The sequence below is a fragment of the Brachionichthys hirsutus genome, chromosome 12 (assembly GCF_040956055.1).
Source record: "Brachionichthys hirsutus isolate HB-005 chromosome 12, CSIRO-AGI_Bhir_v1, whole genome shotgun sequence".
In the NCBI taxonomy this organism is placed as follows: domain Eukaryota; kingdom Metazoa; phylum Chordata; class Actinopteri; order Lophiiformes; family Brachionichthyidae; genus Brachionichthys; species Brachionichthys hirsutus.
The window spans coordinates 4,619,859-4,690,451 of NC_090908.1; the positions used below are offsets into that span (position 1 = coordinate 4,619,859).

The window sequence follows — 70,593 nt, forward strand, 5'->3', positions numbered from 1 at the left end:
ACAAAACCAACGATGTCAGGCTTTGAGTGATTTTCAACACCCTGCATAGCGAACAGCATATGGTTGGCATCTGATTGCTTCTGCCTCGGTCGCTGACATTTCAATATTTGGATTTCCACTCACCAGTTGATGTAGTGAGCAGCCAGCAGAGGTTCGTGCCGGGACCCATCTTCTGACACTAGACACTGTTTCATCTGTTTGAAGTTGGCCTCAATATTGTTCTTTATGTCAGTGAAAGCCTGTATTCCTCTGAAAGAGCTGATGACTTGCTGCAAAAAGAGTTGATGTCAAAATGCAGACGACTAATAGTGGAATACAAACATAGGTATAGATGATATAAGATGCATAAAAGAAAAAAGAATCAATTGTCCTTACATATATGACCGACAGCTGGTGAGCGATATATTTATGACTTCCAAGGTGCCTGATATCTTCCTCTAACTGTTGACTCAGGACCAAGAGCTGGTTTAGTTTGGCAATGTGAAAACAGTATTCTGCAGGTGGAGAATCAGACTGTTAGTTCTGTTCTTTAGGATAGCAAGAAGGCATACTAATCACGTGAGCCGCAAAGACACGCATTCAACTGCTGTACAGGAAATCCATAAGAATGAAAAAGAGATGCAAGGGGCTGCTAAAAGAACATCATTTCACTTGATAAAGAATTTAGAAATCCCAGTGTAAATATCCAATATCTGCCAGCTGGGTAACCCGGGTAACCTCAGCCAGGTTACCGAGGTTAACGGGGAAACAACCATTCATCAGACTACCAGAATTTAAACTTACTGTATGGAATTTCCATATTAGATGGAATTCCACAACATGATTACATGCCGACACAGCACTAGGATGGCACAACATTTAGATTCATATTACGTCTCATCAGTGACGACACATATGACACTGATCAACAGGGGTTTAAGGTCGGCTGGGGCGAAGCCCCAACTTCAGGGGATGGACTCAACGAAGGATGAAGAGACGGTGAAACAGGAAGTTCCGGCGTTCGGAGCGTGGAACATTCACAAGGAACATGGCCGAACCTCAGCGCTGATTTCCCTATCCAACTGTACTGATTTGTAGTTTATATAAATGTTTAAACTTTACCTACATTCTTTTCATTGCCTACGCGCCGACCAAGGAGATAAAAGAACCAGAAGAGGGTTTAGGAAAACCCTAACATTACCAATTCAGCTGAATTGCAACCATATGGAACCACTTCACTGCTTGCTATGCCATCGCAATGTACTTAAGTTATTTGTTTGAGTCCTCCATTCAATATCTTACTTGAGGGAAAGTAAAGAGAACCAAAAAAATGGCTCCTGTAAATTGCTTCATTACATGCATTATTGAGTTGCTCACGCTAATGCGTTAATATGTTATAACCGCTAAAGGCATAAAGGTGATAGTAATTTTAGGTGCTTTATTAAATACTCTGTTTGCTCTATATCAAGGCATCATATGCTATGAGAAAAACTTGTTTGCACGTCAGTTGCGTATAATTGTTCTTTCTTTTGTGGTTACGGCCTCGCTCTCTCTTTTAATACTTCAGCCTCAACATTATTTCATAAAAACCTGGTGTCACTAAATCCCTACTTTGGAGATAATTGTAAGCCCGTCATCCTACCGTCCATTAGCGGCCTCTCTAGCATGTCCACCGGACTGCCTTGAATGAGGAAAACCTCAACTCGAGGAAACATCGCTGACAGACCCACCATGTCCAGGTAGTCCTGCGTACAAACACAATACCACGGATTTCTGGTACAGCATGCAGCATTTGTCTGACCATCCTGTTATGCCAGGGTGCCTTCAGGAAGCATGGCATGTAGGCTGTTTTCTGAAAGCAGTACCTCCAACTGTGGCATCGGCTTTGGTAGATGTTCAAGGCACTGCAGCATCTGGTCAAGGATCTCTGATCCTTCAGAGAGAAGCAAAGATATCAAACATCCAGGAACTCTTAAATAAACCTCTGTGACACTTGAATAATCTGACCTTGGGTCTGGAAAGTGTCGGACTCCTCAGGGCTGCAGCCTTGCCCCAGCTGCTCCTGGAACTGTAACATAGAAGACCCGACGGTCACGGATCTTCTGTACAGGGCAATGAGAAACTCGGACTGAATTACAAACAGCAGTCGTTCAGAAATGTTGTGGTGCTGAGTCCATCATGTTTAATGCAGTAAAGCCATTGAATATGTCCGAGTGAGATCAAGGGACAGGCCGTCTAGGATGCCTCAAGTTGTCCAAAACAGAGCGAAAATGAGCACGTGTGTGGAGGATCGTCAGCCACAGTTTTGTCGCAGCTTGAGGCGGGCCGGTGTTTTTCAACGCACTAACGTCGCCTGTCTTCCAGATCCTTCTCCTGCAATCAGCTCATTCCTGTCACCCGTGTTTCTACGTCCACCGGCACCTCATCAGTCCTGACACTACTTAAGCTCCGCTCCTGCCTCACCCATCTGCCGTCATTTCATTCCAGCACTCTAAGATCCTGATTCTGATTATTGTGTACCTGCCCTGCCTGTTTCTGGATGTCGTCTGTTTACCTGACTGCTTATTCTGATACCCGGTTTGTCACCTCCGCCTGAGTTTTGAATTGCCTACTCCCATTCTGATTTGTCTGCTGGTTTGGACTGGCTGCCTGGTCGTGACAAATAAAGCTCCGTTTCTGGATTCCCCTTCTCCTGTTGTGCATTTGGGTTCTTACCTGCATGGCCGCCTGACACAGTTTCATGAACTAAAAGTCAGACGAAAAACATTGTGACCACTTGGTCCAAATATGAAATCATAATGGGTTTCAAGGTACTTGGACTGAAAAGCAGCACTCGCTGGCAAATGAGTCCATAATACTCTTTACTGACACGAGTCTGCAAAACAGGTGAGGAGGGGCAGGTGGGGAATGGTTTGTAATTTCTGTTTCTGGCCGGAAATGTTCAGCTAGGAATGCACTCGGAGAGCACAGACCTCCGCCGAGAAGCTAATTCCCCTCGTAATTGGATTTACACCGTCCACATGGTGATCTGGATCATCATCAAAAGGTTCCAAATGGTTCTTGGTATCTTTATACACCAACGATGAAAGGTAAAAGTGAATCAGCGTTGATGTGTATTTTTAACAGATTTTTGAATCCTTGATGATGATGATGAATATATTTATTAGATAGAATGTTAGCGTACAAGTACAGTCACACAGTAGAATGTATTACAGTACAAATAAAGTCAAACATCCTGTCTAAGAGGAGCATTTCAAAAAAGCCCTTAATGGAGTTTTAATGTTAAAATGTAATATTTTTTCCTAACGTCATTCTGGATCCGATCCAGATGAAATGGTGAGCTCGAGACCCCCTCCCTACGTGACTGTGTCAAATTCCATAAACATCTGTCAACAATCAACCGAGATATTGAGGAACACATTTTGAAGCTCCACTGACAGCAATGTTATAAGAGATTTCAAACTGATCCAGAATTCAGGATCTCTTCTGGATCATTCCCCAAATTTAATAATCTGTTCCTGGTAATAATCCCAAAATGTCCTGAAAATGTCATCAAGATCTGCCCCAAACCTTTTGAGTTATCTTGCTGTTTATTCATTCATTCGTCCGACATCTGAACCGCTTTGTCCGTCACCGGGTGGCGAGTCGTGCTGGAGCCAATCCCAGCAGTCAACGGGCGAGAGGCAGGGTACACCCCGGACAAGTTGCCAGTTCATCGCAGGGTCACACACACACTCACACCTAATTTGCATAGTTTTGGCCGTGCACTGTGCTCATTGGTTCCCTGTGAAATGTTTTTGTTTGAAAATAAGGACACAAACTAAAATATGCAACTTAAAGATGAAAGAAAATGCACGTGCAAGTCCTAAACGTGGTTGTAGGGACAATAATGTGTGCATCAGCACTTTCTCAAGTGTATACTTTGCTATCTTTATGCGACTTGATTTGCTGTGGCGTTTATTGTGCATTAATGTTTTTGTAACTTCGTCAGCAGTGGTGGATGCGAAGGAATTTCCCTTCGTGCGGTCGATTCCTTGATCAGGTCCGCCCGTTGGGTGAAGTAATGTTATCTGCTGTAGGCTAAAAGAAAAGTTCCATCCATGACCCTTCAAGCGGACAAAAATGTCCACCTGACATTTATCAATCTGTAAATGTCTCTGTTCGTGCTTATTATTGTCAAAAGTCTTTGATGGCACAACCACTTTTCACTGACTGTCACCATACCTGCTGCATCTGAGCCCTGACGAGGAGGTCCAGCTGCCCACAGAGACACAGCATCTCCAGCCCCACCTGTTCTGGACTCAGCTGGACGGGCGTCAGGGGTCTCCTCACCTGCAGCTCCACTGACCACAGAACAGCCATCTCAGTTCATGTGAATGCACAGCGTCGGTCCGGGATGGAGGGGGGGGGGGGGGGGGGGATAAAAACCAGCAGGTAAAAGCGAGACTCACCTTTGAACGCTTCGTGATAAGCGCCGGGCTGACGCAGCGGCTCGGACGCGCTGACGGCCATCGCTGACGTCGTCACTGCGTCCCGCTGCTAAGCCGTGAGAAGCGAAGGTGCCGGCTCGATGGAGGCCATTGCGGGGGGGGGGTGAATAGAAGCCGATGTGCCGGTTTCTTCACACGTCATTCGCTGCTTCTTTGCAGGTGACGTCACGACGCTGAAGAACGCAGCATTGTCTTCTGCGGGATTCACGGAGCTGGCCACGCCCTTTAAAGCAGCAGACGGTCTGAAGTCGGGGGCTTGCAGCTCAGAACGCCCCGCCCACTCCGCGTCACACACACGCACCTTGGACTATCCTCACTGAATGATGTCATTGTTTGGGACGAAGATGACGTCACCTCTAGCTAAGCATGCTGGTAGGATCCAGAAAGTTGTACATTTACTCAGGTAGTATTTTAGTGCAGTACGTGGTACACACTCCAATGAATACTACCTTCATGCCTGTGTTTTTCTGTGTGCATTATGCAGTTTCCCTACAATACAGGTATCCATGGTAACTAGTCACCTTTTAAGATTATGATATGGCATAAATATATGTATATAAATGATATATAGGCACTAAAATGTGCTACTCACCAACCCACAATGCACCAGTAGTAATCGGCGATGTAACTTAAGAGGAAATTATTTATATGGGGACAGAAAGGCAGACATGTTTTGGTTGAAATGTTTGAAATAGTTTGCAGTGACATTAACTGAAGCGTGAAGAAGATGAAACACGGCATGAAGCTGAGGAATTCCAGAGTACCATCCAAGTATCAGTTGGTGGAATAGGACAAAATACTAAACGGTAAATTACAAAAGTGGTTGAATGATCATTTTTACAAAAATAAACATAAGTCGGGTTTGGCCATTCTGCATAATGATTTACTTCCAACATCATAAATATATGCAGCTCAACTTCTGCACTGCCGGCGAAAGATTATCGGAGCACAAACCAACTCTGGGTTTGGTCTAATGATAGTCTGACAGGACGGCTCAAATCCTTCAATGAGGACTCGATGTGGTCTTAATAAAATACAACTGGCTTACGAAGTTTGTCACGGGTTTACAGTATCCAAAGTGAAAGTCTGAAATAACATTGCAGAGGAAATAAACCAAAAGGGCATTTAAATAGTGCGCTATGTAACATATATATACAGTATATATATCCTAATGCTACCATTATGATCTGGTATTATTTAAAAAAAAAAAACCTCAAGTCAATTCTCTTGCAAAAATCTAACTCAACTAATTCTTTTCAAAATTCAAATATACAACAATATACATATTTTTGTAAACAACCTTAATTTGAATAGACAATCTTGTTTACAAGTGCATCTGGAGAAATACTAACATTTCTGCCTTTCCAAACTCGAGATGTTCCGAGACGATAAACCTCCAGGCTGGAGTCCCTTTCACAACAGCAGCGATCCATCGGCTGGAGCTCGGGGGACATCTGATGTCCGTTTGTCCTTAGCTCAAGGACGGACCCGTGTTCCCTCACACAGAGTCTCCAGTTGGGTTCCGGCTTCGACGTTTTTACTGACGGGTCCCGGGGGGTAGGGCGAGGTTGGTCATCAGCTCATGCACTGAAGCGAATATTGTGCACTCGCCTAAAAAGAGAAAAACAAAATATCGTGCGATTCAGCAGAAGCACTTGAGGTTAGGGTTGTCCCACAGCGCGCACGTCTCACCTTGCCTAGCCGGGTGCAGCTCATTGAACCTCTTAAGGATATTAGAGACCATGAGCGCCGCGGCGCCGGAGGAGCTGTGCTGCCTGGGTATGTCAGCCTGCTGGGTGAGCCCCGTGGCCATGTCGTACACTATGGGCACGATGATGCTCACCGGCTCCTGGGGCACTGGGATACGCTGAGTCAGCTGCAGCTGAGAGGAGACAGTCAGGTGGGATTATGGACAGCGCGTGGACAGCGCATGGACCTTGTGTTCTGGTGTGGAGGGCTAACGCTGACACTTACAAAGAAGAGCATCTTGGACTTGAGCACCACAGCTATGGTTCCAGGAGGGGCAATTGGGGGCGCACTGGGAGGGATGGTGAGACAGAACTGGACATTCCACTTCAGCTGTGCAGCCTGGTCAGGGAACTGAGCAGGAAGGGAAGGTGCCGTTACATCACTCTTTTCAAGCAGAGAGCAAATTCTAATGACGACAGTATAGAAATAAAACGAGATATTTTATGTTTAAACTGTTACGTACACACAAGACTATCCTACAAAGGTGTGGGAGGGGAGGCTTAGACTATTCAGCTATTTTGTCACAGTATATCTATATTTTTATTATGTATTCATGAGATATTTCATAGATTTAAACTACTTCCTATAAAACAAACTGCTGCCCACCAGTTCCAGCTTCATGATGCGCACACAGTCCCGAAGGATGTTAGTAGGAGCCCCCAGCAGCTTCGTGAAAGCGTTGAGCGTGTTGTATTTGAACGGTGGACCAGCAACCTAGGAAGATGACAGCAGAAGACATCTTTCAAATGGAACACAGCACTACTCAGGATGGAAACTTTTAGTTAACAAAAAATATATATTTCATTGACATGTGAACTGGGATTTCACGGTATGCTGCATATACCCACCCTCGTCTCAAAGAACTTCTCCAGGACCTGGAGCTCCTCCTGGGACCAGGGACCTGCATTTTCAGGGGTGACTTTGAGCTGCAGTGTCTGGTAGTTGTTTGGGTTGAGCGCCACGCGACACTTGATCATGTTCAAGACATCCGTCTTGAACATGATCACCCCCGGCTCATTAGAGTTTACAATAGATAGCTGAAGGGGAGTTGACAGAGAGGGAGGAATTAGAAACACAGCGAGTAATGTGAGGGGGAAACCGCCCACCGACGGCGTGAAGCTACTGGGAGCCATATTTACGTTGGGCTCCTGCTGGATGATCCTTTGTAAGTGTCGCCTCATGATAACCGAACCCAGAAAGCGCTCCAGCGGTGAGCAGAGGTAGCTCCCTGCTAGGCCTGGCACCAGGCAGGGAGTGGGTGAGGGGAGCAGAAGCACATGCAAGGCATTGTGGGTAAGGATGGTAGGAATAGAGGCAGCCCACGGCCGCTGAGGTAGCTTGCGGGGTGGAGGCATACTGGTGGGCATGACTTGTGAACCTAAACCAAAGATAGAAGAGAAGATTTGCGTGACAAAGTTTTCCTGCCACAGACAGACTTATTTTAAGAGTATAAAAGGCTTCACACCGTGTAGTTAGTATACAGATTATACACATTATAATATCAAAACACAAAACAGATGGAAACACTCCGGGTCGCGACCCCATGTGGGATCACCTGGAATGGCACCACACACACACACACACCAAATGCAGGATAGGATGTCTGAGAGGGCATATCTCGATCGACCCGATCATGTGACTGCGTGCGGTTCCAGTACGGTTCGAGTACAACCGGAATGGACCATTAATACGTTTCAACCCCGCCGGACACAGTCGCGGTGAGAAAACTGGACCAAACGGAGAATGGGAAGTCCCAATGTCACACAATTCTGTCAAAAAACCCAATTTCAGTGTTAGTGGCACAACACGAGGGTAACAACACTTACTGGTCCCAGCTCGAGGAGAATGGGGGTCGGGGATAGGCGAGTGCAGCGATGGATTACCAGGGGACATGCCATGGATCCGTGCCCCAGGAGAAGGACCCGAGACCTGGGGTGAGCCTGGCCACTGGCCCCGATGGCTGGGAGACACCATGGCGTATGAAGAACTGGGGTCCAGAGACCCTAGGATGATGAAAGAATAGCCATAAGCCACTCGGCAGCTAAACACAGTGCGATGAACAGACCATTGTGTGGCCACCATCTAGAGGCCGTTTGCTAAACGGCTGCCAACGCCTGCAGCCCAGAGGCGCGTCCTGAATGTGTTCAGTCCAGCCCGCTCCAGCCTTCGCCCACCAACAGGCCAGCATTCAGGGCCACCCTGCTGCTTACCGTGGGGACTGGCAAAGCTGGTCTGGCCCATGGCTATACCCAGAGAGGACGGAGACGGGGTGGGCCCAAAAGGAGAGGGTGCCCTCAGTGCTCCACTAGGGGAGCCAGAGGTATGGATGTTCCCTGCACACACACACACACACACACACACACACACACACACACACACACACACACACACACACACACACACACACCAAATGGCTCGTCAGACTCCTGAGGTTGACAAGGTCTCCTTACACACATACCGACAGACACACACACACGCACACGCGTACTAAAGCAGGGTGGGAGGGCTGAGATGGAAGGGAATGGGAGGAGCAGGACTAAAGTCATGCTTTGTTCCCCGCTGGGCTTCGGCACGTGTTCATGTTGAATGAAAAACAACAAATCTCATGGCTTCACAAAATTAAAAATGGGCACACAGAGCTGCCCTTTGATTCTCCAGCAGGCAGTTTGATGACAATGATGTCACGCACTCAGAGACGACGATGAGTTGGTCATGACGACAACACAAGAGCTCATTCACTCACACAACGGAGCGGATCAACAAACCGTATCGCGCTCGCCCTTACCTGGCGACTGGGTGGGCATCATGGATGGTGAGGGAGTCACATTGGCGTGGTAATTTGGCGGTGGCGACGTGAGGGGAGGGTAAACTCCTCCAGCAGCTCCCCTCATGGTCTGTGGCTGTTGCTGAGCTTGGAGCTGGTTCGTCAGACTGTCCATCACTGGTGACGGCGGGTTGTCGTCTTCATTGACGGAGCGCCTCCGAGCGTCCTGATTACCGTCTACAAACATGTTCAGGAATGTCTGAAAAGAGGAAAATATATGGAATAAAATTTGCGTTTCATGGAATTTATAGTTAAAATTTGTAAGATCTGTATTAAAATTAATTCTATGTGTGCTTTTGAAATATCCTCAAAATTCTTCAGAGAAAATCAAATAACTTAACAGAATAATTTGGTCCCCAAGCATCGGAAAATCTGCCTCCAAGAAGCTCTGAAGCTGACAAATAACCCTTGTGTATCATCAACGCATACAAAAACTAGTGACATAACTAGAATTACTGCTTTGTGGTCAGATTCCTCCAAGAAAATGTTCAGCCAGAACATTCCGTTACTGTGAAATGGACTTTTTGGATATAATGTGCTACTAGTTGATGCTCTTGTCCTAATTAAGCGCTAGTGTGAAATTATCAGAAGCACAACTCCTTAATCCAAGTAGACATTTGTGCCAAATGTAATGACATTCCCTACAGGCATTCCTTGAGCTACCACGTGAGAACGGGTCAGACATGCAGTCGCTGTGACATTTAACCGGCTGAACCGAATCAGTTCGTCCCCGAGGACGTGAGAACAGCGTCAGATCTGAAGGAATCTCCCTCAACATATTCCTGGAGTATCACATCCACAAAAGGACCGACGGCCAAATTAGCCACAGAGGAGTAAAGTGATTTTATGATGCATGTGCAGCACTATTTTTAAGGCATATTTAGAAAAAAAAGGTCCTTATTTAAAACACTCCTTTCACCAATGCTACCATGTTAGTTGGCATAATGCCCCCCCGGAAGTCTGGTGTACCTTTAGTCCGGGAGCAGGGTAGAAGCCCTCGACAATCTTCGTGTTGTCAAACAGACTGTAGGCTCCATCTCTGACAGCGACCACACCTCGGCTGCGGCAATAAATGTCGATGCAATACATGTTTCGGAATGCCAGACGGATGTGCGTGGCTGACTGGGGCAAGATGGAGAAGCACTGGTAGGCCGTGTTTGTGCGCTGTGTCAGGCCCAGCATGGGCACTGTTGGGAGCTTGTTGATTGCATTCAAAGGGGCTTGTGTGTCAGAGAGGACCTGAAGAAGACGATAAACACACACATTAAATCACACGGTGCAGGACTAGAGGAATAGGGCCCCGAGACCAGAGTCACGTGTTCAGGGACTTTCCAGAGATAGAAGAGGAGCATGAACAAAACAGAGAATACAGAAAAAGACAACAAGCCCCATTTATCAGGTCGCTTAAACATTATGGTTCGGTAAACCTCATTAATCGTTTAAATTACGAATCGATTGTTGCAGCCAGTTGGGTCTGCGTACCTGCAGCAGCTGCATCACGTTTGGACTCTTGTTAAACATCTCCTGGAGCTGATGGAGGATGATGTTATGGCAGTTGGAGCAGCCAGAGTTTGGCCCCACCGTGCCCAAGGCAAGATGGAAGCGCTGGCTGCTGGAGTTCCACTGGATAGTGACGGAGCTGCCCTTCGTGGTGCCGTAACACAACACCAGTTTGCGGTAGTTATACAGCCGCACTTCTGAGAACAGGCTCAGGTAAGAAGGCAAGTCTGGGGGTTGAAGTCACATCAGAAAGCTGGATTAGAACAGACAAATAAAGGCCTCGATTCACTGTGATGAGGAATTTCTAAGCCAAAAAAAAAAAGGTTATTTTATTTGAAAGTACATTCACAAATCTACCCAGTAGCATTACACTTTAACTTGTCGGCGGTTTTTCCTTTGCAGATGACGAAACGTACCTGGCAGTGCACGAGTGAAGTTGAGAACACACTGGTAGAGCTGGTTGATGGCGCTCCAGTCATTGAGGAACATCTCTACCACTTTACGCCCGCCCACCGGCTCCGACAGAGGGTTCTCATAGGTCAGATACACGTGTCGCGTTGACGCTGACAGAAGGGACAGATCAGTTAGAGACTGGACAACGGCACACGTGAAACCATTCCATGTTAGCACGACGGCCATGTTTTACAGCGTTTAGTGGAAGACGTTGCAGCTGAATCAAACTCAGCGTTGCTAAGGACTCGATCTCTCTACCACACACGCTGAGACGACCCGAGGGCGAGACCTGCTCCGGACAGATTATAATCTTCTGGCCGATCAACGATCTTTAAAAATCCTGACCCGCCGATCCAGATTTCGTCCGATACCCATTTTTTAAAATAACTGACAGCAACACCGTCAATGTTCCAATCCTATTTTATTGAAAACAAACAAAACTTGTGCAACAGGTTACGCAGCAGACCTGTGTGGAGCCTCTAACCAGAATAAAGTGCACAGCAGTGTTCTGCTGTTACAAATAAAAAAATGTAAAAGGGAATCACAAGGTTTGTGGTAGTTAATAATAAATAATGGCACACATATATACACAGTACATGTACAGTACAAATGCTGCATACTCAGCAGTATGATGGTTTCATAGATTAGTCGTATCGAACGTTTTGTTTGACCCCACCAGGACTTATTTCGGCTTTAAATGAATTACAAATTGCGATCCTTTTCTCTTCCTCTTGTAATATGTAATACTGCCAGATTGATGACATGCTGCTGCTGCTGCAGAGACGTTTTTATTTTTGCAGATTAGCAAACACACTAAAATATGCGTTACCGCGCCCCTCCTCTAATGGAGCGCTGACGACGCGCTTGGTTGACCGTGCTCCGGGTGACGTGAGATAAAAAAAATGAGGTTTTTTTTAAACATTCAAACTTTCCAAAACCTTTGAATACCCCGCCCCAACATGTTAAAGTTAAAGTGCTTAGTGCCAGCCAATCCTGGCTTGCAAAATGCATCAGGAACTTCTAATGAGGTCAAGCTGAGGGCATTCCCAATGTGAGACACTCGGGGAACTGGGGTTAAGCAACTTAAAGGCTTTCCTGCCTCAATAAGAACCTTTGAAGTTTGCAACAGTGAACACAATCGGTCTGTTTACAGTCAGGATCCCTCAACATAGATGAAAAAAGTTTGATATGAAAAGTTTACACTTGTGTAAATGAACTACGCTTGAATAAAGACAGAAGAAAAAGAAAGCTAGTTTTAAGCACTAGTTTTGTTGAAATGATGAGATTCACAAACTCGATTACATTTTCCAGCAAAGTCAAAGTAAATAAGTGGATTAAATAACGGAATGTTTACTCTTAGCGATGTTGGATCACTTCAGTGATGTGTACCTTGCTCTTTGCTGTGTGCGCTGCTGAGAGGGCAGTTGGCAAGCACCAGCTCAGCCACCCAGGTTCTGTTGTTCCTGCCCTGCAGTCTGAAGGTGCAGTCCAGTAGGGACCGCCCTAGAGCCCGCCTCGTCTCTTCTCCAACACCGTCACAAGGAGAAATCCTTCAGGACAAACGCAACAGCAGGTTTATCACAACGCTATATGGACCAACTTTATCGTACTAGTTACATCCGGCTGTCAGTGTGTGTGTGTGTGTGTGTGTGTGTGTGTGTGTGCGCATGCAGGAAGTGAATTCATGCGTTTGTGCATCCTACTTCAGCAGACGGATCGCATGGCTGCTGCCATCTCCCTCCACTTGGACACCCTGATTTGGAATCTCCATATTGGCCAGCTGCTCAACGACAGTCGCCAAACATGAGCTGCAATGTTTGCCCTTCCCAGACGCATCTCGGTATGAAGACAATGAGGGATTCAAACATTTACGGGGTGACTCACCTCGGTTCGGAGACCAATGAAAGGCATGTTGGTATCGCACATTGCTACGACATGAGCCAGCTCTTTGTTGAAGGCACACATTTCTCCAGATCGCTTTGGCTTCTTTGGCTCTGGATCCCCCTGATCTCCCGATATCTACGAACCCCCCCCCCCAAAAAAATCCAATCAGCCAACATATTCTGTGTTTTTCTCAACAGCAGCTTTCCTATTTCACAAAAGCTACACTTTCTGAGGTGGTATTCTAGTGTAGCCTGAACACAAGCAGAATGATTTATAGGAATATGACATATCATCATTGTGGAAATGTCATTTATACATCACCACGTATACCGTCTTCATCATTTACCTTTCTCTTAGACCCTAGTCGGACCCCTCTTCCTGTTGTCGTGTCCTGAACGAGCTGTTCTAGATTAGGCTTGAAATGTTGCAGGAGTTGTGCGCACATGGGTCCATCATCTCCTTCCAGCTGTGACACAGACAGGAAGGAGTACTTGTACTGCAGCACCGTTGGACTGCTAGGCACTTCTTGCATTTCCACTACCTGTGGAGCAGGTAGAACCAAAGAACCAAGACGGACAAGCGGGAGGAAGAAAGAAGAATTGGTCAGTCATATATATATATATACATATACACTAACACACAGATTTCTCTTTGATTGATTGATGAACTCACAATGTAGTGCTGTGGAAGACGTGTGAGCTTAATGAAGAGTTTGTGTTTCGACAAGCTGCCGACAGGATGAGTGTCTGAGTTGGACAGGTGAAGGACATCAGTACACAGAGTGGGAAGGTGCTTCACAGACTGCCGACAGCGCTGCTCCCCCAGCCAGAACCTTAACACGGAGGAAGAACACTTCATAGCACTCAATGCATTCACCGGACACCAAGCAGTCATTCTCGGCATCTCATTCTTGTCGTGTCTCCTATGGCGTTAAGTGCTGCGACTTGGAAGAGGTGCTCTTACTTCAGCTGCTGAAGCCAAGTTATGATGCGCTTCATATCATCATTGATGGTCTTTTCAATGTCATCCAGCATAGACTGATCTAGGGAGATAACAAACCAGGCTTTTAATGCTGACAGAGCCAGTGACAGTAAACATTTAAATTCATGCCACAGAGCTCATTCCTCGACATTAAAATTTAATCCAGATCAATATAGGAGCACAACATGAAGGACGAGCATTACTGGGACAAAACTAAAAACACACACACAAAAACTGTTAATGTTTGCCATTACTTACCTAACCCATACAACATGGGTTGGAACATACCCGAGTGCAGGTCAACAAAAATGTGTAAGCACTCTGAGCGGCCACAGGGCTCAAGAATAGGAATAACTAGCGTGGGTAGAGCAGTCTCAATGAACGCTGAAATAAAAAAAGGCCATTGTTAACTTTGTGAAAACACATCTCTGAGCTGATGGGAACTTTAACCAAAAGGGCTTTTCCTCTTCTGCCTCCTAAACGTCTCCTTTTCCAACTGCTGTCCCTGACTGACAGGCACAAGGGCACGTTTGCTGACTCTCTGTGCATTTGAACTGGAACGACCCCAGAATGATTTAGCCTTTTTAAATGTAGCTCATGTGAAGGGAAACATTTACAGTTGTCACAGGGATTGCTGCTCTTCAGAATGGCCTTCAGCTCCTGCAGCTTCTGATGGGACCGCGCATGCACGCTGTCAATCAGAAGTTTCTCCACTGACAGATGGTCGATCTGAAGAGGAAAGGAAGAGAGACAGAGAAAACATTGTGAGATTTGATCAGGAAGCCACACGCGCTTATACTTTGTACTGCATTGAAATAACATCTGCTCCTTACCTTCATAGCTCTTTCCATTAATTTAGAGTCACAGGCGGGGAGTGGGGGCTCGTGAGATATCTGCAGAGGCTTCGATACATCGGAGTCATCAATCTTTATGGTGACTTTATGTACAGACGCTGTACCTGTTTTCCGACCTAAAACCTGCTGGCTGGAGAAATAAAGACAAATGTAACTTCATAAAAAACTTTCCGTCATGTCCAGTGCTCATTCATCAATGTTGGTAGTTTTGAAAACAAAAAAACAACAAAAAAAGAACAGTTAGTTCTTGTACAGGTGGTTCATAACGCCTTACTTCCAGACAGCGAGCGTGAGATATTTTGCAGGCACGTATCTCTCTTCCTGCACCAAATCTCCCCATCGCTCTCTGATGAGCATCAGAGTCTGAGAGTGGAGCACCTCCAGCTGCAGCGACAGACAGAAGGAGTCTGGAAGCGATGTGATTAAGGAAAACGCAACATGGGAGGCGATCACAAAAGTAACATACACATCTTTGCATTAGCATTCGAAGCACACATGCACTTTGCTGGTAAAAGGAGGATTTGTGCTCAGCACAGAGTGCTCTTTGACACTATGAGCTGCACTGCTAGCACTTGTGGAGGAAAGGCAGAGGAGACATGCTCTAATTAGCATTGTGATAAGCGCATGCATCCTCAACTAGCACGCTGTCATTTCTCTTTAGGTTTAACTACAAACTGATGAATAATAGCATATTTCATCAGGACAAATCTACTTTTGACACAGAACTCATACTATATCACAGCAATGAAAACTGTTCTGGGTAGCGGTACTGAAATAACACCATGCAGCATCAACACATCATGCATTATAATTTTGTACACTGACCTTGATATTTGTTTTTAAAGACTATTTTTATGCTTTTTACTTCTGGTAAAATCACTACAAGCATTCTCAGTTTAGCGGTGGAGTATGGCGTATTTGAGAGAACTGGCCTTCAGCATGCCAAGACATCAATGTAGTTCTCTGTTCTATTGGTATCACTGTCACTTTCAGCCTATGCTATTAGGCTAACAACATGTGTTGCTAATTGACTCCCTTTCCAGTTGGGATCACGGCATAGTAGCATCCAATTTAGCATGTAGCATCTGGAATTCAGTTGCAATGTTCCAAAATGTTTTAATTAATGACACCCTCCACAGCCTGTATGAGTAATCGGTTATAGAGAGGACGGCGTTTCCCTTTAACTCTCAGGAACGACCTGTGTGGTTTGAGAACGATTGAGGAGAAAGAAGAAAAACAAGAACGCTTCATTACTCAAGCATGAAATCCCTCAGCTGTGTTTCTCTTTAGAACGCAGAGAGCATCGAAATGACTGCTCAATAATCCATGCTCCAATCCCTCCCTAGTGCAGAACTTCATATTAGACTGGGATTAAAGCCAATTAGTTCCGTGCAGGTCATAAAGAAAATGCACGTGTGCGCCAAAATAAACAAGGCCAATGCAAAAGGATACGCAAGCAGTTGTACATATCCTGGAGGGGCTTTTCATCTGCACACAGACGCGCCTGGACCAACTCGTGGATGAAGTTCACTTGCAAGCTGTGGACCAACGCTCGCCCATCTGTCAAGAGAGAAAGAGTTGAGAACCAGTTGAGAGTTGATGGAAAAATAACAAAAATGACCTATGAAGTATGCCGACAACCTGCCTGTTTTAATACGATTGGTTCCGAGGGATCGGCCGTAAGCCGATTCTGCTAAATTACCGAGTGTATTATGCTGCATCATGACGCATCGTGGGTGAGACCGCAGAAAGTGTTGCACTCGACACGTCGTAAACAGAATGAATAGGTTGTAATTCAACGACCGCCTGCACCCACCGTGGTGGGCAGTAGAGCTGGGTGGCCGAACGTATGCCTTACCTCCAGTTTCTTTGTCTTCCACCAGAATCTCCAGCTTCAGCAGCCTCCAGGGAATATCAGGGTCATCTCCCATCACCGTCAGCGTAGCCTCAAACTCCCCTTCCACGCGAAACTTCACGCGGCCATTAGCTTCACATACACACAGGGACAGACCGTCTCATTTTCGATCACGTTGAACCCAAACTCTGAAAGATCTGAATGTCCATCATTAAACCGTAGTGCTGGGGCATGACAGGAGCTACTTACCAACGGCGAGGTTCGCCAGCTGGGGCGGCAAGTCTGTGGTGACCAGGCGGTGCTGTAGAATCTGATTCAGCTGGTTGAGGGTGGTTTGCTTTTCTGACTTCGTGATGGGGTCAGGAGGAATGATTTTATCCTGCGCAAATGAAACAAGCATTTTAAGCTACAAAGATGGTTTTTCTTTTTTTATTTCTTCACACTGAACATCAGCAGTCACAATAGGCACGACATAAGCAGACTTACTCGTATACAGGTGGGTAAGCGTGGATACGACCCGGTGGTGAGAACATCAATAGCAAAAGGGATGGCAAAGCTGGGCAAACGAGCATGCACAAGGGCATCTCTGGCCAACGACGCCAGCCTATCCGCCGTGTCCACAAACAGAATGGTCTGCTGGTCCAGGAAGCTGGAAATCATCTGGAATCAAGGTTGGGTTTGATGCAGAGAGTTAGTTATGAGAACCAGCAAACGGATCAGCGTGTGATAAGCACGAGGCAATGCACCGGACATTATACTGAAATCTAACTGTATGGAGTGATGTTGCGGAAGTAAAATTACACCCAACATACCGCACACTTCTCAACTTTCCCTGCATTGCTTGCCCATTTCACCAGCGCCAGCAGACGCACGAAGAGCTGCCGGGTACGACTGGCAAACTGGACAATCTCGATTTTCCTGGGATGTAAATTGTACAAAACTTAGAAACAAAGGCTCGACAGAAAGGATTGGGTGGATAAAAAAAGTTCTTCATGAATTCAGTGAGACATACCTTTCCATATCCGTTTTTCTGGGAAGTCTAAAAGACGAGAACATTTAGTTATTGTCATTTGCCTTATTCTCCCTGTATGACGCCACATATCTGCCAAACGCTATGCATCCCTCGAGTATTGATCTTTCCTGCTGGCAGGTGGCAGACAACCAATGTGGATAAACTGGCCTATGGGCAGCTAAAACACGAGTATTCGTTGCCCCCCCATACGAAAACATGATCCCCGAACCAGGGGCTACAGCTGTACGATGTAAAAACACATGCGTGTTGTTTACCGATACGCCCCTCACAACAACATCCATTTAAATCGCTACCCACTTCAGAACCCCCGCCGTTAAGAAGAGAATCATTCTCTATTTAAAGAGTCTCCTACGGTCTGTTTACATGTCTAGGTGAAGGCATGGTGACCGGTTTACCGGTGTTAGCCGGTTAGCCCCTCGGTTCAGGCCTAGCGCTACACCGCTGTGACTTACAGTTCTGCCAGCAGGGTGATTTCATGGTAGGTCCTTTGGAGAAGAAATTCTATCAGCAGGCTCAGCCGGACCCCCTGCGTGGCCGGGCCCCCGGGTGGCGGCGGCTGTGGACCCGACACAACCGGACCTCCGAGTGGGACGAGCTGCCCATCTGGCCCAATCTGCACCGGAGCCATTTTGCAATGACGCTGGCGGCTAGCTAGCGACTAGCTAGCCACGGCGACACACGCCGAGCGCTCCGACGGGAAACTCTCGAGCTGTAGTAGCTTCCTCCGTCCGAAAATACTCCACTCGCACCCTCACATGTCTTTCACCAGACGAAGTTCTTCGCGCGCACTGGTCTTTCCCTTTTCAGGAATACGCTCAATAAATAAACGGAATGTAGCCACTCATTACGAAGAAGGTTCAGCGCCGCTCGGCCGCCATCTTTGCTGTTCGGTGGCAAAGAAAACCCAGAGAAGAGCCTCGAGGATCCGGAGTCGTGACCGCCGAACGCCACTGGTCCGCTGACTGGAGGAACTGGGATCAGCACGTCTCGTTACTGGTTTGGAATCTCAGAGACGTGGCTCCTGATTGAATGCTATTAGAGATTACCTGAGTCTTACACGGGTATATAAGAATAATTTAAATAAATCATAAAATACTAGCGACCCAACACCTCCACTAAGCAGCTCATTCCCCTCCTAATTGGATTTATGGATTTCAACAGTATCTGCAATCCGGATCCTATCCGGATTAAATTTGCTGGTGATATAGAGAGGTCCCCAACCAACATAATCACCAGAGATATTGAGGAACTAATTTTGAAGCTCCATTGACTGCAATGTTACAGAAGATTTTAAAACAATCTAGAATCCAGGATGTCTTCTGGATCGTCACCAAATTTTAGTCAACTGTTCCTGATAAGAGTCCCAACATTTCCTATAAATGTCATCAAGATCCACCCATAACATTTTGAGTTACCTTGCTAACAAACAAACAAACCTACGCCAGCAAATACATAACCTCCTCGGCAGAGATAAAAATGTTCAAACCACAGTTTCATTTGGATTTACCATGGGTTTTATGCAGTGAGCTACATGGTCATAGATCTTTGGCTAAACTATTCCACAAATGGTCACTGTGTTTCATAGACATCATTGTCAAAAAAATGTTTGTCTGGGCCAAAATTCAAAAACTGTTCTCTATCTAGATTCTAGAATTTGTCTGCAAAAAGTTCCTATTCAAACTGTTTTTCAAAAATGTAGAGTCTTATTCTATTTTATTAATAGTTTTTACTCAATCAGAGAAATTATCAGTCTGTGAAGGATATTCAACCAACACACAGTCTTCAGCTGTGGGTCGTCACTGGCCATTAGTCCAGAACTGCCCCCAAACACGTTATAATTGCCCGCAGCACAGTCTTGCTTGGAAATGACACCCCTTCAATTTTAGTTGCATTTTTATAGCTGCGGATTTAGTTAAATACGGGAGTGTCAAATGGGATCATTTTTGTAAATGTATTATAGTTATTTCTCTAGGAATATATTTCAGGATTATAACAAGAGAATAAAAATAATTTGATAACTATCACAAACCTTGCCGTACATATTAGTTAGACAGGGTGCAACAATGTATGACCCCCCGGACGATAGAGGGCGATGTAGTTCAATGCGTCCGGTTGTTCCGTTTTGTTTCACTTGGTTTTAATCAAACTGCGGTTTGGATATTTCTGCTGGAGCCGGAGCCCTTGACAGGTTTTATATGGTACATTTGAGTGGTTTTAGACGCTTTCCATTCGGCGGATTGAACTGATCTCGTTCGCGGTGCAAACTAACTCAAAGAAAGCAGTTTGCTAGTGTCCTCAGGATAGTCTAACCTGTTTTATTGACCAACATTTGTTTCCGACTGCGCTTCCGCCATGTTGAACCGATTCAAGTTGTGAGTGACTGGCGGGACTACAGTGACAAGCCCCACAAACCGAACGAGATAGAGTTAGGGGGCCGTTACCGCGCCGGTGACGCATGAAAAACACCGAGAAGCAGCGGAGACACGGAGGAATTAGATCGTTCTAGTAACAGGTTTGTCCCAGCAAAGCTGTCACAGATATAGGCCGCGTTTATGTAATGTACGACGACACCATCGTTGGCCGGACCTTAGCCCGTGAATAGAGGGGGAAGTCGTATCAAATTCCTGGTGAGTTGTTAGCTAGCTAGCTTCATACTCTGGCTGCTGATTGTTAGCTGGCTACGGCTAATATTAGCATCAGCTGGTGGTGGATGCAAGGTAAAAAATACTGCATTCGTGTGTCTTGTGTTATTTATTTTTGGTGGCTTGTTATCTGAATGCTATGGCGCACTGCAAGTTTGATAATGTCAACATGATTGAACGGCAAATTTGTCGTCTCAGCATTACGTACTGACTGATAAGTTTACTCCGCTGAATTCACTGACGCCAAGCTAGCGCCAGCTAACGTTAGCAGCAAATAGACACCAAGGCTGTCTTCGTCTTTCTCCGTACGCTGTTTACAAGTTACTGACATTTTTACCCCCCAAACGCCTTAGTTGTGTTTCACTAAAATTGCATTTACGCAAATAAATTTTGAGTAAATGTTTTGAATCTTTTGTTTTAAATGTTTTACTTTCTGTTTTAGGTAACTTATAACTAGACTATACAGGTCAACGCTCACTCACTAAAATTCAGGAAATAGACGACTCCCTTGTATTTCAGATAACGCTAGCAAGCCGTATGAAGTTATTCTGAATGCTGAAAGTGCTGCACAGCGGCGCTATGCGTGATCTCTGTGTGACGAATTTATAATGTTAGACGGCAAAACTGGCAAATAATCGAGTCATATCAACAAGCTGCTTGTCAAAATACAAACCTTTGCATTGGTTATGTGTATTGGGATTTGCCCGGAACGTACGCTAGCGGCTAGCTAACCATAAATGCTTATCTGTATTGGCCATCGTTAGCACAATACCGCGACCGACGCTCGTTGTAAATGGCTTTACAGTAACACGGTAGGTCCGAAATGACGCCGGGGAAAGTGGTGCTAACTCGATCATGGTTTTAGTAAGTACTTAAACGGCCTCTGTGTTTCAGCCCATTCGTTGTGTAGCAAAGGTTTGCTGGGCCCGACCGAGGCCTGTGTCTCCGATCAATGGGCTTCAGACTGCTAGGCCGCCGCTGCCCTGGCGTCTGGGCGGATCGTCTTGCAGGCTAACCTAACCTCAGTTGCGGCAGCTTAGCTAGCACGCCTAGCAGTCGTCGATAAACCAAGACCGCCAGCTGTTAATGGTTGTTGACGGCACACATTCTAATTAATCTGCGAATTGACAAGGTGAATTTATTGTGCGTATGGCCTGTCCGTCAGATTATTAGCTACTGCGAGGCATAATATTATATGTTATTTTTTCTGTACATAAAATGTTCTAATACCAATCGCCTTAACATTTCGAAGCCGGTTCGGTCCCAAAGGCCACAAAGTAAACCCGCTGTCTGTTGTTCCCATGCATGACTAGCATTATTGTGAAGGCATCCCATCTTATCTTGTCATTTGTAAATAGCTGATGCATGATGTTGGCATTACGTTCTCAGTAAGTAATCCGCAAACATTTGCCCATCATGATTTCAATAAAATATGCCGTCTTTCAACACATCAACTCAAATTGCTTAAAGTCAAGGAAATGTCATTGTCCATCTGAAAATGTTTGATTAATCAAGGTTATTTTTCTTTAAGCTGATAATTAAATGGTTACAGATGATGGACCAAGCATTTTATTACGTCTATAAACTAATCGTCTATAAACCAATTTCTGTCCCTTAAGAAATGAATTGCAACTCAGAAAATAAATGTTTGTGAAAATGCAATACCACTTTAGTACATCCCGAGCTTATAGACTTTTGGGTTTATATCGAACAACTTGAGCGATACATATGTTTACTAATGCTTTCTATCCTCATCACCCCATTTGTCTCATTTGTCTAAATTTAGTGTGGTGTATTTAAGTTAATAAGTTCTCATTTTATGCCTTTGTTGATCTGGTAAATTACTGATGCTTCTTTGGGCAAAAGAATCAGTAGATGTGGACTTTTTCTAAATAAGGGAACCTGCCATTAGAATGAATGGTGGTTCTTAGAGGTTGGTTTGGTCTTATTTGATAGTCAACATGCACAATACCTCTAATGAACACCACATGTTAGAATATATATATAAACGTATTAATGTAAAAATCATGTTCCAATCAATTTTTTATTTCCTGCTTCTCATTTATCTTTGAAAAAATGAATTGTTGTGGAGAGGTGTGATGGCCGATGTTATTGTTTGTAAAACTTGCATAACATGGAATATCAAATTTAAAACGGTGCTTCTTATGAACCAGGTGCCATTTTTAATGGACTGACCAGTGTTTATCACCGTGACAGAGGTGCATGATTAGCCGTCAGGACATTGAATCCTGTCATGTTGTATTTCATTTGTGGTTGTTTTATTAAATTGAGTAATCTAAAAAAAACCAAATGCAGGTATGCAGTCTAAAATCAACATACACGCAAATACTGCCTTCTTTGGTACTCTGTAGATTAGTCTGTATTTTTCAATTTGAGTTGATATCATTATATCTCGTCCATTCTTCTAGATTTTGTTTGCTGCATTGGTAACTTGTGTTCCAGCTGAGCAAATGGCAGTAGCTGACAGAAACCTTCTGCAAACGTTAATGGAGTCATATCACCAGTCACACGGCTTACCGAACTTATTAATTTCCCTTGGTAGCATCATGATGGCGCAAACTGACATTGCTATGTCATGCCTAAAAATCATCTCGGTATTATCCTGTGCAATAAATGCTAATCATCAATATTCAAACTACCTGTAGTTCTCTGATTTTACACGCACACACTTTCCAGATGAAGACAAAGCACATGTACTCAGTCATGTATTTTGAAATTGTTTTTAAAAAGTTTTTATTTGATACATTCAATAAAAATAACCTGCCAAATGTGGTTTTATACTAAGGTTGGTAACTTTCAAACTTAATTCTGATTCTTCTTATTGATTTCCATCCTTAATGTTTATTTCTCTCGTTCTGTAGGTGCAGGATCAAAACGTGTTACATGCCTGTTGCACTTTGTTTGGCAACTATTTTGGGAACCAATATTATTAAAAAAACATCATTAAATGGTTCCAGCTTCAAAAGTAGGAAGATTTGTTGCTTTAGTTTTGATGTTATTCACGGAATCAGCTCCTCCTAGTTATTATGACTCATGCTAAGTTTAATATACAGGTATATTTAAATTTCTAAATGTTTGAGTGTAAATTAATGGCAATAGATAGTACAGACAGGGAATTCCATTTATTTGTAATAACGGTTTAATAATCTTTTATATACAGGGATTTTATGTACTTCCTAAAGTGATTAGTCCTCAATTAAACACTACTGAATGATGGTGATTACAAGATTGCCATACAATTTGTGTTACTGACGTGCTTGTGAACAAGTGCAGCAATTTCTGAAGATAATGCTGCATTCACTCATGTCACGAGACAAAAGCATCGAGATGAAAATACATGCATGCATTAAGTAAAATGTGATCATTTTACATTTCCCGTGAATTAAACAGATTGGGATGTGAAGATTACAGATCTGCTGTCTGAGCACAGTAACAGGGGTACACAACCTTTCTTTTTAGCAAGGGGATATTGCAATTTAGCTTTTAACTTTAAAGTGTGTGAAATAATTTGGCCGAACTTTGTTTTTCAAGCTGACCTTTTGCCCTATCAAACAATTACGTCCGATGGTGCTACATTTCAGCAATTCACTGGAGGGCAATTCTATTATCAATAACCATAATGGCTGAATGCTGGAGAGCATCCAGGAAATTAAGGACCCTCTTGGGAGCCGTTTTATAGATGACATCACCATAATCAAGCATAGGGGGGTATGGCCATTTTGTTTGGTAGCTTGCAAGAGGAAGTAGTCCTGAACAAGATGACTTGGATAGTAAATATTGTAATCCACATTTTCAATAATCCATCTAATTCATGTGTATTACAAGCAACTGTACCAGCCTGCTGATGGTTTTGAACGTTGCCCTCTCTTCTCTTTAGGTTATGCAATGGTCTCTGCGGCACACCCAGACCTCCAGGTGCTTGTGTCCCTCTCTCGTGCGTTCGGCCTCGCTTCCCCCTGCTCCACAGCTGAGGTGGCTGTGATTTTCCTCCTGGCCAGTGCTCCCTAAGAGGCCAAGATTGCCAAGATCTGCCCTGTGGCGAGCATGACAGCCACCACGCGTGGCTCTCCGGTGGGGGGCAATGACAGTCAAGGCCAGGGCCAGGCACCTGATGCCCCAAGCCAACCTCCACTGCCACAGAACCAGGTCAGCGCCATCTTGGCATCAGTCCTTTCACCCCCTGTCTTACACCCAATATATTTTGTCCTTCATGTTGAATATGTTTTGTCTCGTCTCCCTTTGACCACCTCGTGCTTTTATCCGACTCTGTGTGCCTGTGATTGTCTTAAATGACTGCGTTACACTTCCTCACTGATGGTAGACACTTGCTATTATGCAGTCTCTCTTTTTGTTAGCACAGTTTAATAGATGCTGCTCATACCTAATCGTACACAGATGCCAAAGGGGAAGAAGAGGGAGGGGAGGAGGGAGCGGAAAAGAGGGTGAAGACGAGGCATCAATGAACAGAGCCTCCTGAGTGATGGATGAAGTGTGTGTGTGTGTGTGTGTGTGTGTGTGTGTGTGTGTGTGTACGTGTAGCCCTGTGTTGGGTTAGCAGAGACGTGAGAGGCAAGCTGCCTATGTAGGTCAGCCAAGCAGAAGGAGCCTTCACCACACACCCCCACATTTCATATTTCTCAGTTGTTCATCTCTTGGTTCTGTGTATCCCTCTTTTACCCTCGTGCACAGCTGCTCACGCTACCTCTGATGCTCATGCATACTCATTAAATGAGGAAAGAAGGGATCTTATTGGTGCATCGCTTCATATTTCACCAATCTCATTGTTTCTCAGAAGCTATTTGTTTTTTCCATAGCACAATGTGATAAACCCACGTTCCAGCACATTTCTACTTCTGACATGCCAGCCCGGTTTTTGTCGATGAAAAGAAAATTTCTCTGTATACCAAATACTATGGGAATGGCTTTTTCGAGAGACACCGGCTCCTTTTTGCCGACATGCATATGCACTTAGTGACCAGAGTAACAGAAGCTAAAAACGAGAAGTGCTGTATATGGCCGTAAAACCAATATATAGAGTAAAGTTTCAGGTTGTTTCATACTTGCTTCACACGCTTTCGCTTTGGATCTTGCACTTATTTGAAGCTGCGTTTTAATTTCTGATCGTTGGTTTATATGCTGTAGGTGCACCGATGATAATGTAACCCCATCATTGCACAGCAGTTACATTCCGTTAAGCATCTTTATGAATGAATGAATGAATGACCACAGACATAGAAGCGCTCCCTTTAGTTTCAGTCGATGATGTGATGAAGGCCAGTGAGTAATGATCAGACGAGGCATTGATTATATGAAAACTGATTCCTTCACACAATTTTAAATAATGTTGGCTGAAAAATACATTTGAAAAAACAAATCACATATATAGAAATTCTGAACTGTACCCAAATCTTCAGGTGATAATTGCCTATGATTTTGTTTACATGGCAGTAGACATACCTGCACCCTCGGTTTCAAGTGGTGAACTAATGGTACCATTTATTTTTTTTGCGTAGACCTCATCCCCCAACTCCTCTAATGAGAACTCTCCAGTGAGCCCACCGGAAGACCAAGCCCAGGGGGATAGTCCCCCTCAGCTGGAGGAAGAGGAGCCTGCCTTTCCTCACACTGACCTAGCCAAGCTGGATGACATGATCAACAGGTCAGGAGACTACAAATGTATTTTCCATAAGAAATAATGTAAACTACTGTAGATGACACCAGGTAAATGCCCATTTACATGCCTACAGTTATATTAATGTCACTACGCGCATCTAAACAGATAACGCATAAAAGTGCAAAAAATACGAAAAACAAAAGCATAATAAAAGTTGATTTAACACAATTCTGTGTTATTTACATACCGTTTTGGCTGCGGTGTGATATCGTATGTGGATTGATGTGAAGCGAGGGAAGGGTTATTCTTTTGAAAGGGAGTCCCCCTCCATAAAATGGCTGGGTAACTGCGTAAGAAAAGTCGAAATCGTTGAATTCTCCGTACCTTATCCGAGCCACCCGCAGCCCCAAACAGGAGCGGTAGAAAATGGATAGATTAAATGCGTGAGAATGTTTTGTGTTTTTAATGATTTATCTGCGACAGACGCAGTCATCAAAAGAGCCAAAGGTTGCGACCCCTGGTTTATAGCATTCTTTGCAATTTTACGCCTGAATTTTTGTTTATATAATATTTAGCTAGTAAGTGACGAGTACAAATTTTTGACTGAATATATTGGGTGCAGGTAGATCATATGTGTCGGATGCTTTTTACATGCATGTAGTGATTCGTCTGGTTTGATTCCCTCTTAGGCCTCGTTGGGTCGTTCCAGTTTTGCCAAAAGGAGAGTTGGAAGTCCTCTTGGAAGCAGCTATAGACCTGAGTAAAAAAGGTAAGGACATGGAGAATGGACCTTTGTTTCTGTCGAGATGATTTGTGGCATTTATATCCTACAGTTGTTGCCCAAGATGTCATTTTCAAATAGGAGGCTTTGTCCCTTGAAAATAATCATAATCATAATCAAATATGTGTAATTCTTGTCATATTACTTAATTTAATAAGTAATTTTTAAACTATTATGGAATTAAATTGAACATGTTTTACCAACTAATGGTATAAATAATTTACGTGAAAATGAAAGAAAGGAGCTTGACTTCATATTTGAGAAACTGGAAACAGGAACAGCCCCTATAGTCAGTGGAACATTTCATTGCAAATGCCAAGCTCTGATTCTTCCCCATGTGTTGAATATACAAGTCTTCACTCTGCACGTACCAATTGTCAACATTGTTAGACAATGCTCTCTGCATTCAATACATGTTTTGTTCTTCGTGAAATGGCACTGAGAAACTGAGGTCAAATTCCAGCTATTGATCCTTGTCATCTAATTTTAAAACAAACAAAATTGGATGTACTTCTTTGCGATGGTATGTTTTTTAATGAGGCGGTCTTTCCTTGCAGGACTGGATGTGAAGTGCGAGGCATGTCAGAGGTTTTTCCGAGATGGTCTTACCATCTCCTTCACAAAGATCCTGACAGATGAGGCAGTCAGTGGCTGGAAGTTTGAAATTCATGTGAGTTTATTTTAGCTTATTATTTATTTTAGTAGTGTAAAGGCTAGCTTCAGGTCTTCTAAAAAGGAAATGTTGCTTGCGTATGTATTGCATAAAACTCAAGTTTACAGATAAAGACTGAATAATTGTAGTCCTCATATAATACTGTTTTCAGTGCAAGGATTCCCGTTGTGTTTCTGGCTGACAAGTCTTTGTTGGTGGCACGGTGCACCATTTTTATCCCAACTTTTTTTTTTTTATGAAAGAGCTGCCACAGAGATCACTGATAATTCTGTTGAAAGCAACTGGACCTGACTTTTGTTGCATTTGGAAATGAAGGAGCAAAACATCTTTGTTCTGACCAAATAATGTTGACTAGGGTTATGGCTTAAATTTGAATTCTAGTTTGTACACTACAAAGACAGATTATAAAATCTACATCTTATTCCATTTTTCTCATGAGTCGCTCAGTATATGTTAAGAAACCAGCCAGATTCCTGTAAATGATAAGTGTTACGTTTCTGTAAAGATCTTTGGTTTATGTCCGTCTCACATTGATTTGTTATCTTATTCCTTCAGCCTGTTCTGTCACTTTATGGATGATACGGTTGGAAATGTTTTAATGTTTATGTGGAAATAAAGTTTTCACTTCAAACATGATGATGCAAGTTTTCAGTGAGGCACAAATACGAGTCTGTTTTAGGGCACTGCTTGTCCAGAGTTTGCTTGACAGTAGAGCAGCAGCCTTTGATAATATCGTATTTCTAGGCAGGCAGTGTGTTGCTACAAAGGTATCAGTTAGTGCCTGTGATTTTTCAGGTCAAAGGTTACTAGGAAATCCAGTAGGATCTTACTCCTCTTTGATTCTTGCTTTGTCTCTGTCATAATGGTACTTTTTATTTAACCCACAAACCTTGTTCCACAGAGGTGCATCATAAATAACACACACCGATTGGTGGAGCTCTGCGTGGCCAAGCTCTCTCAGGACTGGTTCCCTCTATTGGAGCTGCTGGCCATGGCCACCAACCCTCACTGCAAGTTCCACATCTACAACGGCACCCGGCCCTCAGAGACGGTCCCTGCAGGAGCACAGCTGGCCGATGACGAGCTCTTTGCTCGACCACCAGATCCCCGCTCTCCTAAGGTGAATTGCTGCAACAGTACAAGCATGAAAACTACGCCCTTGATATTAGCATTTTCCACAAGATGTGAGGATCAATCGAGGACTGTTTCATTCAAATGTCATGACTGAACTGGTCTTGAAACAGACATTTTAGGTATAAATCTATCAATCAGACAATTGCATGTGATAACGTGGCACATGAAGCTTGAAGTTCCAGAGATACTTTTTGCTTGTTAGAAAGTACCGGTATATTGATACACGGAAGAAAGGGAGTTTTAAACAAAAATATAATAAATTAATAAATATATTGTGGGAAGGTGTCATGGTGAACAGTAATCACTGAGAGGTTCCATGCTAATTTTTGTGAACTGGAATAGTTGATGCTGGAATTGTCACATAATTAATCAGGACATTTCATGACAATAAAAACAATGTCTGTCAACAGATTAAAAGCATATCATCACCATTGTTTTCTCAATGTTTTTTTTTTTACTATTATTCTTCACAGGGCTGGTTGGTGGACTTGATAAACAAATTTGGCACGTTAAACGGGTTTCAAATGTTGCATGATCGTTTCATGAGTGGCCAAGCACTGAACGTCCAGATCATCGCTGCACTTATTAAGTAAGACTTGAGTAAAAATACACATTCGATTCTGTAACATATCAATGTCCTGTCAGTGTCACGCCAATGTTCTCTTTTTTTGAGCTGCCTTTGTGTTCTCTGCATTTCAGGCCTTTTGGCCAGTGTTACGAGTTCCTCACATTGCACACGGTAAAGAAGTACTTCCTTCCAGTCATTGAGATGGTTCCACAGTTTCTAGAGAACCTCACGGATGAGGAGCTGAAGAAAGAGGCCAAGAATGAAGCCAAAAACGACGCACTGTCCATGATAATCAAGTCTCTGAAGAATCTGGCATCTCGTGTGCCGGGACAGGAGGAGACGGTGAAGAATTTAGAGATTTTTAGGTTGAAAATGATTCTTAGGTGAGTATCAATGAGTAATAATGCGAGTACCTATCATCAGGGTGAAGAATACAATTGTCATCATGAACATTTAGTATCTTATTAATTACATAATTTTAAGTGTTTTTTTTTTTTTACTCCCAGGTTATTACAAATTTCTTCTTTTAACGGCAAAATGAATGCACTAAATGAAGTGAACAAGGTGATCTCCAGTGTGTCCTACTACACTCATCGGCATAACCCTGAAGAGGAGGAATGGCTCACTGCGGAGCGCATGGCGGTAAACCGAGTTCATCTCTTAACCCTTGTCGTTATCAGGTTCTGTCTGTAGTGAACGCCTGTTTCTGTCTCCTTGTCCCACCACAGGAGTGGATCCAACAGAACCACATACTGTCCATTGTGCTGAGGGACAGTTTGCACCAGCCTCAGTACGTAGAGAAACTGGAGAAGATCCTTCGCTTCGTTATCAAAGAGAAGGCTCTTACCATGCAGGATCTGGACAACATATGGGCGGCACAGGTGCGCTGCGGCAAGCAATGTTTTCAGTGCAAATACCCAGGACAAGTTAAAGAGCCCAAAGATTCACCCGGAGATGATCTGTTGTTGTTATGTCGACGTTTTCTAATATTGTGGCACAAACCCAGATAAGAAATTTTTTTTACAATAGATTGTACAAATTGTGGGTGAATTCAATCGACCTGGTATACGCACCCACATCTTTAGCTTTTGTCCTGTAACTAAAACATAACTAGTTATCGTTTACATAATCTCACTGTTAATCAAGTTATTGCAGCATTTCCCAGACTGCTGAGAGGGTGGACATTGAGGTGTTTTATTTACCCCACTGTTCTGTTTTCGGTCTGCAGGCTGGTAAGCACGAGGCCATTGTGAAGAATGTCCATGACCTCCTGGCCAAACTGGCGTGGGATTTCTCACCTGAACAGCTCGATCACCTTTTTGACTGTTTCAAGGTGAGGAAGAATTATATTGATCACTCATGCAATCACAGACTGAAGGGTTCTGAACAAATACACTAAACCTTTCATTTGCTTCTGGCTTCATTCTCATTACACTTTACAACAACATTCTGGTTTTTGCACAGCCTGAAATCAGTAGTTTGGGTCTTTGAAAAGGTTCTATGACGCACCTCTCCAGTCAATTTATTATATAGAGCAGATGAAAATGCCTAATTAGGGTATGTGACGGGGCGGCGGCGGCTCGGGGGCTTGGGACTTGGGTTGGAAACCGGAGGGTCACCTGGTCAAGTCCGAATATGGAGTGTAGGTTGATCGCTGGAGAGCGGCCAGTCTACCTCCAGAGCATTGCCAAGGTGCCCCCCGACCCCATTGTGTGTGTCGTGTCCCGCATTAATTACAATGACGGTAATAAAGTTTTCTTTCTTTTTAGAATATTCCAATGGTCCGCTTTACCTTCAGGAAACCTTTTCTGATATGAATGATCAATTTTTATATTGCTAAAAAGCAAACAAACAACCTCAACAATTATGTTTTTCTTTGAGATAAGTGATTGAGTGTTAGAATGAAGAGACTTTTACTCTTTGCCCAGCAGTCTGCATATTCTCCTCGGTAAAATTAACATTTTGCCATAAGAGATTAATTTCCCTGTTTGGGCCATGCAACAATGCTCTTATCATCTTCACAGGGTGGGCATGCAAACTGCCATCTAACAACACTCAGAAAAACTGAATTGTTCCTGAAACATCTGAACTTTTTTTTTTTGTGTCTTGTGCAGGCAAGTTGGACCAACGCCAGTAAGAAGCAGCGTGAAAAACTGCTTGAACTTATTCGGCGTTTGGCTGAGGATGATAAGGATGGGGTGATGGCTCACAAGGTGCTCAACCTACTGTGGAACCTGGCCCACAGCGATGATGTGCCGGTGGATATTATGGATCAGGCTCTCAGTGCTCACATCAAGATACTGGATTACAGCTGTTCCCAGGTACATGGCGGCAAATGCGTGTATGTTTAAAGGATGAGGATGATGAAAGGACTGACTATTTAATTTTCACTCACAGGACAGGGATACACAGAAGGTTCAGTGGATAGACCGCTTCATAGAGGAGCTGCGAACCAATGACAAATGGGTTATCCCAGCCCTGAAGCAGATCAGAGAAATCTGTAGCCTCTTCGGAGAAGCTCCTCAAAACATTAGGTAAGGTCATGAAGGAAATCTGTTTAATGTTGTAAGAACATCCATCCATCCGTCCTCCTGTAGACGAGACGACCTCAACCGTCATAGAACAAACGGGACAATTCTAATATTTGTGTACAGTGTGAAGCTTTCATTGGATGTCCTTTTCGTTTTTCATCAATTAGTCATATTTACTTTTGCACATGATGCGTGAACATCCAGAAGGAAAGTACCAAGACATTTATATCTGGAATATTTGACCAGTTGATTTATTGGCATTTTCAACGAAGCGTGTCGACTCCTGCGGCCAGCTGCTAACCAGCAGGCCAGAACAAAACGCCCACACCTTTAACTGTCTCCTCTGGTAGCCAGGAAACATCCATTGCTTATTGAGAGTTGCTGTTTGTGCTATCCAAATATTTCAAATGGGAAGTCTGACTGATGATCAGTATCAGTTATTACAAATGACCGAAAGAAAGAAGAAGCGAGTTGGAGGTTATTAACAGTTGCGGTCCTCTTTGTGGAGGCTTGACCCATTGTGTGTTCACTGTTCCTGGACGCTGAAGGGAACTGCAGTCGTCCATTTTCTTCAGTCAACCTGTGTTTGTGCTGCTCATTATGTATTTTCCTTTGAAGTAGTGTTTTTCCCATTTCTAGTCAATGTAGAAAATATGTAGTATGCATGCCTGTTTTTCAGAAAGAAAATGCCAATTATCATACAAACGAACTTAGTGGGGTAAGTTGAGAGCAAATTCCAGGGCTACACCTCTGTGTTACGTCAAGTCTCACTTTCTTGTTTAAATGGTACATTACATATAAAATGTAAATCTCTGCACTGGATCTGCTTCAGAAATTCTTTCTTGGGTTTCATCTCAAATGACCGATTCCTCATCCAGTCCCCTGGTCAAACTCCCTTCTGCAGTCAGGGAAGGATGAGACACTAACATGGCTAAACAATGAGCGCTCCGTTTTGAGTTCTGAGGAACATGAAGTCATGCATACTCTCATCTCGTTCCAGGAAAGCTTTGAGACCCAGATGCTTCTCCTTCTCTTAAGAAATGAGAAGGATGGAATAGAGTAAAGTGGGACTAAAGTTTGTTACCAACATCATAGAATTAAAACAATTCCCTCTCTTTCTCTCTGCGTTCGAGTTTGAACGGAGTAAAGCACCAACTGTTTTTAAAATTATATGTTAAATATTAAAATTAAGGTGTGCAAGTTGCTCATTAAAAAAAGCCAATTTAGTGTACCCTTATTTTTTTGCCATGGCTGCAAAATGGAAATGTATTTTATATTTCATTACAATTGTATTGAATCAGATTTGGTTCTGGTATCAAGATGTTATGATTACTTGTACTTGAATCTTCATGATGCTTATTTTTTAGATGGTTAGAATTCTGTTCTTGATTTCATCTTTTTTTTTTAATGCCTGCAATCTTGTTTATGCATGAACTGAAGGTTGGTTACTGGAAAACAAATGAAATCAAAAACATCTTTGCTTTGGTCATCATATCTGAAAATGATTCTAAATTTCTCTTGAGGCACTTGAGGACTGTTCCTTAAGTGTAGACGGTTACATAAGTCAATGAAAGGTCCTTTGAGATGGAGCCCTGTTCTTCCTTTCAGCACAAATTACTCACTGCAAAATATCAAGGGTATTTCATGCCTCTTCCACATTTTACCCAACATTGTTCTCCCGCATTTGATGTAATGTACTTAAAAAATGTAAAAATAAATGTTTCCATAATATTTCGCTGTAATCTAGCCACTTCTAATAAGTAAACTCGAGTTGTGATTAGTATGTACTGTAATACAAAAATAATAATGTGCATAATGTTTCATTTCTCCAAAGAAAATGTTGATCAAATTTAGAACAGGAAGTTAACCTTGCAGTACATTTCTGTATTTGATGTCAATATTAACAAAATATGGAAATGTTAACTTGATGTTGAGCCTTTAGGAAAAAAAGAAGCAAAATGTCACTAACCTCAACTCCCATGGGAAGTTTTGCTTATTGTGGATTCTGGACAGTTCCTTTGTTAGATTTCTTGTTGAGTGATAGTAATTACATGAGTAATCAAATATCAAAAGTATTTAAGATGCAGATGATGTAGCGGCAGAATATTATAAATCTGAGTGAACCCTTTTAATTTAATGATAGTGTGACCGTTGGTTATACAAACTGATTTTAGCATGTTATTCCCTTGTGGGTAGTTATGTGGTGGCAGTCAGTACGGAAACTTGAATTGTTGGATGGTTTGATTTATAAATAAAAATATTATGTTATGTGGAACACGGGGCAGGAAATGACCTTGATATCTCTGTTACTGGTGGTATGTCTGTGCAACATACGATTACACCAAAAGCTTTCTTCTTTATGGCCATGGTTTAAACAGATGATAATGAGTCAGACTACTAATTAGAGGTTGTATGACTAGGAGTGTCATAGACTGTATATATAATGTCATCTTAATGCTCACTGCTTTTTATTCTTATTCCTTGTTACCCCGCTGACATCTGATTTCTGTCTGTTTCTCTGTTACTACCTCCACACCTCCTGCTGCTCTGTCCTTAGTCAAACCCAGAGAAGTCCTCATGTGTTTTACCGCCATGACCTAATCAACCAGTTGCAGCATAACCACTCTCTGGTCACCTTGGTGGCTGAGAATCTCTCCGCCTACATGGAGACAATGAGACAGTTCTCCAAAGGTAAATATCACTGCTGGAAGTGGATCCACTTCATTTCGTTTCTTGCAGATGGGTCATCGATGTCTTTAATGTATGTTTGCTTTTACAGAGGAACAAGCTGAGTTTGACCCCCAGACAGTCAGACCAGGAAGTCGCTACAGCCACGTCCAGGAAGTACAGGAACGACTTAACTTCCTGAGGTATGAAATCACTTTAAGCGTTGCAAAATAAAATGCAACCAGAGAAACAAGGGCTGGGATTCACGCCGAAAAGACTCCAACTAGGAATTTAAGAAATATGCCCACGTTGAACATCGTCGGATTTGATGTGTATGCCGAGACCATTTTGAATGAATGCTCAAAACATTAATTCATCCATGTTATTAGCATTTTAACAAAACGACAAGCACGCTAATAATAATCTATCACTTAAAACAGAAAGAGAATCTTGGCATGCTATGTATGGTCACCTTTTATATGGGTGTGAAACATGGACTCTTACAAATAACATCATCAGGAGAGTTATTGCCTTTGAGATGTGGACCTGTCATAGAATGTTGAAGATCTCCTGGACAGACAGAATCACAAATGAAGCAGTATTCAATTATCAAGCCATTGCAAAGACGAATCGGGTCAGGATGAAAGGCTTTCCTGTAGCATTAGAACAGTTGCCATGTTCTCCACAGCTCCTTGTTTGTATGTCTACGTACTTGTATACATACTTGTGTCCCACTCGACTCGAGGCCTGTATATGCACCATGTATTCACAGTTGCTCCTATTATTGATTAAGCTGCTCTATCGATGTCATTTTGGGAAGAACAAGCGTTACCCAATCAATTCACACGCACCAGTAATTCTGATGGAACCCCCATATTTGACCTTCACATGTAGGTTTCTCTCAACACTCAGACCACTAATGACCTTTTTCTTTGACAGGTTCCTGCTCAAAGATGGCCAGTTGTGGTTGTGTGCCCCTCAGGCCAAGCAGATCTGGAAGTGTCTGGCTGAGAATGCAGTGTATCTCTGTGACCGGGAAGCCTGCTTCAAATGGTATTACCGCTGCCATTCATTTTGCATTTGGCTACCGTACATTGAATCCCCCCACCCCCCCCATCATATCTGAATGTTATTTTTGCTGTTGCTCAATAGGTACTCAAAGCTGATGGGTGATGAGCCGGACTTGGATCCAGACATAAATAAGGACTTCTTTGAGAACAATGTTCTGCAGTTGGACCCTTCTTTGCTGACCGAGAATGGCATGAAGTGCTTTGAGAGGTTCTTCAAGGCTGTTAACTGTAGGGAGGGCAAACTGGTAGCAAAGCGCAGGGCCTACATGATGGATGATCTCGAACTAATAGGCTTGGACTACCTTTGGAGGGTGAGACGGATGCTTAAGATGGAGGCTTTTCATGTCATTTGCCCATTTTCGGCTGTTTGTGCGACACACGTTTATAATAACAATAAGAAGGCAAGTCAAAAACCTCTGGCTTCTGTTAGATATTATATATATACATATTGTATTACATTTAGAACTCTGCTCTCCTGGAAACGTTGATGTAATAACTGACTTTGTCCACATTTGAACAGGGGCCTTGCGATCATTACTGTGCAGGAATCTCGTTCATTGTTCCCAAAGCGTCGAGCAGGACAAACGTTTTAACAGGCCATGTTTGAGTTCACTTGCCTTACTTGACGTTGTAATGTTGCTATTGAACATGGGCACATTGCAAAGTGTAATGCGTAAACGTCAGACTGATGGCGAGTGTAATTGAGGCCGCATTGTTCTCTCTCCCAGGTGGTAATTCAAGGAAGTGATGACATCGCTAGCAGAGCCATTGACCTGCTAAAAGAGATTTACACCAACCTTGGACCAAAACTACAAGTCAATCAGGTGGGTTGATCGTTTTGCTTCAAATCGGGAGGGCGTGGGAAATGTCATCTGTCGGCTCTCTTCCTGGCCTTTAGTCCAGCCTTCTCTGACAGCCATTAAATCATGTTGTCTGACAGTTCTTCATCACGTTGTGTGTTTTCTTCTCCATTCAGGTTGAAATTCATGAAGATTTTATCCAGTCGTGTTTCGACCGCCTGAAGGCATCGTACGACACCCTGTGTGTCTTAGATGGGGATAAAGACAGCATCAACTGTGCCCGTCAGGAGGCGATCCGCATGGTGCGAGTTCTCACTGTGCTCAAAGAGTACATCAATGAGTGTGACAGTGACTATCATGAGGAGCGAACTATACTGCCCATGTCAAGGTACAGTCGCTTCATCTGTCATTTGCATTTTAACATACCACTGAGCATTACCTTTGCCATGAAAATATACTTTAGTCTTGTAGCATCAAGCCGCCACTGCAGTAACCTAGTTTTACAAAGCACACATCAGAAGCCACGGACTTGGTCCAAATCAAAATGTAAAATTCCCATTGTGAAGTAAGAACGTTTGTCAACTAGGGCTAAAGCTATCGATTATTTAAGTCATCCATTAATCTATCAATTAATTTGACTAATGTGATAACAATACATTAGTGTTTCAGAATATTTTTAAGAGGTATAAAACAAACAAATGTTAATGCTTGCAATAACATTTATTTTAAACTGCACACTCATTACCATTAAGATTGCACATTAATTTCACAAGATCATTCAATGTAAATAAAATACCTGAGTGAAGTCTCAGACTTTAAAGAAGATAAATATATAGATAATTACCGGTATGCAAGAATACTTTCTGTATCAAGTATGGCAATGCATTGTCAAACAACCATTCACATTAATTTGCGATATTTTATATCGACCGGGAACTGCCTTTAGCCAGAAACAACAAAAAACCTCAGGCTCAGTCCAAAACAGGAAATTCACTTCTTAATACTAAAAGCTGCCTTAGAATTTTAAAGTGCATTTTGAGGAGTGGGTAAGAATGTTCCTGCTTAAGTGCTGCAACATCGTTGTAGTCCTGTTGTGATGCGCCAGCTCTGTTCTCGTTTGTTATAGCTTGAAATAGTCCCAAACTTTGGAGAGTTTGTCGTTTTCTTTGGACTCCATCTCCTGTTCTCCTTCATTGTCGTTCTTTTCTCCGTCTTTATCTAAGCTGCCCGCCGCCACACTGGACTGTGGTCTCTCTCTGCTTGCTCTGCTCTGGCTTTCCCACGGACACGCTCATGCATCTTCCCCTCTAATGCGGGAACAAGCTCCGCTTAAGTTCCGGGCAGTACGCGGCAGCAGTTTATGGGTGCTTTTAATTCTAAACACTAAAGCTTTTCTCTAATCGATTAACCGTTGCAGCACTACTGTCGACTGTTGTCTGCTTTCGATGATTTCAGAGAAGGATACAGAATATGTTGCTCATTATTTCTTCTGTTTCTCCAACAGAGCTTTCCGTGGGAAGCATATCACGTTGATCGTCCGCTTCCCCAATCAGGGGCGTCAGGTCGACGACTTGGATATTTGGTCACATACGAATGACACAATTGGCTCGGTTCGGCGTGGCATCCTAAACCGAATCAAAGCTAATGCTGCACACACCAAGATAGAACTCTTTATTGGTGGGGAGGTGGTGGATCCGGCTGACGACAGGAAGCTTATTGGACAGCTTAATTTGAAGGACAAAACGGTAAGAATGTTAAACTGGTGATATTTTCATAACGACCCATCATCATTAATGTTTTACATGTATTTAATGATACATACATTTGTTTTTGTAGTTCGTTAAACTATTTGACTTCAAAAGTAGCACTGGTATTGTAGTCAGAATGAGTTTTGAAGTGATGACCCCATGCTTGGATTTGTCAGCCGTCGGGCCAACACGAACTCATTTAACATGCTTTATATAGCTGATAACAGCCAAGTTGACCCAGGTGAGCGCCAACATTCCTTCAAGCCCGGACAGCTCTTCTGACTCATCCACTGGCTCTCCTGGTAACCATGGCAACCACTACAGCGATGGGCCCAACCCTGAGGTGGAGGGCTGTCTTCCTGGTGTGGTGAGTTCACAGCACAGGTTCTGTATTGAGTGTATAAACTGAACGAATTCAAAGTAACCTCGGAATATTTGCGCCATAATAAAGGGCTGAATGTGCAAAGATGAACAGTTAGTGGTTAATCCTAACTGTATATAGTATACTTTTATAAAGTACGTTATTATAGTATGTATCATTTAGATATTTTAAAGTATAATAATAGCTGGCGATGTGTTCGGGGTGTACCCGCTTCTCGCTGGTAGTCAGCTGGGATAGGCTCAAGTGACACTCAAGCGACACTCGTGACCCTCAAGGTGGATAAAGCGGGTGTAGATCAGACGATTGAGGTTGTCTCGTCTACAAGAAGATGGATGGATGGAATCTGATTATTAATCAAATGCCTTATTTTTGTAATTTAGGGAACCTTCTCACAGGATGATCCCAATTCTGGCCACATTACTTTTCGTTGCAACTCCTGAATTGAGATGTAATGTTGTCATTATGTGATCACCAGTGTGTGAACAGTAATAAAATAGAAACCAATGCCCTGTTCCACAGATTATGTCGCTGCATCTGCGCTACATCTCCTTCCTATGGCAGGTGGCTGACCTGGGCTGCAACCTCAACATGCCACTTCTTAGAGATGGAGCTCGGGTTCTTATGAAACTCATGCCTCTAGGTTTGTATGAAATGTCTCCAGCGAATTTATGTGATGACTGCACACACCTACACAGATGCAGTCAGTCGAGTTCCGTAGTTGTGTATGTACTATTTCTGTGTCCTTAGATAACACCACAGTAGACAATCTGCGGGCGGTGTGTCTGGACCATGCAAAGCTCGGTGAAAACAGCCTCAGTCCTTCACTTGACTCGCGGTTCTTTGGGCCATCACCCTCACAAGTGCTGTACCTCATTGAGGTGGGTCATTTCCACTGCAGATATGTTAGTGTGGCCTGGTATCCATGTTTCCTGTTGTACGGTAGTGTGCCATTGTTTTTTGATTTCCTATATGAACAGCAATATTATATATCCATTAGCAACATAACGTAGTATATAAGTATGTGTGGCACCTCGTAATCTTTACATTTTCTTGCCAAGACGTCTGCCACACTTGAGAATTCATGTGTCTACTAAACAAAGATACCCCCAACCTTAGGTCAATCTTTTGTTTTAGTTTTTTCTTCGTCTGCTCTGTAAGAATGCTCACTCTGCTCTCGCTCATGATCTAGGTTGTCTATGCTCTGCTGATGCCAGCCAGTGCCACTCTGGGTGAGGATGCCAGTGACTTCCAGTACAACTTCTTGAAGAGCGGTGGGCTGCCCCTGGTACTGAGCATGCTCACGAGGAACAACTTCCTCCCATCTGCGGACATGGAGACTCGACGTGGCGCTTACCTCAATGCGCTGAAGATTGCGAAGTTCCTCCTTACTGCCGTTGGGTATGGTCACGTGAAGGCTGTGGCCAAGGCCTTCCAGCCCAATGCAGAGGGAAATATTCCAGTTTCACCGGTTAGGCCTCACACAGAAACACACCTGTATGACTTCATCAGCTGATTGCCTTATCGCCGACATGTCTTTAACTTTCATCACACCTCCCCTGCTTTTGTGCAGATCAATCAGGCCACTCACGACCAAGCTCTGGTCCTCCAGAGTGCCATACAAAACATCCCTAATCCAGCCTCAGAATGCATGCTCCGCAATGTAGCCATTCGGCTGGCCCAGCAGATTTCTGATGAAGTAACAGAAAATGTAAGGAAATCATTTCAATGTTGCTGTTGACTAATGATGGCAGTGAATATAAATGAAATGTTTATTTTAGCCACTGTATGCTAAGTACTAATTTGAGGGTCCCCGTCTAGGTAAATAACTACCGGTAGTTTCTTTATGTGTTTAAAATCGTATTTGTTGTATTTAAAAATGGCTGTTATGCGTTAACACGAAATGAGTTAGAATACTATGCGTGTAATAATGCTAATCTCTAAGAATGCCTTGTATGGGACTGTTTTTTACCAGAATTTTTTCCAGGCATCGAAGTACATCCCAGATATATGTGTGATTCGAGCAGTACAGAAAATAGTGTGGGCATCGGGCTGTGGTACAGTGCAACTCGTCTTCAGTTCAAATGAGGAAATCAGCAAGATATATGAAAAGGTATTCAATTGCACTCTTTGCGCGTTTTACATTTTGTTTAACGTAACAATGAGCTGATGACATTTTTCCTTGCCTCCGTTGCCAAAGTGCTCGCTCTTGTGGGTCAAGTTGGGTTCTGTCTTTCCCTGTTAATCCTGTAAAGTGCCTTGAGATAAATTTCTGTTGTTATAAATAACATTGAATTGAATGATGGGTTCGATGGACTTTGAAGTGTTAATTCAATGTTGCTTTTATTTTTGTGTACTTTCATGCTTCCTTTTTCTTAGACCAATGCTGCTACGGAGCCAGATGGGGAAGATGAGCAGGTGTGTTGTGAGGCCCTTGAAGTGATGACACTGTGTTTTGCCCTGATGCCCACGGCTCTAGACACACTTAGTAAGGAGAAGGCTTGGCAAAGTTTCATCATAGATTTGTTGCTGCACTGCCACAGCAAGTAAGTACATCAAATTGCTGAAGCCCAATGGAAACATTTTCACCATCTGTAGCCCTCAGCTGTGGCATAATGTCGTGATGTTGATGTGTGTTACACAGATCTGTACGTCAAATGGCCCAGGAACAGTTTTTCCTGATGGCAACAAGGTGCTGTATGGGTCATCGTCCCCTCCTCTTCTTCATCACTCTTCTCTTCACTGTACTCGGGGTAAGACCAAATCTTTATTTTCACCAAGACTTATCATGCGGCTCCCACCACTTTTATTATGTCTCACCACAGTGTTAACAGGAAGCTGCTCACTGGGTCCTAATTTCTAATTTGTCATTGCCAGAGCACAGCCAAGGAGCGAGCCAAGCACGCCGGAGACTACTTCACCTTACTCCGACATCTTCTGAACTACGCCTATAACAGCAACATCAACCTGCCAAATGCTGAGGTGCTCCTCAACAATGAGATTGATTGGTTGAAGCGGATAAGGGTAAGGCAGCTTCTACAACCACCAGTTTATGCACATGTGCTGAATTGTTCTTGTGTTATTGTTTGACTGTCACAATTATGTGCGCGCAGACGTGCTGTCAAACAATGTTTGTGAATTAACTAGGATGAGGTGAAGCGGACTGGAGAGACTGGAGTGGAGGAGACCATCCTCGAGGGACACATTGGTGTCACCAAAGAACTTTTAGCATTTCAGACACCAGAGAAAAAATATTACATCGGCTGTGAGAAAGGAGGAGCGAATCTCATTCAGGTACAACATGCTATCTAAACCTTATGGTTCATGTAAAGAGAAGGAAGCATCCCATTTTTATAATTTGCTAACATGACTCCTTTCTCTATTTTTTTTCTTTATTAGGAGCTCATTGATGACTTCATCTTCCCAGCATCTAATGTGTATTTGCAGTACATGAAGAGTGGGGACTTCCCTACAGAGCAAGCCATCCCCGTTTGCAGCAGCCCTGCTTCCATCAACGCTGGCTTTGAGCTTCTCGTAGCGCTGGCTGTCGGATGTGTGCGGAACCTCAAGCAAATTGTTGACACCTTGACTGACATGTACTACTTGGGTACGGAGACACCAATTTCACCGATACTGTTCGCTGGTCATTTGTGAATTACGTCATGTTGTTCCTTCCTTCGCCTTTTAGGCTGTGAGGCACTGACAGAGTGGGAGTACTTGCCTCCAGTAGGACCACGGCCCAACAAAGGATTTGTGGGTTTGAAGAACGCAGGAGCCACCTGTTATATGAATTCAGTCATACAGCAACTGTACATGATCCCCCCAATCCGCAATGGCATCCTGGCCATTGAAGGCACTGGCACTGATGTCGACGATGACACGTCGGGGGATGAGAAGCAGGAAAATGAGGTACAGTGAGTCTGCATTGCAGCAAGTCTTTTGCTTAATGAAAATTAACATTTTCCTGTTGCTGAAAAATGCCTAATTCGAGGCTCGCAAGCAGGGGTGGGCAATTATTCTTTCCATGGGGCCACATGAGACACAGAAAATATTTCTTTATTTAAAAAAGCAGTAAATAGGATTGTTTTGACAAGCTTGTAAGATTATATGTTAGAATCAAGCAATGACATTTTTTTAGGTTGCCTTACAAAAAATATCATTCAATTAAATTTCTCAAAACAATGGTAAAATAAATGTGAACGTTTTACCATTTGTGACTCCTATTAGTGAACATTTTCAGTCACATTCACTCTAAAACACATTTTGAGTTCAATAAACTGTTGTAAGGTTGTGTGACGGTTCTTAGCATCCTGCAGAAGAAAGATGCATCATCTTGAACTGTCACTGAATGCAGTTTTAGTCCATGCGTGAGGTAAAATTAGAAAATGTGTTTGTTTTGTAATTTTCAATTAACCTTACACAGGCCGGTCAGTCATTCAAAGGGCCGTATGCGGCCCCGGGGCCGTACAATGCCCAGGTCTGCTCTAAAGCCATGAAGGTTTAGATCTGAGTCCATCACTGAGTCCAAAGCCACTGATTTAATGTCAGACACCCAAAGACACAAAAATAATTTCCCCCAGACAAGAGTTGTACATTTCCTCTACGCGTCTTGCTTCCACAGAGTAACGTGGATCCCCGTGATGAAGTGTTCAGCTACCACCATCAGTTTGATGATAAACCTTCCAGTAAGTCGGAAGACAGGAAAGAATATAACATTGGGGTACTACGCCACCTCCAGGTCATTTTTGGGCATCTAGCTGCATCCAGACTTCAGTACTATGTCCCGAGGGGTTTCTGGAAACAATTCAGGTATTTCGGAATAGCAGTTTGGATTGTTAGCTCAGTTGTTGCTTGTTTAGCAGCTGCTGACGTGTAATTCTCGTCTGTTTTAGATTATGGGGTGAACCAGTAAACTTGCGTGAGCAACACGATGCTCTGGAGTTTTTCAACTCTTTGGTGGACAGTCTGGATGAAGCTCTGAAGGCTCTGGGCCACCCTGCAATGCTCAGCAAGGTGCTGGGGGGGTCCTTTGCTGACCAGAAGATCTGTCAAGGATGTCCTCACAGGTGAGTGCAGTTCTTACTAGAAACATTTTAATAGGTTACAAAAGGGCATTGTATTATGACATTAGTCACACTTTTTATTTCGTTTGTCACCCCCCCAGATACGAGTGTGAGGAGTCATTCACAACTCTCAACGTAGACATCAGAAACCATCAGAACCTGCTGGACTCCCTGGAGCAGTATGTGAAAGGAGATCTCCTCGAGGGGGCCAACGCGTACCACTGTGAGAAGTGTAACAAGAAGGTACGAACGGAGCGGCTCTGTGCTCGCCAGACAAGGTTGGGCTTCTTTTTCCTCCGAAGGATTCTCCATTAACGCTTGCTGTTCAAACTGCTTGCTAGGTGGACACAGTGAAGCGGCTGCTGATTAAGAAGCTTCCGCCCGTCCTCGCCATCCAGCTGAAGCGCTTTGACTATGACTGGGAGAGAGAGTGTGCTATCAAGTTCAATGACTACTTTGAGTTCCCCAGGGAGCTGGACATGGAGCCATACACGGTAGCTGGTGTGGCCAAACTAGAGGGCGATGATGTTAACCCAGAGAACCAGGTAATCCAGCAAAACGAGCCCTCTGAGCCGACACCTCCGGGGAGCTCCAAGTACCGTCTGGTGGGAGTGCTGGTCCACTCAGGCCAGGCGAGCGGAGGACACTACTATTCTTACATTATCCAGAGGAACGGGGGCGATGGTGAGAAGAACCGCTGGTATAAGTTTGATGATGGGGATGTGACTGAGTGCAAGATGGACGATGAGGAGGAGATGAAGAACCAGTGCTTCGGAGGGGATTATATGGGTGAGGTGTTCGATCACATGATGAAAAGGATGTCGTTCCGGAGGCAGAAGCGCTGGTGGAACGCCTACATTTTGTTCTATGAGCGCATGGACTCTCTGGACAAGGAGAGCGAGCTCGTCAAATACATCTCGGAGTTGACCATTTCCTCCACGAAGCCACATCAGGTCAAAATGCCTGGTATAATCGAGTGCAGCGTCCGCAAGCAGAACGTCCAGTTCATGCACAACAGAATGCAATACAGCCTGGAATATTTCCAGTTCATTAAGAAACTTCTGACCTGTAACAGTGTCTATTTAAACCCTCCTCCAGGTATGAATCCTTTTTCTATGTCCTGCAAACTGCAACAAATGTCTTCACTTTTGCACCAGATATTGTGATGTTAAATGATGCTTGTGAACACAGATTTATGAGCACAATTGGATATTTTTATTTGTTTGCATAGATTAGCTGTTTGAACTCAATTTGATTGTGACCTGATAAAGCTATGCAAAAAACATCGGTAGATAATAAGAAAAATGTTGGTAAAATATGAAAGTAACAGGAACCACCCAAGAAATAGTTTTTGTTCCACATCATTGGTAAATACCAGGAGTCAACAATATAGAAAATAAGGAACGGCTGTCCCTACGATCTTTAAGTTCAGCTCATGTATGTGCAGGATAGTCATGATGACCAAATGTGGGATGTGATTTGTTCTGCCATCTCGGCATCATGTCGCTCTATTTGGGGCTCTGTATACCAAACGGAGGCGTCTTCATCCGCTGATCAAGTCTTTATCTTATCACCACTCTGCATTTCAAAGCTGCACTCGGTTAATTTAAAGATTACAATATGTCACAATCCTGCTTAAATAACTGAAAGTCTGAAAGTGCACTCCTCCTGTTACGCATTATCAGAGCCCTGTAATTTTCCACAGGAAAATCAGTGTTTAAAGGCACAAGGTGATCAGCACAGGTCATCTTTATTGAGACAGAATAATCTATATCTTGAGGAGCATGCAGTTTATTCATCAATAGTAGGCTTTTATTACTTTCTTGTAAAAAAAATTTTTGGACAATCAAAGGTACTTAAAAGTTAAAATCTGGAATTTAACATTGAGGTTTGAAGTCTGCGTCTGAATTGACGTTTGGTTTGACACCTTTTTAAGGCCCTAGCATATATATCGTGTATTATTCCAAATGGATGGATGGGTGGGTGGACACACACAGGTGCTTTGACAGCTTCAAACTAACTGTCATTACAAAAAAGAATTAATTTGCATTTATTCATGTGAGTGTTTAATAATCAACAGGAGGCGACGTGTAAAACGACTCCTTACAGCATCTGTCTGCAGATCGGTGTGTCCTTTCAGTCCCAGTAGTGTGATGATCTGTCCTTGTAAGGAGTCTAACCAAAGTATTTTTGAAGAGCTCTGCGGGATGTAGTCTTAACTTGATATTTTCTAGTCTTTCTGCTATAAAACATAAATTGTCTGTTAGTTTTCCCCGAATAGACTTTGGCTCAGGAGGAGAACTAACACCTGCGCTGCCTCCAGGCTAGCCGCCTTTACCTTTCCAGCAGCTCAAACTGCACATGGGAACCTTCTGCAGCTTTTATTTATACACACCGTAACTGAAGGCCTGACAAAGATATATCCCCATTATATAGCTTCGTTTAAGCAACCATCTTGATTTGTGGTCACATGTTAGACCTTCTAGATTTTCCCAGTCATTTACTCAGAAGAGGCTCCGGTTATGATCAGTCACGAACGGACACATCTTTAGTGAAGATTGTCTTTTCCTTTCCTGGGTAGCGCTGCATTCCACTGAATCTAATATGCATAGAATATAACTATTAATCTGTAGTACCAGTAAAGGTGTGGTCAAAGTATTGACTGTGTACTCCATCCCATTATATTTCAGCATAAAATGAGGTCGAGAGACAACTTTAGTCTTAGAGTTGAGGATCTATGAATTGTGTAAACTACAAGACCAGCTAACTTAATTTAATTTTTTTAAACGCGGTGCCCTGTGTTTATGTTTAAGTCATTTAAATGTTGTGTTAATTTCCATTGATGTTAAATTGTTGTTTCTGCTTTCTTTAATTAATCGCTGCTGTCTTTATTAGGCCAGGACCATCTTTTGCCAGAGGCAGAGGAGATTGCAATGATAAGTGCTCAGCTGGCTGCCAGGTTCCTTTTCAGTACAGGTTTTCACACTAAGAAAGTAGTGCGAGGTCCTGCCAGTGACTGGTAAGCGCCGTCTTCCTTTGTTGCCTCGTCCTTCTCCGTTTTTGCCTCTAATTATTCTCCTCGTCTCTCCCTGCAGGTATGACGCCCTCTGCATCCTGCTGAGACACAGTAAGAATGTACGCTATTGGTTTGCACACAACGTTCTGTTTGCGTACCCCAACCGCTTCTCAGAGTACCTGCTCGAATGCCCGAGTGCTGAAGTTCGGGGTGCGTTTGCCAAGCTCATAGTCTTCATTGCTCACTTCTCGCTGCAAGATGGCCCCTGCCCCTCCCCCGCTGCCTCGCCTAGCTCTTCTGCTCAGGTTGGTGCCATCCTTGAGCTGAGCTCTGTGGAAAATGGGCTTTGTGGAGTACATTTAAAGCTGTCTGAGCACCTTTTCATGAAAGATCGTTCACAAAGTGTTTGTCTTGTGATGCAGTCGTAAACCTGCTCTGTGTCTTCGTTCGTACCAGGGCTGTGATAACCTCACTCTAAGTGACCACCTGCTGCGAGCTGTACTCAACCTGCTCAGAAGAGAGGTTTCTGAAAACGGCCGTCACCTGCAGCAGTACTTCAACCTCTTTGTCATGTACGCCAATCTGGGTAAGGATTGCACAGAATCACTCGGCAGTCACATGCATCTGTTCTCTGGTGATTTGTACAAGCAACGTTTATGCAATTTATTTATGATCAAATATCTGAAATTCAACAAACCATACAAGTACCCCAATAAAAGATTTCCAAAAAGTAGATTACACTTTAAATACAAAACTGCATGAACACAAAAACTGGTGCTGACGGTGATGACCAAACCAAATACTTGTGTAAAACACACACACACATTGACATTAAAATAATTTTTCAAGGACTCTGATTGGCCATTAGCTCGAGCTGTTCAGAGCTCGGTGGATTGTGGTAAATGTCCGTGGTTCCTGCTGGACTGATGAATGCTGCTCTTTCCTCTGTTGCACACAGGCCTGGCAGAAAAGACCCAGCTGTTGAAGCAGAATGTTCCTGCCACCTTCATGCTGGTCGCTCTGGACGAGGGTCCCGGCCCTCCCATTAAGTACCAGTATGCTGAACTGGGCAAGCTCTACACTGTGGTCTCCCAGCTGATCCGGTGCTGTGACGTCTCCTCACGGATGCAGTCCTCCATCAATGGTTAGTGCTTTTCTCTAGAGTTGCTTAAGTGTCACATGAACAGAGGAGATGTTCTGGGGTGGCAGGACTCGGAGCCCAATGAGGAGTTTCATCCTTGCTCAGGATCTAGTGACTGACAAATCAGCCACTCTGAGCGTCTGCTGTGTCGGTGGAGCTCGGAGCTGAGGGCTTCCGGAGATGGTCTAAAGAAAACCTATTTCAGATTAGAATTCCTCTAAGGTTCTTCTCCACTACCCTTACAGGTAACCCTCCTCTCCCTAACCCCTACGGTGACACCAACCTGACTGTCCCAGTGATGCCCGTGCAACAGATGGTGGCGGAGATCTTGTTTGTGAGGACGAGTTATGTAAAGAAGATCATCGAGGACTGCAGCAACTCTGAGGAGACGGTGAAGCTGCTGCGCTTTAGCTGTTGGGAGAACCCTCAGTTCTCCTCCACTGTGCTCGGTGAACTGCTCTGGCAGGTGAGTGCCCAGTGTTTCTCAGAACCGCTAGCCTGCCCGGCAGCACCAGAGTCTTGCTGTATGTACAGATAACGCGTGTTCTTCACCTGCAGGTGGCGTACTCTTACACCTATGAGCTAAGGCCTTACCTGGACTTGCTGCTACAAATCCTGCTCATTGAAGACTCCTGGCAGACACACAGGTGAGGCGGATTTCTAGGTGTTTGAACTGAAAGCTGTTTTTAGTGTGGTCAGTGTTTGATGCTGTTTTTCCCCGTTTGGTGGTGGAGTAGGATCCACAATGTGCTGAAGGGCATTCCAGATGACAGAGATGGACTTTTTGACACCATCCAGCGCGCCAAGAACCACTACCAGAAACGAGCCTACCAGTGCATCAAGTGCATGGTGGCACTGTTTAGCAACTGTTCCGTGGCTTACCAGATCCTGCAGGTATCTTTGACAGATGAAATGGGTTTTCCTTGTATCTTTATGGATTACACGCCAGGATCAGCTGACGCATGTACCATGAAATATGTTTCTGGTATTAGAACAAATTCTGCAACCAAGAGAGAGTTTACAAAGGGCTCTCAAACAGGTTTTTGTTTTAAGCAGTCTCTTCTCGCCCGTTTTCCCAGCTTGTTTGTTTCTGACATTAGAATTCAGATGACGGTTGTCTCTAAAATCAAAAGAAATCGGTTCTGGTCTGTCTCTAGATGCTACTATATCACAAAAAATCTATTTTATGCTCTGTCTCTTCTTTTCGGTTTTGATTTGTAGGTGTTTTGTTCTGAAGTCAAGTTTATATTAAGACCTATTGAGTGAATTAAAATCACCTCCACCGAGGCGCTTATGTTTTTGACGCTATTTGTCTCTTTGTTAGCAGGATTACTGAAAAATAGCTGGATGAGTCGATGAGAAAAAATCTGAAGATGGGTTTTGGTATAAATTTAGATCCCATTAAGTTTGAAAGTGATCTGGATACCAAAAAATAAATGTTGTAAAATATGCATTCAAGTCACTCACCAAAAATCACAGTCATAAAGGAGTCCGATGTGCACTATCATGCAAAATGTCTTCTGGATCTGACCCAGAATGAGGTCAGGAAAAAGATCTTAAATTTTAAAGTTAAAACTCTTTATGGATTCAAAAATCCATTAAAAATAAACATCAACTCCGATTCACTATTACTTTTCATGGTTGGTGTATAAAGATACCCAGAACAATTCAGAACCTTTTGATGATGATCCAGATCACCCTGTGGACGGTTTAAATCCAATCAGGAGGAGAGTGAGCTGCTTGGCGGAGGTCTGCGCTCTGAGGTCTTTCCTAGTCGTATATTGGGGAAAGAATTCCTGTGTCTGTCGTCTCCTTGATGAATGTGAGGCCCTACACTGTCTGCTTATCGGTGTGTTCTTCTCCACACAGAGTAACGGTGACCTGAAACGAAAGTGGACGTGGGCAGTTGAGTGGCTGGGGGATGAGCTCGAGAGGAGGCCATACACAGGGAACCCCCAGTACACCTACAACAACTGGTCCCCTCCAGTTCAGAGCAACGAGACCTCCAATGGCTACTTCCTGGAGCGATCACACAGTGCACGTATGACACTGGCCAAAGCCTGTGAACTTTGTCCTGAGGAGGTAAAGGCTTTGAAATTGTACCCGACAAAAGGCACACTCAAACACGCACACACATTTATTCCATTTATTGTCTTGCAGTCTTAGGTAAGCGTCCCAGTATCTAATACTGTAGGACGCCACATATAGTTTACCTGCTGTATAATGAACACCTACCTGTCACAAGAGCTGTTCAAAATCACTACAGTCTGACCTCAAAACACCACAGCGAACCATATCTGTATGGCCAAGGTTGCCATGGAGATGTGTTAAGAGTGGTGCAGATAAACCGACATCGCTTCAACACAGACTAGCATTGCATGACCAGCCTATAACTGTTTGTAATAGGGTGTAGGGGTGTGTGGTTGATCAGTTAAATAATTCCACCCGTTGATTCAGTATTCCCAGCATGCCATTAAGTTGAAATACTCCCTAAGATGCAGCTATGACTTGTTTGATATGTTGACTGTTGTGTATTGATTCATGGCTGCAGTTCACAGCGCCTACAAATATCTTTATTTTGTTCTCACTTAGAATAACTTACTTGTATTTTTATGTTGAAAAATCCAGCCAAATGACACACTTCTCCTGTAATATTCCATACACAGCTCAAGTGTACTCAGGGAAGCCCAGGGAAGGTCAGTATTCCAGGCACCACAACATAAAGGCAGGAAATTGAACCGAATGTAATACAAGTATTAGCAGAGAATCATTGACAGTTGGCCTGTGTGCAGGCCTGCAACACATTTAACACGTTTAGTTAGAACTGCGTCGTTTTGAGTTTCTTGTAGCTTGAATAGTCGTCCATGGCAGCAGCTAGAGACGCACCGAGACGCCCACTTCCTGTAGTTGTTCCCACCTTTTCTCCGTTTTGCTTTGGGCCTGATTTGGCTTTATGTGATGGAGCTTGCTACAGGTTGGAGTGAGGCTTTGATGAATCAAACTAGTACATCAATCCACACTTTGATTTGTCAGCAGCACTTTTTTGTTTCTCTAATATTGAACTCTTGGATGTGTCCTTCCTGTCAGTACATTCTGTACATGCTCCTGCAGTGTTAGGAAGACAGAACATGACCCAAGATGTTTGAGAAGGCTAAAGCGCCGCTTATTCTCCAGCTTGTTTGCTCGTACCGAGTACAGTGACGAGCTGCTGGGAGCTGCTTTGCATTGGAACTGGCATAAGAAGTCATGCTATGCAGCTGCACAGTGAACAGGTCTTTGTCCTTTTGCTGTGCCGTTGCCCAGTCCCATCCACTGGCTCGTCTTCGTCCCAGTCCAGTTTTTGCTTCCGGCCACCTGCATCCGAGCCTCATGTCGACCTCAGGGTTCAGTAGTCGTTACAGTATTTAAACTGTAAGACTTTTGTATGGCGTCTAAGCTTCCGCCACTGAGTTTGTAGCTATTATCTGTTAACGTTTGGAACAAAACATGATTACACTCGTGATCGTTTGGTTTGATAAGATGAGGTTGTCGGTCGTTTTTCTTGGCATTGATTCAGATGTTGTTTCTGTAGGGAGGACGATGACAATTATAAAAGAATGGCGCGAGGCATTTATTAGTGCATGAGCTGTTTTTCCACTCATTTACGAATGTTATTTACGTAGTCGCATAAATGCATTTGAGGTTTTCCAACCATCAGGAACAGAAAGTGATCAGCAGCCTTTGTAAAAATGGCACTGAAGTAACTTCCGGAGCAGCTAGAGTACGCTGACGCCTTCTGTTAGCCGTTCCTCTAAAGAACGACCAGCAGCTCTGGTGATCTGTAGAATCCACCTCCACCCAGCATCATTTAAACTTAATCAGACTTTCCCACACGACCTGCTTGATATTACTGTTAAAATAGACTACAATTTCTGTTTAAATATTTGTTTTCCTTCAAGTCACAATTAATTTATAACATTTGTCCTGTCTACTAGGAGCCGGATGAACAGGAAGCTCCTGATGATCAAGACTCCACCCCGCCCGAGGACACCTCTCTGTACCCACATTCTCCTGGGACCACTCAGTTTCAGCAGGTAGCATCATCACGACTGGTTTGTTCCAGCAGAGTAGAGAGAAGAGCGTTTAGGAGGTGGTGCTGGTTTAAAAAAAAAAGAATTCCAGCTCATCCCTAATCGCCACTTTTGTGGTAAACGGATCCTCCCTTAGACAGAGACATCTGTAGGACTGCCACAGCTGGGGCAGTTCCAGACCAGATAAGTCTAGTCTAGACTGCATACGAGTTAGTAGACCTACGCTGTTGGTAGGGTTACTACTGGGGGTGTGGGTGGCTGTTGCTCAGTGGTAGTACAGTTGTCTACCTATCACAAGGTTGGCAGTTGGAGTCCCGATCGCCACAGGTCTTTGGGCAAAGATATTGAACGACTAGGACGGTGCTCTGTGAGTGCAGCCCATTTGTTGTTGCTGCCGGCGTTCTCTAGTCTCCTCTAGCCCCCGGCCCGATAGCGACTCGGGACCCCACTATATTGAGAACGTGGCCCAGTGCGATGGTGTGGTCATGATTTATTTACTGTTGTCCACTTTCTCCCCCTGAACAGAACAACCACCCCCATGGGCAGCCGTACACCGGACCCGCTGCTCAGCACATGAACAACCCCCAACGTCCTGGTCCCGCCTCTGCCCCAACTCCAGGTCCAACCCAGACCCCCACCCCGGCTCCTGGTCCCACTCCTGGGCCGGGCCCGCGAGCACAAGAGAACTGGGAGAACACGGATGAGGTCGCCCCCGCCCCCGCCCTCGCCCCCGCCCCCGCCCCTGTCCCCTCCTCCACCCCGGCGCCAGCCCCACCCAAGGAGTAACTTCCCCGCCCCTTCACTGTGCCTGGAGCCTCCATCGTCTCGTTCTCCTTCCTCTCAACCGTCAGTCAAAAGAGCTCCTCACCGGGCCTCTCTTTCTCTCCCTTTCTCTGTCCCCAGGGCAGGCCAGAGCCGGGCCTTTCCTCCCGTCGGCATGTGGGGGGCGCTCTTCCCTGGCCTGGGGCTGCCTGATTGTGTGACAGCTGCCGGCTGGTGTCTGCAGAGGAGAGGGAGTGGACAAATGTTCTAAGAAAGAAAAACAAATTAACCCAGAGCCGACTATGTTGATGCGCTTGTCTACCCGACAAAAAGGTGTACATAGTATGTTTATGTTCTTGACTGTTCAGGTCCCCAGTAGCATAACTCTGTGTGGTTTGCTGGTGGGCGATGTTGCAGATATTATAAAAAACAAAATGGATATTATAAATAAATAACAATGCCCCCCCACCCCTCAAAAAAAACTGTAAGAAGACAATAACTCTTTGTTTTATCACCCATGCTCAGCAGCAAAGATCGTTCCACCACCGGACGGTTACTGGCCATTCGACTGTAGGATGCATTGTTATCATCATCATATTATTATTAAGCTCCTTGGCAACCTTATGACCAATTCCAAATCAAATCGGCGAGCTGTGGTTGGTTTTAGTGAGCGATACGGATCGGTTGGTTTGACTTTTCCGGTGTTTGGTTGATGTGGAAAAAGCAGCGATGCAACATTGTTCTGAAACTCATTGCCTTTTTTTTGTTGTTGTTGTTCTGGTAATGAATTCAAGCCTTTTTGAAGCTCTAGTTCAAGCTGTAACATTTAGCATGGCTTCTCACCAGAATGGCGTAGCCCAAGGGAAGACGTGCGACCATAACAACCCGAAGCTGTTCTCAAGCCACATCACCAGAGGGGGGGGGGGGGGGGTTGTAACCCTTTGGTGTTTTTTGTTTTACCTTCTTTTTTTTCTACTCATCTACAATGGGGGCAATATTTTCAACCAATGTAAAAAATTAAGTGGCTTTTCAATTGCACATTATAACCCTCCAACTGTAACATTTGACGGTCTGTTTTGGTGGGATAGACGGCTTTGCTTTCATCTTTAGGAATCCTGGAAATCGAAACATATGCAACAGAATTGCTGCACTGGGCTGTCTGGTGTATAATAGACTGTGTGATTTGCTTCTATCTCTTCAATAAAGCCTAGTTGTAGACAGACTTGTTGCCCGTTGGCTTCCTTTCTGCCATGGAGGCGGTCAGGTTTGGCGTCTGCCTGCAGCCTCACTGCCCCGTTCCAATGGAGAGCGGCTTCCACAGCAGGGTTGATATAAGAGTAGTGACTGGTTAGTCATGTTGCAACTTGAGCTGACTTGTAATTCTGTAGGAGTTAAAGGTAAACATCAATAAATACTGTATTTAATTGGTAACTTGAATGCATGTATTTTTATTTTTTTGTCTAAAACATACCAAATACTCCTGCAAATGAAAATATTCTGCCCATCGTATTATATTTAAATATTTTGCTCTTATTTTATAGAATTTATTTTGTTGTATTTCACTAAAAAAAATAGAATTTGATTTAAGAGGAACAATTTTTGTCCTTGTGTTATTTTTAAAGAAGATATTGACTGTACAGAGTTCTGCGCCCTGTTTCTTGCCGACTTTTGTTTTGGCCATGGTGTGACGTTGAATTCTGGCGCTACAGTCGCGATGTGGACTTTCACTTTGTGAGGTTTTTTGTGCACAGAAATATTACAAAAAAAAGCATTGCGCCCTTAGCAAATAAAGAACATGGAATCTTGCCTGTGTCTCATTTCTACTTGTGGGTGGGACCAATAATCTGCACAGATGGGCTCCTGTTCTGAACCAATACTGATGCTGTTATAACTGCTTGTTGTACATAGAGGTTCATGTTCAGTGTGTAACCGAGGGCAACATTTATTTTAGCTGGTTGAAATTTATATAAATGGGATGTACAAAATTATGCTTTCAAATACATCAGCCCCACAAACAGCAGCTCCTGAGATCAGAGTTGAATTTGCAGCTTAAACAGTTAAACCGAAAAACAAAAACACTTTGCCTTCTTGAGGCCAAATTATTGCCATGGAAATGCAAAATAGTGCTTTGTAATTTGCTAAATCTGCATTTGCCTTCAATGTCAAGTAGATATGTTGCTATGGAAATAAGTGAGGTTGAACTACTAAGTGTTTTGACCCTTCCGTTCCAGGATTATGAGAAGCAGCCATTTTTTGATTAATCCTAACGTCAAGCTTCAGGCTGTTTCTCCACATCAGAGAACACTTTCCTCTGAAGAGTAAACGCCTATACGACAGAGAGCTGGTAGCCATGAGCAGGCAGGACCACCCCAACCAGCTTCCGATCGAAGGCCAATCATGACCTCCATCCATCTTCAACCGCTGATCCGTGGCTGGGTCGCGGGGGCAGCAGCCTAAGCAGGGAAGCCCGGACTTCCCTCTCCCCGGCCACTTCCTCCAGCCGAGTCTCTCCAGCGTGTCCTGGGTCTTCCCCGTTGTCTCCAGTGGGACGTGCCCTGAACACCTCCCTAGAGAGGCGTCCTGAATACCGTAATTGCTGAACTATTATGCGCACCTGTGAAAAAGCCGCACCCACTGAATTAAAAAATATATATATTTTGTACTAAAATAAGCCGCACATATTCGTAAGCCACAAGTGCAATCAGATCCGTAACTTCGGGATAAGGATTGGCTCTAAGGGCTGGGTCGGTCGGGCTGGGGTGCGAAGCGGGGCTGGGCTCGAGCCGCGGCTGGGGGAGCAGTCGCCCCGTCGCCCTCCCCTCTCCGCCCGTCGGAGGCTGCGCGGTGCGCGCGCCCGCCTGGCGGGGTGTCCCCGTCCCCCTTGCCCCCGTGCCCCTCATCCTCCGTCCGCGGGAGCGTGGTGCGGCAGGGGTGGGGACGCCCGGGAGGTCGAGGGGGTGGGTTCCTTCCCCGCTACGCGGCGCGTCCGACGCCGCGTAGCGGATGGCGGACAGGCGGCGGGGACCGGGTACGGCGGTCCGGCGGCGGCGACTCTGGACGAGCGCCGGGCGCTTCTCGCGGATCTCCCCAGCTACGCGCAAGCGGGGCTTTCCCTCCGGGCGGGCGGGCGTTAATTTTGTAACGAAAATAAATAGGCTTTAACGAAACACGGCTCGTAACGAAAGTGGGAAAATATACGTAAATTTGCCGCGTCGTTGCATAAACCGCAAGGTTCAAAATATTGGAAAAAAGTAGCGGCTTGTACACCGGGAATTACGGTAGATGCCCGAGCCACCTCATCTGGCTCCACTCCGAGCTTCTCACCCTATCTCTAAGGCAGAGCCCAGCCGTCCCACGGAGGAAGCTCATTTCAGCCGCTTGTACCCGCGACCTTGTTCTGCCGGCCATTACCCAAAGCTCGTGACCACAGATGAGGGTAGAAACGAAGATCGAACGGTAAATGGAGCGCTTCTCCTTTCGGCTCAGCTCCCTCTCCACCATGACGGATCTTATTTTACTAAAATATCCAATATTGAGACCTTTTTTTTTGAGTGTGGACCAAGAAATGAGACGAAGGAACTCTTTGAACAGATTTTATTATCAATAAAGTCAGATCTAGTTCTCCTTCTCCTGCACGGTCTTTGTTCCACGCAGTCTTCCTGTGCGTCTGGCGGCAATCAGACCGACCTTGCGTCCAGCCGGGGCATCCCTCCTGATCGTTGAGGGTTTGCCAATATGCTGATGGTTACCACCACCGAAGGGATGCTCAACGGGCTGGAGAGAGAGAGAGGGAGAGGGTGTCAGTCTGTGGAACTCTGACAGCAGCATCTGGTACATAAACAGCTGGAAGAATGTTCAGCTGTGCCATTTTATAAACATATGATCTGTCCTTTGATTCTACGCTTCGCTCCCCGGCGGTATCTGCTCAGACGAACCCCGAGCGCCGGCGTGCCGCGTGATATTGTAACCACCATTACGATAGCGACCAATAAAAATACACACAGTTGGTTTGGAATCCCAATCTGGATACCATTTTCACACTGTTCATGTTTTAACAACGACATTTCCCGGTGCTTCCTGGTTACCGTTGGTTACCTGGAATTCTCAGCACACGAGTTCTACCTTAAAACAGCAGAATGGCGGTCGCTTACGTTCATAGCCACACCGCGGACGCGTGGCCAGCAGTTCCTCTTGGCCTTGTACTTGTGGTAGGCGCGGCCGGCCTTCAGGATGGGCTTGTCAATGCGCCCACCTCCAGCAACGACACCTACAACGACAGAGCCCCGTCAGCGGAAGCGTCCGGGGGGGGGGGGGCACACAAGCGCCGCCGGGAACCTCACCGACGACCGCCCTGTTGGCGGAGGCGATGACCTTCTTGGACCCCGAGGGCAGCTTCACTCTGGACTTCTTCGTCTCGGGGTTGTGAGAGATGACCGTGGCGTAGTTCCCCGACGCGCGGGCCAGTTTGCCTCTGTCGCCGGGCTTCTCCTCCAGGCAGCAGATGATGGTTCCCTCCGGCATCGTGCCGACAGGCAGGACGTTACCGATGTTCAGCTGAGCTGTGGGACGACGGGAACAATCAGCCGCCTGCTTCACTAGCAGTTGAAGAACGAGCCGAAACGTTGACGGCATTGCTCCGGCATTCCCGATTCACTGTCCACGTCAGGGTGGAAAGTTTCATGTGACCTTCTGCGACCCCGTATGCAAGACTAAACGTAGGAGCATCTGAAACAAACAAAGGTACCAAACGTGTGAACGACACACGACGCATCGAAAATGTTTCCGCCTCAAACGCGAGTCCTCAGACTTAAAACCACACTGGAGGAACAACGTTCGACGTCTGGCGTCAAAGAATCAGGACTTCTGAATAATTGTGCACTAAAATCATTACCTCTGGACAAACGGGACTCCTTTGGCTGTTCAAACGCGTGTACAAACAAATACTGATTATAACTGGAACCTCCCTGAGCAAGAAATAAGTTTAACAGTTTCCCAATAGGTCGTGACCTTATCAGCATCAAAGCACATTTCAGGCTTTATGATGGTGAACAGTGGAAGCCGCTGGGGTTCCTCGTGCACGCGCCTTATGACGTGCACGAGGAGCCGTTTGCTCCTACCCTTCTTGCCACAGTAGATGAACTGTCCGGTGTGAATGCCCTCCGCAGCGATGAAGAGTTCCGTCCTCTTCTTGAACCTGTACGGGTCACGGAAGGCCACTTTGGCCAGGGGGGCGCCACGGCCGGGGTCGTGGATGATGTCCTGAGACAATAAACAACGATGTCACGCAGAACCCGCCGGCGCGCGTCCGCGGCGGAGCCGCGCACTCACCTTAACGATGCCCTTGATGTAGCCGTGGCGCTCGGCGAAGTCAATGTGACGGAGTTTAGCAGCGCCCTTCCGGTGCTTGACGTGGGCTTTGAACACGGAGCCCGCTCCTTTCCTCTGTCCCCTGATCACACGCCCCATGGTGAGCTGAAACAGAAGCTACCTGGGTTAGCATTTAGCCACCAGCGTTCATGGGCCACGCGCACTAATAATTGATTATAAATAAGTATCAGAAACGGGCTAAAACGCGGACACACTCACGTGTCCACACAGACTGACGTTCCTAGCTTGCTTTAGCTTAGCACCGCTAACTATAGCTTCCAGCAATGGCCTGCTATCTGGCTCAAAGGGAAAGTTACTGTCGACTTTAACTATAATGTAAATTATTGCGTTATAACCGGCTCTTCTAAACGGGAAGCACCGAACAGACGCCGGGGCGTCGTGAGCGCTGCCGGCCTCAAGGCTAGCTCAAGGCTAGCTCAAGGCTAGCTGCGGCGCCATGTCATCAATGAGCTACACAGAATAAAACGCTTCAACACTGAAGCGTGTCGCTAAAATGAACACCGGGTGTTTTCTCTCAACAGTTGCGTTATCGTTAGAAACGCTGTTTTAAAGCGGATGAACAAACAAAATGAAGATTTAGCGCAGATTTAAAGGAGGAAAGCAGAGAGTACATATCCTACCTAAACTCCGTCGACGGAAAGAGGAAGTAGAAGAGGGAAGCGGAGGTTTTCTTCCGGAGAAATCACCAAGGGGGATCATGGGAAGTGTAGGCAGCTGCATTTTCAGTATCCGTGTCGTCTGTTATGTGACTGAAAATCGGGTAGGAATGTCTATTAATAAAAAACACCGTTTGTGTCATGTTATGTTATTTATAAACAGGGATTACGTATTCCCTGTTTTCCATGTATGTTACTCCGATATGCAAAGTACTGGACAATCTCTGCATGCACTGCTGATCACTTTACATTTCTGTTGTTATTGCCTGTAATTTCTTGAATTTTCTGTTATCACTTGAATTTATGTTGTTATTAGATACTAGACGGAGCGGCACTCCTGATCTCATTGTGTAGCCACTATGCAATGACAATAAAGGCTTTCTTTCTTTCTTTCTTTCATACCGAAGTGGCAAAAAAAAGTCTTATTTCCTTATTTCTGTTTTTAAAATAATTATTTCCACCGCCATGGGGTTGTCTCTTTTGCTCCTAAAATATAGATTGTCCGATCAAACAATTTCCAAGATTATGATCCAGGTCTAGAACATAGTGATTCGTCCATCCATCCATCCATCCACCCATCCATCCGTCCATCCATCCAGCCTCTTATCCACCCTGCGGGTCACAGGTGTTGCTGGAGTCTATACCTACGGGTGAGAGGCGGGGCCAGGACAAGACAGCTCATCGTGCAGGACGTTCAAGCCTAGATATTTTTATTGGCATATTATGATGATTTTTAATGGTATTATATAAAGTTAAAATATCTAATGTTGAAAATCGTGAAAACGTGATTCATAATCTTAACCCACCTCAAAATCAACCAAGATCCACCTCAAACACAGATGTCAACAAAATCTAACATCTTCCAAAGAAACAAACGCTGGTGATCAAATTACCTTTTCAGGCTATCAATGACAGTTAAATAATTAATTACAAATTCACGTTTGAGTGTTTATGGTCCAGCCCATGTGGGCATATGAGGCAGAAAAAGTCCATCTCCATAAAGAGAAGAGAGAGAGAGTGATATTTATAAACTGACATGCTTGGGACTCGTGTCATGTCCAAAAGAACCCACAGTTTAGTTTGGCGGCTTGTCCAGGGTGGATCCTGCCTCTCACCATATACTGCTGGGATAGGCTAGAATCTATATTACACATTGGTGCTTTCCAACAAGTGTTAATACCATAGATCTGCCACAAGGGGGCGACCTCGCTGTAATTTTCATCAATGTTCTCCGAGTCGATGCAGCGTCACAGCAGCTCTGTGTCCCTGCTGCATCAATCAAAACACAAGCAATCGAGCTGAATTGGACGCCTTAAAATGTCTGTAGGTGTGAATGTGGGTGTGAATGTTTGTCTGTCAATGTGTGACCCTGCGATGAGCTGGTGACTCATCTAGGGTGTACCCGGTCTCTCGCCCTCAGCCAGCTGGGAAAGACTCCAGCATAACCCGAGGCCTGTAGTTCAGATGAGTGGCTGAAGAGGAGATGAGTGTAATCGTATCTTCTTCAGAAAATAAATGAATGAATAAACTGTGGAGCGTTGATATTACATTATAGCTTTCCATTTTTAATGCCATGAAATAGAGCAATGGGACAGAGTTTATTTAAACTGTAGGATACGGCAACGTCACTTTAACAATCCACATGATGAACAGTGGGACATGATAATAAAAAAGGTTGTACATTTATACTACAATATAATCACATACTCTGTGATACTGGATAATAAAAAAACTAAAAAAAGCACTCAGAGAGCACAGACCTCCGCCAAGCAGCTCATTCCTCTCCTAATTAGATTCACGCCGTCCACATGGTGATCTGGATCATCAAAAAAAAGTTCTAAACTGTTCTTGGTATCTTTATACAGCAACCATGAAAAGTAAAAGTGAATCAGAGTTGATGTGTATTTTTAACAGATTTTTGAATGTGTAAATGGAGTTTTCAATGTTAAAATGTAATATTTTTTCCTAACCTCATTCTGGATCCGATCCAGATGAAATGGTGAGCTAGAGACCTCCACCCTACATGACTGTGTCAAATTCCATTAACATCACTTGTTTGTGTTCCTTGTTTGTCAATAATCAAACAAGGAACACATTTTGAAGCTCCATTAACTGCAATGTTAATAAAACTTCCAAAGGGATCCAGAATCCAGGATCTCTTCTGGATCATCACCAAAACTTAATCTTCTGTTCCTGGTAACATTCCCAACATTTCCTGAAAGTTTCATCCAGATCTGTGCCGATTGTTTTGAGTTATCTTGCTAACAGGCAGACAGACAGAAATAATGCCGATTACTTCACCGCCACCTAATTATACCATATCAATAGTCACGGGCAATTTATTTTGATTACACTTATTATTGGATTGATATTGCTGCCTGTTGTTTCACCAGGCCTCTCTGTGTTACTTCTCACCATAGAAGAAGAAATGGTGTTTAGCAACAGATGGTTGCCCTCCTGTGAACAGAGTGTCCCACTGGAGGAACACCACCAGTATGATTAATGAACACACACACACACACACACACACACAGATAACACTGCAAGTGATAAATATGTGCTTCAGCTTTTATAATACTGCATTGTTTGACACAATCCCACAGGTATACACAAATACTACACACAGAAATGCCTACGCAGTTTTTATTGTGTTCTTAATTTCTTTTACTTTTTTCAGATTCACACACAAAGTTTCATATTTCTGTGAGGACCCAGTCTGGTCCGGCGCCTCCAACTATAAATCAGCAGATATTCCTTTATTGACTTGATCATTCATCCATCCATCCATTTTCTTGTCGACGATCTCAGTCATTTTATCTACGGCCGCTTTATCCGCCTTGCGGGTCACGGGCGTTGCTGCAGCCTATCCCGGCTGACTACGGACAAAAGGCCGGGTACACCCCGGATGAGACGCCAGCTCAAGATACAAACAAACATACTCACGCAAATTCACCTCAGCTGCATGTTTTTGGAGGTGGAAGGAAACCAGAGAACCCAGCGTGGAGACACTCCCCATGTCTCCACGCAGATGGAATAGTCCATTATCATTATATTATAAAAATAATCGTGCATAAAATGTGTTCTGATGGTACGTTTTCTGATCACAGTTGAATTTCAGATTCCTCAAATGGACGCATAAAGTCCTGTTTTCATTGCCTCCAAAAGCAAATATTTTCAGGTTTGAAGACACAAGAATAAAATGAACCATCTAATGTATCAGTGGCGTAAACGGTCCGTTAGCAGGCGTGTTAGCATTGTCTCTGCTCTACTTGACTCTACTCACCCTTGTCTGGGTTTTCCATTCGATGAAACGTACCTGGTTCTTGGTGCTGATTTTTCAGCACTACTTCTACCACATCACTACTACTACATTATGTTATTTTAGTATGTATTTGTACGGTGTCCTTGAGTGCCGAGAAAGGCGCCTTTAAATAAAATGTATTATTATTATTATTATTAGGTCCAAGAAGGCAGAGCAGGTACTGCACGGTCAGGTGAAACTTTACAAGACAAATTATTGATCAAAGAGGATAGTTTCTGTGACAATGCTTAATCAATGTCTAGAATGCTCAGAATGTCCTGCATAGCACAAAGCAATGGCCGTTCCTCTGCAATTTTGTGTGGCAATGCTCACAACTGCTCCACTATAACGCGTCATCAGGCCTGATGCTGGTCGTCTGCCGGGCTTCATCTTCATTCACTGAGTCTGTCATGCTTACATGCTGTACCTATACATCCTCTCTGTTTGAACATAAGAAACACAATCTGAACATGAACACTGAGTCTCAGGTTTAAGCTTGAGGAGAAGAACCAGCTGTGAGGATTGGAAGAGGTGGCCTTTGACCTCTGACCTACGAGTAGTGGAATCACCTTTGATCACTGCAGGAGAAAAAATGCAGAGCGCTGCAGATGTGACAAGAGAGGTCCATTCTGCTGTCCAACAAAGAAACACTGCCCCACATATGAGTGTGTGTGTATGTGTGTGTGTGTGTGTGTGTGTGTTTGTTCGCTCATCATCATTAATATAGTTAGTTTTGTCAGATCCGGGACAAAACCAAACAATAGGGCTGAAACGCCAACGACACACACAGACTTCTGGACATTTTACTTTGGAGGAAAAGAAACTTCGCTGTCCCGTTTGTGTCTGATAATGTCCAGCAGTGATTCTGCTCCTCCGGAACATTATTAAACAGGAGTGAGACACTATTATAAGCAGGGGTCCCCAAACCTTTTCCTGTGAGGTCCACATAACGTCGCCCTTCTCTGATGGAGGGCCGGGGTCAGTTTGTACAGGAAAAGTGTGACGATCGCAGGGGTGCCTAAACATTTATTGTTTTCCAGACAGCCACCAATTAACCCTTTCTTCACAGAAAAAAAGTCAGGAAATAAATAATAACACTATTAATAAAATAAATAATAACTAAATAACCCTTTCCAGGTTCATCACGGAAAAAAAGTCCATGGAACATTAACTTTCTGGTTGTATGTGATCCTCATTAAAATTGTCCCAAACGAAAGGAAGGGTGCTTTTCTTCATAATATTAATATATTCTCTATCAATATTGTTTTTAGGAAGCAAAAGATCGAATTAATGAACCCCTTAAATGCACCGAATACCATTATTGATCCCCCACCGGCTACTGTATGGAAAGGAAAATAAGAAAATTCATTTTTTATTTTTTGGTCTCTGGTATTGTTCAGGGGGCCAGGACAAGTGTGGAGGCGGGCTGTATCCGGCCCGCGGGCTGTAGTTTGGGGACTCCTGATCATAAGCATAACTCGATCTGTGATTTCAGATCATGGAGGACAACATTTTATTGACAAGTGAGTGTTCAGAGATTTTGGATTACCAAATCAATAATGCCAAAATCACCTCGCACCTCATTGCTGTTCCTTCAGGCCTGCCAAAAAATAAAAATTTTGACAAGAGGAAGATGGATGAATGTACAACAATGAAGTGAAAACATCCTTGGTGCAGGCGCTACGACCTTGTGCTGATGACGTCATTTGATCCCTGGGAAAGATTAGACATGTTTTATTTGGCACACGTCCCATCTGCCAACATGGAGGTAGCGTTAAAGCCAGCGAGCAGAAGATGACCCAAATGTTTGGCTTCACTTCTGGAAAGCTCTCATTTTAATCATCCATGTAGCCACAGATACACACCAGGAAACATGAGCATGCTTAATTAACGTGGTGAACACACACATTTTGTAAGGTGTGTGTTCACCTACTGGGAAGTTGGTTGTCCCAGTAATGGTCTCGTGCTCGTCCAATGATAAACAAGTGGCAGTAAAATGTCAAGAGAATGGAAGTGAAATCTGAATGAAACAAATGATGGTGGATTTAAAAATCTCCAAAATGCATTTTAATAACTATTGAATGGGGACGATAATGGATTCAGCAGCTCGTTATATCTCAAAAACGACACCACAGCTAGACCTTCTAGTCCAAGGTGGCCATGGGAGAAACAAACACACACACACACACACACACACCTACACACCTACACACACACACACAGAGACGCTTGTTCATCACAGGACTGTTATTATCAATAACTACTTATTTCAAGGAACTAAACTAACATGTTGGAATTAAAAAAATAAAAAAAATAAAAATGGATGCTTGTTTGAAAATAGTAGTACAAAAACTAGAAGTTAAATTCTCATATTGTTTTAGCAGTTTTCTACGATGACAAAGGAATGCCATGCTTGTGTTCGTCCATCATCCGAACCAGCGATCTGCATCTGTTCTTCCTGGAGGTCCAGACGTCCTCACGGTAAATAAAACGAAGAAATTATCTCAGTGTCTAAAACAGAGAAGAATTCAGAACAGCAACAGCTTTACTCCCATTGCACATAAATGCATCAAATATACATTTTAGCCGATATTTTGAAAGATGACTGACTAAATGCAGCTCGTGTTCAGTCGTCCCTTTTCCATCAGCGCCTGGGTAACACACTCGACCCTTAGATGTAAAATGCTCCTCTTTGTTCACCGGCTTGTTGCTGGCTGGAAACCGATTTGATGAGAGCGCTCCGACATTTATTTATTCATAGTAATTTTATCGATGTTCATGCAGTTGTACTTTGACATGTTTTATTCAAATGAGCGGATCTAATAGTGTTTCACACTGAAAGCCAGTATCTGCTGGGGGGAAATTGAGTTCTTCTCTTTTCATGCTTTTATCACCGCTGGACAGGACAGCTGTTTTGCTCCAGAGGCATTGTGGGTCTGCGTTGCTGTGGTGATGCCTCCAGTTACGCCAGCTGTTCCACTTCCTGATGTCCACTCCACATCGCCACTGGCAACCATGATGAAAACAGCATCTTTTTTTTGTAAACATAGTGTCTGTCGTGGTACAGAATAGTACTTCATTATACATACAGTACTCTGTACTCATCGGATGTGACGACCATAAAAATAAAAAGGAAAACATCTTTGTGTGCTTCCTCAACACAACACAATGCAGCATCCACACATTCTGAGAAAAAAAGAGCTGCTCTGTCCCAACAGAAACCCACTAGAGTTTTACACAGTCCGTCTGACGCCGCTGAATGACAGGAAGTGACCTCCATATAGGGCTGCGTTCTGATTGGAGGTCATTGCTTGATCTCGCCCTTCACAGGATCTCCAGTTCCTGTCTCGCATCCTGTTTGTTTATTCTAACCAGAATAATAAACAGCTGAAGGAGACTCCTGGTTATGATGGAGATCACACACACACACACACACACACACACGCTGAGTGCAGCTGTCAGCTGGTGGAGGAGACTTCCTCGCCGTTTGGGAGTGAGATGAATGAACAGCAGGGATGCTGTCGCGACAACATTCAGCACACATGATGTTTGAAGTTCAGGAGGATCCACCTCAGGTTGTGGTGTTTCAAGCATAACACACTGTGAGTGTGAACATAAACTGCTCAACAGTGTGGAGTTTATGTCACCAAACCGAATGATACATCCTGGTTCAATGTGTTTAGCTTTCTTTGTGTTTTCTGTTGATCTACATGAAGTACTGAGGATAATGTGATCTCTATCTTTAACTGACTGTGAGACAAGCACCTCCCCCTGTGCTGGGACGGTCCAATCATTGCTCAAATAAATAAAACCCACCATATCAGGTCTGTCTAGCTTAGGATTTCTCCACATGGTGAAACATACAAAGGGCTGTAGTCAGAGAGCACACTGAGGGAGGACGTCTGTTGAGTACTAAGAAAAATACTACTAGGATAAACAAAAAAAAGCAGTTAGCTAGTCAAGTCATTTTGTTTTGTCTGTCAATAATTATGTAAAAAACAGGTTAAGTGATTGGTGATTAAAGTGTCAACCTCTGCCAATGCCTTTAAAAAAAAATACCCCCACAATTCCAAACTCCAGAGCTTGACCTCGGTCATCGGCAAAATGTAGTCATCTCTCGGATATGCTAGGACCCTTAATTCATCCATCCATTACTTCTTGCAGAGTCTTACTAACATACATACTAACAACTTATTTATTTACCTTGGAGGAGGTAAATACGTGTGCTGTTTGAGACAAGACTGTATCTCTGTGTAACAATAAGGGCTAATTAGCATTAGTAAACAATGGTTGTACTTGTAGTTGCTACCACGCATTAACTACAAGGTAAAAGAGTATTTCATTTGGTAAACGTTTTATAATTACATAAGCCCCGGAAATAATTTAACACATAGCCCCATGTAAACCCAGATCTCTATGTGCTTATATGTGTTTTCTAGACCTTCACGGTGCCCAAAGTGCTTTACAAAGCCTCACATTCACCCATTCAAGTGCTGATTATACTTAATATTACCAAAACATTACAAATAAAATTACTTTCAGGCTTTTCAACCTATAAATGGTAAAGATAATAAAAATGATGATGCTATTTTTGTTGGAGAATTACAATTCAGTCAGGAGGATGCACATTTTGTGTGTGTGAGGGTGTGTATACTGTATACACATCCATCCAGGATGTTGCATGTGTCACTGAAAGAGGTGAAGGACTAAGCTCTTATTTTGACAGGAGGTCAGCTTTCAATGCCTTTAATTTGACATCCTTACACAGGAGAGACCTTGACAGACTGAAACTTCCTGTGACGACAGGGAAACGGAGAGACAGAAGCACAAGATGAGCCGACATATGTTACCGGTGGCCAAAAAAAAAGAAGAAAAAAGCCAAAATATCACTCATCCTTGTCGAAAAGCAAAGAGGAAGTGCAAACAGGCTGAGAGGTCGCAGTGGTTAGAGCAGTGAACTTTGACCTCTAACTGTATCTGACCAATACTATTTTTTTCCAACCTGCACAGACTCATTACTTGATCAACTGGCATAAGTTTCAGGTAAAATCCAGACAGCTCTAAACCGGAGTGCTGACTGACAGCCGTGTTGTAATCCTGTCACCACGTAATTCTGTGAATCCAGAATGACATGCAGGCAAAATAAGTAATTTCACTGTTGAAATACTTCAAAGTTACAGTCAGTCCTCAGTCCTAGGTCTAAAGTCCTGGGGGGTACACAGGCCACATGACAGGGGGGGGATTAACAGACACTGATTCTGTCTCTTTAATCAGAATATTTTCAGATTTGTACTTCATTATTTTTTTCTATTGCTTCTTGGATTGTGTTCACAAAGCTACATTCATGAACTGGAAATAAATGGCAGTCACAAAGCAGGCTCTTCTTTCATTTACAAATATAACAGAGCATTGTTTTTCAGCTTTTGTTTTTATTTAGAGCCAACTTGGAATTGCTGGTCTGATTTTTCTTCCTCCTCCTCCTCCTCCTCCTACAGCCAGCAAATCTACCTCCCAGTGCCTAAAAATTAACCAAGGTTTATTAACAAATGCTCTACAGGAACTGTGTAATGTTTACAAAATTCACAATGAATTAGAATTAGAGGGAGGGAGGCAACAAATTCAGGTGTGTCGTCGTTTAATTCAGACCAGAGAAAGCGCCTGAAATGACGCACGATGGAATGTGACACAAACATGGATTCATTTTAAATGAGATAGTTTTGGTAGCTGATGAAGTACAGCTGTGTGCATCAGCCGACACCAGGAGTCAACGTATAACCAGACACAGCTTGGAGGACAGGCTAGAAGGACGGCCCTAACAAAACTTACCTCAGGAGAAAGACTTTTGCTTCCAGCAGGGTCTGTTAATGAATCATCAGCTGCAGGAAACCAGTCACGGAGCTGCGGGAGACGATGCAGCTGCTAATGTGTGTGTGTGTGTGTGTGTGAAAGTCTCAGCAAGACACTGCCTCGCCTGTCTTTGTGCAGACATCATAATTTTCCATCCTAAATAAGGGTTTAGAATGTTTGTTGTATCATATGCACATTACAACGTGGTATAAAAGACCCCTAAAATAGCATATAGACGTCGTGTTGCTACCTGGAGGTGCAGAACAGCGAGGCATGGGGCATAATAAAGGTGCAGTACGTCCACCTTGATTGTGCTGAACAGAACCCCTGATCTGGTCGAATGGGGGCCAAACTTTGGTCCCTCACAGGTTTTCGCAGTAGTTTCACAAAGAGTCTTCAGTTCCACTCCACACACAGGCTATATGAGTGCAGTCCATTACACAGACACTGCACAGGACATGCTGCGTAACGATGCTGACAGAGAAGGATTCCGTCAGGTCATTAATATTCTGCTCTGTAATCTACATCAAACTGCATCTCACCAGTTCTGCCTCCCTCTATGAATCTAATCTCATGCTCACACACACACACACACAGGCTTCATTAGGGATGATTTTAGTGTGAACCCCCCCCCAACACACCACAGGAGGTCACAGATATGAAGCCAGCAGCTGGATCCAACACACAAAGTTAGATATTTTCCGGACCGGCAGGAGACCACAGTGGGACAAGGTCTCGTGTGTGTGTGTGTGTGTGTGTGTGTGTGTAGTAGTAGTCAGAGATAAGCAAGTCAGGGCCACAGAGAGATAAAATTCATGATGAAGGCCCCCTCCGTGCATGCATGCACACACACACACACACACACACACCTTCTTGTAGCAGTGCAAGCCATTTTAAACTCTTCATCTCATTAACAGTTTCCCTCCAGGAGAGTTTCATTAACATAATTAATTGTGACTCGTTAGCTTAATGAAGCTGCAACCAACAGGCACGACAGAGAGGAGAAGTCATCGGTGATCATTCCACAAAAGGAAACCTTTGTGGCCATTTCGGCCATCCATTCTCACGAGAACGCCATTTCTGGGGACTGAAAACGCTTGTAACCTCGATTTGTTGATGTTGCTCACCACGTTGCCATGTCAACTCTGGAAACCAATGTGAAGGAGCTGCTACATGAGCTAACTGTAAAACAATGAAGATGGCGTTGAGCCTCAAGGACTGAGTGTCCAGCATGTTGGCTCGCTAAACATCTGTAATCGCTATGCTTCATTGTAGTCTGTTGTACACAGGATATTTCAAGCGTGAATATTAAACCTTCATGAAGCTTCACGGTTCATTAGATAACATTAGATCACGGAGCAACGAGCATCATTGTTCATTTGCCTCTGCACCAGCAGCAGAGCTGGTTCTGAATCGAGCTATGGATGGAGCGAGTAGGAGAGGCAGCAGGTCACAAAAACCTAAAAAAAAATGTATCTGATATGAAACCGACAACTTGCACTACATGGATAATTTATAGGATCTTGATCATCACACTTCCTGTTTAACGGCAGTATCAGACCAACCCTCCGAAAGAAACTGTCGGCAGGAAGTTCACATCCTGTGGAGCACAATGGCTGTTGTTCCAGACAGGATGTGACATCATCCTCAAGGACTAAAGAGATGGGAAGATGTTGATGTGGGTCAAACTCAGTGTCTTTTGTTGTAATTAATTAATATCCTCACAAATATGCATCTCAATTCTTACAGTGCTATTACAAATGATGATGTAATCCTGTTTGTATTTATTGTCAGGATGAAAGGAGCAATCAGAGAAAGGCCAAAGGCTTCACTGTTTTGTTTGCGACTGAAAGGGACTAAAATAGTCAGAATAGAATAAATGACACAATAAAGCATCCAAACCAGTCATTTGAATTCATGTATTATTTATTTATCTATCTTTATCTACGTTTTTAACCCTAATTTTAATATTATTTACTCAGTAATGCCACTTTATTGGCTGTTATGTCATCTTTTCATCAGAGATTAGATGCCTCCAATCTTCTCATCAGAGATGAACAGGTCAAAGTAGCCCCTTCAAAGAAGTGACAACATAACTGTGCAACGAAGGCCCTTCTCTGCACCACGTTGGTTTGTTGTTTGCACCAGTTTAACCGGTAGATCAACGTTAATGTCAGAAATGGAGCATTGTTCGATGAAGTCAACATCTGAACGCACACGCATGCTGTGATTGGTTAGCATCACATGACTTCATGAAATTATTTGTTCATTCTTTTATAATATCTATTTTTTTGACATGAAGGTTTGGTGCATCAGCGTTCAGCATTTGTGAATGTGACTGCATGTGCGTGCGCACGTGTGTCTGTGTGTGTATCCGAAGGCGTCTTCTTTAGTGACAGCTTGTGTTGCCTGTGGGACTATACTCGGACACACACACACACACACAGTGTGTTACTGCTGGAGGCCTGTGCCACATTACATATGGCTATACACACACACACACACAGACAGAAGTGTATTCCTTCTGATTATTAATTGCTGCTGTATTTAAACTAAGGCAGACTGACTGGACTCTGAGCCACTTTCACTGGACTGAGTTTATTTGTTTAAGTTTATTCTGTCCTGACGTTTTGTATAATAGCAATGAAGGTGTAATGGTGCATGTGTTGGCTGTAGCGGCAGTAACAACATTAAATCTCACTTCTGTGTAATTGTAAGATGGAATGACAAACTGTGATGTTTACATCATCTATTCTGCGTCCTCGCCGTCCGATTGGACGACAGGACGAACCACTATGTCCTGCTAATTCATTCCTTACAAGCATCGCCTGACAGACGACAATGCTGTTGTGGTGTGACATGAGACTTCAAGGTTATTTTTGAACTTATTTCAGGAGAGACGTCCATCCATTTCATTGAAGACGAGACAATCTCTAGCGTCTCGCCACAGCCGCTTTATCCGCCTTGCAAGCCACGGGTTCAGGAACGATCGAGACGAATAATATAATATTTTTTTTATTATAACAGATTGTGTGTTAACGTGATGGAAGGGCATTGCCCTGGAACCGCGGCAGGACAGTGTTTCCCTTAGAGCAAGTCTGTCTCCAGGCTTTCTGACT

General features: G+C 44.0%; 4 protein-coding genes across 4 annotated transcripts in view; 1 reads left to right on the forward strand and 3 right to left on the reverse strand.

Moving 5' to 3' along the window:
* The window catches only part of si:ch211-218d20.15 (uncharacterized), a 2,266-nt gene extending 365 nt beyond the window's left edge, over positions 1-1,901 (reverse strand). The window contains exons 1-5 of the mRNA XM_068746781.1: positions 1,845-1,901; positions 1,622-1,724; positions 376-494; positions 124-269; positions 1-41 (exon numbers count right to left, since the gene is read on the reverse strand). The exon at positions 1-41 is cut by the window's left edge and continues 365 nt beyond it. Of these exons, the coding sequence (XP_068602882.1) occupies positions 1-41; positions 124-269; positions 376-494; positions 1,622-1,724; positions 1,845-1,892 (457 nt within the window). The 5' untranslated portion in view covers positions 1,893-1,901. The remainder of the gene's footprint in view (positions 42-123; positions 270-375; positions 495-1,621; positions 1,725-1,844) is intronic.
* A 3,224-nt stretch (positions 1,902-5,125) lies between these two features.
* On the reverse strand, positions 5,126-18,311 carry med14 (mediator complex subunit 14). Its single transcript, XM_068746254.1, has 29 exons — positions 18,055-18,311; positions 17,582-17,608; positions 17,382-17,487; positions 17,056-17,229; positions 16,819-16,948; positions 16,573-16,701; positions 16,167-16,274; positions 14,989-15,121; positions 14,694-14,844; positions 14,478-14,589; positions 14,119-14,244; positions 13,843-13,921; positions 13,552-13,711; positions 13,226-13,420; positions 12,880-13,014; positions 12,699-12,775; positions 12,385-12,545; positions 10,959-11,105; positions 10,525-10,769; positions 10,012-10,281; positions 9,004-9,241; positions 8,429-8,551; positions 8,045-8,221; positions 7,358-7,596; positions 7,067-7,255; positions 6,825-6,932; positions 6,444-6,569; positions 6,162-6,351; positions 5,126-6,080 (listed from the first exon to the last, which is right to left on the reverse strand). The coding sequence occupies exons 1-29, from the start codon at positions 18,228-18,230 to the stop codon at positions 6,007-6,009; spliced, it is 4,305 nt and encodes a 1,434-aa protein (XP_068602355.1). The 5' UTR covers positions 18,231-18,311; the 3' UTR covers positions 5,126-6,006.
* A 1,754-nt stretch (positions 18,312-20,065) lies between these two features.
* On the forward strand, positions 20,066-54,082 carry usp9 (ubiquitin specific peptidase 9). Its single transcript, XM_068746733.1, has 48 exons — positions 20,066-20,229; positions 24,143-24,411; positions 25,779-25,924; positions 26,569-26,648; positions 27,218-27,330; positions 28,235-28,453; positions 28,941-29,056; positions 29,167-29,418; positions 29,542-29,677; positions 29,764-29,916; positions 30,264-30,368; positions 31,150-31,356; positions 31,433-31,569; positions 32,246-32,284; positions 34,124-34,257; positions 34,346-34,436; positions 35,173-35,286; positions 35,386-35,614; positions 36,032-36,127; positions 36,280-36,491; positions 37,608-37,848; positions 38,069-38,218; positions 38,753-38,873; positions 38,981-39,111; positions 39,423-39,701; positions 39,804-39,929; positions 40,206-40,343; positions 40,610-40,776; positions 40,875-40,983; positions 41,108-41,254; positions 41,378-41,524; positions 41,630-41,837; positions 41,919-42,139; positions 42,852-43,039; positions 43,123-43,296; positions 43,395-43,536; positions 43,635-44,391; positions 46,189-46,312; positions 46,389-46,614; positions 46,766-46,895; positions 47,268-47,453; positions 47,696-47,916; positions 48,009-48,097; positions 48,188-48,344; positions 49,320-49,532; positions 50,117-50,146; positions 51,425-51,523; positions 52,046-54,082. The coding sequence occupies exons 2-48, from the start codon at positions 24,310-24,312 to the stop codon at positions 52,304-52,306; spliced, it is 7,863 nt and encodes a 2,620-aa protein (XP_068602834.1). The 5' UTR covers positions 20,066-20,229; positions 24,143-24,309; the 3' UTR covers positions 52,307-54,082.
* Positions 54,083-55,861: 1,779 nt separating this feature from the next.
* rpl8 (ribosomal protein L8) lies at positions 55,862-58,340 on the reverse strand. Its single transcript, XM_068746782.1, has 6 exons — positions 58,291-58,340; positions 57,611-57,754; positions 57,400-57,541; positions 56,623-56,841; positions 56,434-56,549; positions 55,862-56,056 (listed from the first exon to the last, which is right to left on the reverse strand). The coding sequence occupies exons 2-6, from the start codon at positions 57,746-57,748 to the stop codon at positions 55,898-55,900; spliced, it is 774 nt and encodes a 257-aa protein (XP_068602883.1). The 5' UTR covers positions 57,749-57,754; positions 58,291-58,340; the 3' UTR covers positions 55,862-55,897.
* Between the last annotated feature and the right edge of the window lie 12,253 nt (positions 58,341-70,593).

Coding starts and splice junctions, on each gene's coding strand:
- med14 (XM_068746254.1), bottom strand. CDS start 18,230: ATGGCTCCGGTGCAGATTGGGCCAGATGGGCAGCTCGTCCCACTCGGA. Junction 16,275..16,572: donor GGAAGACAAAGAAACTGGAG/GTAAGGCATACG, acceptor CTCTCTTGACAG/ATGGGCGAGCGTTGGTCCAC. Junction 6,081..6,161: donor GCTGCACCCGGCTAGGCAAG/GTGAGACGTGCG, acceptor TTCTCTTTTTAG/GCGAGTGCACAATATTCGCT.
- usp9 (XM_068746733.1), top strand. CDS start 24,310: ATGACAGCCACCACGCGTGGCTCTCCGGTGGGGGGCAATGACAGTCAA. Junction 29,419..29,541: donor AGGTTGAAAATGATTCTTAG/GTGAGTATCAAT, acceptor TTTTACTCCCAG/GTTATTACAAATTTCTTCTT. Junction 29,917..30,263: donor ACAACATATGGGCGGCACAG/GTGCGCTGCGGC, acceptor TTCGGTCTGCAG/GCTGGTAAGCACGAGGCCAT.
- rpl8 (XM_068746782.1), bottom strand. CDS start 57,748: ATGGGGCGTGTGATCAGGGGACAGAGGAAAGGAGCGGGCTCCGTGTTC. Junction 57,542..57,610: donor ACATCAAGGGCATCGTTAAG/GTGAGTGCGCGG, acceptor TTATTGTCTCAG/GACATCATCCACGACCCCGG. Junction 56,550..56,622: donor CGCCAACAGGGCGGTCGTCG/GTGAGGTTCCCG, acceptor CTGTCGTTGTAG/GTGTCGTTGCTGGAGGTGGG.